Raw genomic sequence first — 72,089 nt, forward strand, 5'->3', positions numbered from 1 at the left:
CAGCGGAATCCCTTTATCTTTAGTCTCTCTCTTTGAACGAACTTGAACTTTGAAGTTGATTCTATGATCAACTTGTTGCTGGATCTTCTCCTCTAAACTCCTCCCTGTTCACTGGCTTGATGGTATATCCTTTTGACTAAGCAGATGTTATTATTATTAGGGTTAGAGGAGGGACCTAGCATCCTTTATATAGGCAAATCCGTTAGATCGTCCATCAAGATCTAACGGTCCCTATTAGCCCACATTAGCCAGTCCATATAAGAGTTCTAGTAACCGTATATTACCCATATCAGACAAATAAGAAACCAAATCAAAGTGTAACACAATCAATGAAGCCCACCTTATGTGGAATATTAAATTAATATTCTAACATTCTCCCACTTGGGCTATATTGATTGTGATACAGTCGAGTAAAACAAAACATCTCTTTTATTTTAAGAAAACATTTAAAAACGACATGTTGAAAACATTTTTACCTTTATGTGCACAATTTTATATTGGTCTGAAGATAATCCTAGAACTCAATCCCTTCACATAGAGCCTTAAGTATCAAATCATGGTAGTGACTGCATCTTTTAAGCGACACAGGACCATTCATGGTCACAAATTCTCTTAACTTTACTGAAAATGGATGCAATATGGTAGTGTGGCAACTAATGACACTTTATAGAAATCCTCATGTGTCATTCTGTTATCAGTCCAAATCTCTCACTTTATGGTTCCCACGAACCTGACTCAATGCCACGAGAGAATATACTTTACGGTTCCCACGAACCTGTGACTCAATGCCACAAAAGTATACACTTTACGGTTCCCACGAACCTGTGACTCAATGCCACGAAAGTATGTACATTATGGTTCGAACCTATGACTCAATGCCACAAAAGGAGATTATATGTACATTGTGGTTCCCACGAACCTGTGTCATCTTTATAACTCAAGTTTTAACTTTATGTGTTACATGACACACCTTAAGGCTAATACTTAAATGCCTTAACTTTTGCTTAAGGTTAACACATACCTTAAGACTTTCATAATATGCATCATGATAATAATGTGAACATTAATATGTCACCAAAGAACTTTATTGAATTCAAATAAATTATCAGTGCATACAAGAGACAAGTACAGATAGAATGCCTTATTACACAATAGAGCAAAATTCACAAACTCCCATCAAACAACCGCATCTAAAGATCCTCCTACCATAGTTACCGCATATCTATCAAAGACGTCTGGGTAGGGACCCTTAGTTAGGGGATCTATAACCATATTATCTGTACAAATATGCTCTACTGTGGTGTCACCTTCTTTACTTTTTTCTTTAGTAGTCAAATACTTAATTTCCATGTATTTAGACCCTGTGATACCCTTATTGTTGTTAACAAACAACACAGCATAATTGTTATTACAGTACAACTGGATAGGTCTATCCACAATAAAAAAAAAATAGAACTGCCAATTATCTAATGACGTTCCTTAACCAAACAGCTTTTTCTTTAGTGGTCAAATACTTGACCATTATGTATTTAGACCCTATGATCACACATCTCTTGTTGTTAATAAACAACACAACTGAATTGTGATCACAGTACAACTGGATGGGTCTATCCAGAATGTTAAAATAGAACTGTCAATTATCTAATGAGATTCTTTAGTCAAACAATTTGAGTAACTGCCCCATAACATGTAGCAAACTCAACCTATTTGATGAAATAAGTAATTTACCTTATTTCACACTTTTCACGATATTATCCCTCCTGCCATCAAGGAAAACAACTTAAAGTAGACTTCTTATTATCAGGACAATTAGCAAGGTCAAAATCTATATATGTACCTTAATGCTATAGGTCTGGAACAAGCTTGTAGATTATCATATTATCAATTGTCCTCTTCAAGTATCTCAAGATAAGATACTTTCTTCAATTGTTCTCTCTCAGTATCCTTTATAGGGCAACTGTAATAAGCTCAGTGTATCTCCCTTCAGAATCAAAACCATTCTCAAGTCTGCAATCTAGCATACTGAATTTCTTTAAATATAAATTATATATACCCTCTGAGAAATATCCAATAAATAGTATGAACAATCCCTATGGATCTCAATGTCCAAGACAAAGATGCCTTACCAAGGTCTTTTATATCATAATTCTCAAATAACAATTGCTCGGTCTTTATGCAGTAGGCCAACGTCATTACTAGTGAGCAAAATATTATCAACATAAATAATGAGAAATATAATATATATATATATATATATATATATATATATATATATATATATATATTGATCTACAAGTTTCTCAATAAAATCGAATGAAGTCACAACATTATCAATCTTTAAATACCACTGTTTGAAAGCTTACTTAAAACCACAAATTAAACTTCTTGAGTCTACACCAAGATGATTAAGATCATCAACTGCAAAAAATCCTCAGGCTAAATGACATTGACTTTTTTATTAAGGTTTTCAATTAAAAAGGCGATCTTCACATCTATTTGGTATAACTCTAAAAGAGTCCTTAGAAGAGATAGGTGAGAAAATTTCACTAGTCAACTTCCTCTTTATGAGTAAACTATTTAGCTGCCAGTCTGGTTTTAAACCTTACAATCTTTCTTCATGAATATTTATTATTCTTATACACCCACTTAAAATAAATGGGTTTAAAGCCTTCGGGCAACTTAACAAGCTTCCCAAACATCATTATGTCTCATCAACAATATCATATGTCTCGTTGCACCCAATCACAAATCTAATTAAAGATTAAAGACAACTTTCTAGTAACTGGGTCAACCAAAATGCCAATGTTATAGTCATGTTCATTAAAATTAGATCAAATAATCTAGGAACAAGCTACCTTTCTTGGCTATATCAAACTTCAGAAAACTATTTAAGAATTCACAATTCTGTTGTCTTAACAATGATGCTAAAACAAAATCTGAGTAAGAAATAAATTAGCAATGAAAAACTTTTAGTTTCCAACTTCTGCAATACTGGATTATACAACCTTAGATTTGCAAAACAACTCATACGCTAAAATGGTTCAAGTTAGATTTATGAATAATCTGCAATGGAAAAGGGAGTCAAAGGAACATATTTGGAAAAGGACATAATCAAGGATATAAAAGGCTGTTATCAGGGCTTCACCTTATAAAAAAAATTCAGACAAAATAGTTCTCCAACCATACTCCTCACTATGTCCACAGGGGTGTGATTAAGCCTTTCGGTTACACAATTTTGCTTGGGACTATCAAACATAGTGAATGGACCAACTATATCCGAATCTTCCGAGTATTTGGCGAATGGGCCCTTAAGCTGTCCAGCATCCTCATATCAGCCATAATACTCTCCTCCCTGGTCAGATCTAACAATTTCTTAACTTCAGTCTAAAAATTCTTGAAGATCTCAGAGATTCAGACTCTTTTTTAATTGAATACAAAACCCATATTAGGAGTGGTCATCAATAGATATGATAAAATAATCATTTATCCACAAGGTGGCTGAATAAGGACCACTATCAAGACACCAGGACCGAATGGGACAAGAGAAAATCAGATCTTCAAACAAGAACCAAAGAATCATGACTTTTATTTTCGCACTTAGTTAACCAGACCTTATACTCAATGCAACTTCTACTTACATAAAAAAAAAAAAAAAAGCAACAATCATCTTTATTTATAAGGAAGTTTTCATAGGTCCCAAATTGTTAGTTTGACTGGACTCTTTACCCTGAACATTTTTATGAGTATTGATGCTCATAAGAACAAAGTTTCTTCTTGGAAAAAAAAAATTGGTCTTTATAATTCCAAACTCAGTAGAGGATGCAAAAGGCATTGATGGATGATAGTAGGGGTAATAAAAAGAAACATTAGGAATCATGAGTTTTATCTTGGAAAAAATAATCATCCTAATGAAATAATCCCTAACTCCTCCAAAAATCATCACACCTTATGATAAAAAACTCTTACAGAAATATATTTATTTCAACACTAGATGAGACTTAGTATCTTTGTGCTACTGCATTCAACAATTTCAAAACAGTGCATTCAGTGGGTAAACAATTCTTCAAGTGTTCCTTGATGGACTTCTTAATGGACAATAAAAATATACATAATTATTTTTCATCTCTTAAGTGTAAATCAACTTCGGTACTCTTATGAGTCATATCCATCAGATTCTCAGTAACCAAGAATATGTAATTAACAACAAATCATTTACAATTTCTTGAAGTTTGACTTTATAAGAATCTCAATAGCAATCATATTGTTATAGACAGAAAAGGTGACTAACAGAAGAGCACACACATATTATCATGAAAAACACATTTGGGCAGAATTCATGACATACAGTTGTGATACTCTATCACTTTATTAGCACATTAATATGTAACTTATAAATACATAACTAGAAAGAGCACACATATATCATCATGAAACACCTTTGGACAGAATTCATGACATACAGTTGTGATACTCCCTTACACGTCAGCGCCATGAGAGTATTCCAACCTTCGAAAATTTACCACCATTGGGTGTATAAACTTCTTAAATTAGTCAACTCCCAACCAAATGTTGTACGTGTCTCTCTCTTAATGCTAATACATAATTACCACATTTTGGCGTATAAAAATGCATTAACATCAAGAGACATCCCATTACTATATATGGCTGACATTGCATAAACCCAACCATGAATGCCATTTTGACAGTCACTCACAATCAAGCTCATGAAATTCTCATATTGGGATATACATTATGTTACCCACAAATAATGCTAGTACATTGTTTGGAAAAAATTCCGGATTACCAAAATGCAATCGAAGCATTTATAAAATACATCATACATTTGCATAAAAATTTCAGATTACCAAAAGTAATCAAACCCTTTATAAGGCGCATGATATATATTTTACAATTGTATAATATCATATAAAACATGCTCATAATACAAAGCCTTTGGTCCTGAAAATAATTCTATTGTGTCCGGAAGGGTCCAAAACATAAATCCCCAAGAGAACGCTTTAAAATTCCTTACGGTTTAGCCAGAAAAAAAATACTAAATAAATGGCATTCCAATTATCGGCTCAACCAAAACATGATATATCATATTTCACATATGTAGGGGTAGAATTGGGTCTTGAAAATGATTCCATTGCGTTTGAAATGGTCCTAAATATAAAACCCCTAAAGAACGCTTTAAAATTCCTTACGGTTTGGTCAAAAATTAAAAAATACTAAACATATAGTATTCTGGTTTTTTTTTTTAAATCGGTTCAACCAGCAAATAAAAACGGTCCAATAAAATTAGAATCTTATTAGGCCGAACCGGACCGAAATCAGCAATTGAATCGAATCAAAATTGAACCGAATCGAAATCAGAAATCGAATCAAAATTGAACCGAAAAATCGAAATCATAAATCGAATCGAATCAAAATTGAACCGAAGATTTGAAATCAGAAATTAAACCGACATCAGCGAGTTGACTCGCTGAGTCAAAAAACGAGTTTGGTCCAAAATGGTTCAAATAATAAATCCGGTTCACCCAAGTAAACCCATTCGGTTGGACCGATGACGATCAACCGGGTCGACCCGTTTGACCCGACGGGTTCAGAATCGGGTCGGGTTGACCCGGTCAAACTGCCACGTCAGCATCACATTGATTAAAAAAACAGAAAAACGTTGCCGGATTCCGGCAGCGATTGCCGGAGCGTCCGAAGTCCGATGGTGACCCATAATATATCGATCTCTTCGTTTTTTCAAGATCTACGCAGTGGTGGTTTCAGATTTTCAAGATCCTTTCTAAAAAAAAAATTATTGACAAAAAACCCCACGGTTTCAATGAAAAAATTAGGAGAAAAATTCACAAGTTTCATAAGTTCCATTCTAGAACCCTAAATTCATCATTCAACAATCCTATGGGTCTTTAATCGATTCTGTACAGGCTCTGATGCCAGATGTAAGAATATTTCTATCCAAGATCGCATAGATTGACTAAAAACACCTTAGTATGATAATGACACAAGATGATGATGAACATACCTTTCTAGGATTCATTGGAGACGAGCGCAGCGGGAATCTCTTTATCTTTAGTCTCCCTCTTTGAACGAACTTGAACTTTGAAGTTAATTCTATGATCAACTTGATGCTGGATCTTCTCCTCTAAACTCCTCCCTGTTCACTGGCTTGATGGTATATCCTTCTGACTAAGCAGATGTGATTATTATTAGGGTTAGAAGAGGGACCTAGCATCCTTTATATAGGCAAATCCGTTAGATCGTCCATCAAGATCTAACGGTCCCTATTAGCCCACACTAGCCAGTCCATATAAGAGTTCTAGTAACCGTATATTACCCATATCAGACCAATAAGAAACCAAATCAAAGTGTAACACAATCAATGAAGCCCACCTTATGTGGAATATTAAATTAATATTCTAACAGCCACTTCACAAGGAGGTCACTCTAGATTTTTGCACACTTGTAAGAGAATTGCCGCCAATTTGTTTTGGAAAGGCATGAAAGCAGATATCAAAGATTTCGCCTCCCATTGTGAGCTTTGCCAATAGGTGAAAACGACAAAATCCCCACCTCTCGGCCTTCTTCAACCCTTGCCACTTCCAACGGCGGTGTCACACCCCACCCACCAGTATTGGACTTGCCTGATAACCCGTGGGTGTGATCCACAGCCACAAGATCCTCAGTTTAGCCATCAGTAAATAAATACACACAACGCCAAATCAAGAGCAAATAATAGTTCAATAATTAATGTGAAATCCCCCGAATTTCTACCATTTTAAACTGTGGTTTCAAGACCGAAAACCTGGGCCTCGAGTCGGTGACAACTGTGGGCCATTCAAGTCGAGCCCAAAGGATTGGAAATAGAACCAATGTTGGTGGATGACCATTGTGATGACTCAACAACTCTCCTAGAGTTTAAGTGAAGAGAGAAGATTAATCACGATGGTGTAAAAAGGGTGATTTTGGAACGTCTATAGATCAACGATGGAGAATCCGATTGACACGAATAAGGTATCAAATGGAAGATTGTCGAAGACCTTTCCAATAAGCCAAAAATCACCAAATTCGGAATCCTTTTGGGGGTCCAACCATGGACCGGTTGGGTGAACCAACCCCCACCCCATTTTTTGTTTAGGGGCAAAAACGGAATTTTGGGTTTTTAAGCCCTATTTTATGTTTTAACTCATCCGTAACCGCATTTCTTGATGCAAAAACAAGTTTGAGGGTACGAGAAGAGGAAAAACCAAGAAAAAGAGTGGTTCCCATCCTTCCGAAGGTGTTTTGTGATTCAAATCTTTGCGAAAACTTTAAGAAATGTGAGATTTCTTTAATCCTTCTCTTAGGCACAATTATGTGGACAACTCTCTTCTCTTTATTCGTGGATTTATGGTTGTGGGATCATGTTAGGATTATTATTACCCTTGTTTTATTGTTTTTAATTTTCCTTTCTAGTATAAGAGTTAATGGTGCAATCCCTTGCTAAGGTTGATGCATTTTGACTCTCCGGGTCACCCACGAGTGATTTAGGAGAGACAATTTGGGGCTTTTTGATCTAGATTAAATTGGATCAAATTGAAGGTACCCGTAGGATCCTTTTGCCAAGATTCGACGTGTCGACACGGGCGACATGTCGCCAAAAGTCGCTCGACTTTTGGCAAGGGTTCGATGAAAAGTCGAACCCCTGTTTCGAAGGGTATTTTAGGTCATTTTGACATGGAAATTTGACGTGTAACCTAATTTGAGGCCAATAAACACATTGAGAGTGTTATTTTGACCTAAAACATCACCTAACCTAAAGTTTATAATTGCCACATGTCCAGCTATATGCGGGCAAGACTGGAAGTTTGGAAAATTCATATAAACTAATGTAAATATGCAAAGATAACACAAATACACAAGTAGTAAAGAGATGTACTAAAGTTTACAATTCATTATACAATTATGTTGAGTATGGCTCATGCTTAACAAACGAAAGGCTGTTATATATGGCGAATGTAGCGATATATCGCCGATTTTTCGGCGATATATCAACTTGTCGGCGACATATCGCCGACACAAGGCGATATGTCGCCGACATTTGGTATATATCGTGTGGCCCCCTAGCGACATGGCGACATATCGCCCTATGTCGGATATATGTCGCCAACACAATGAACCATGCCTTTTGCTACCGATTAAACTTTCTCAAAGTTTCGTTTCGATTAGATTTTCTCAAAGTTTCGTTTCGATTAGATTTTCTCAAAGTTTCGTTTCGATTAGACTTTGTATCGGTGGCGAATTTGAGACCATTCACGAATGAGGTTGGGAATACAGACTCTAATTTGTGATTATTAATTCTCTTGCATGAATAAGTTTATATATCTTTAGTCACCAACTTGTGGGAGTGAATTTTAGGACTTTGGAGAAAAGATCAAAGTGAAAGGTGAGGAATATATTGAACCTTATATTACATGTATAATGATGTTAGTTAATTTTTATTATCGAGATCTTGACTTGCTTTAGTATTATCTTGTGATTATGTCTTCTATTTTTCAATATCCTTTGAATGGTGATATGAGAATGTATGAGATGGATGAGATTGAATGGATTGAGTTTTTCTTTTATTTTTAACTCTTAAATTATTGATATGAAAATATATGGATGATGTTGAATTAAATTACTCTTTTTATTTTATGTTGCTTACTAGGGTTATAGGTTCACCCATTGCCCTGTGACTTTACATGATTGCTTAGGTTGTGATTGGGGAATGGGGAATGCCCTTTTGATATTTCTATCATGGGACACCAGTGGATGTGGTATGGGACGCATTCCTATGGTGCCCTTGGCGCTTTCCCTGATTACTGATTGACATATCTAAGGCATGTCTAGAAATGTTTGGTTAAGTGACTTCACGAGTACTACTGCCCTTTCAGCAGGGGTATTGAAGCCGGTTAACCCATGATGTTAGTGGCTGGATCATGTGTGCTAAGTAGGCCCACTATCATCATAGAGAGGTAGGGTTACATATAATAGATAAGGGCTCCCGGGCGCTCAAAACCGGTAACCAACCTGTGAGAGGACACGGAGGGCATCTTGTCCATTATATGTGGATGACCGCTGGGTTAAGGAATGGGATCCAACAGATGCCTCCCGTTGAGGATTCCATTCATAGGTGGGGAAGGTATTGAACCAACAGAGCACTAGGAATGAGGGGAAATATCTGGACCATATGTACTACGAGATTGTATGACTTTGCATTGGGCCTAGAATTATCCTTGACATGCGTCAGATCTTATACCAATGGTGATGTGAGAGAGTGGTGACCTAATCCCCAACCATGGCTTGACAGGACTTTACCCAACAACCGTGGAGAACCCAACAGACGTGCTTGAGTGCAGTGAGGGAAGAGTGACTGAAACCGCCCAAAGAAGACTGGTGTATGACTTAATGCGTGTCTACTATAGAGACCATGATAGAGTTAGGAGCATAATATCATAATCATTCATATATCATATCATTTTCATTAATTACATTATCGATATTCATGTTATATGTGTGGTGTGGAATCTTGTGAATAAATACATGATATGATGTTGAGTTGACCTCACTGAGTTATGTTGAACTCATTCCTTTTTATATGCATTTTCTATTAGATTATACTGCAGGTTATGAGGACTTCTTCCAAATGGAGGATTCGTTACCGACATATCTTCTTAAAGGAGTGACCGAAGAAGAAGTGGATGCGCATGGAGCTTCATGCCGTGTTAAAGACTGTCCTTATGGGGTTGGATTCCATAAGGAAATTAGTCTAGTTTATTTCCGCTGCAAAGGAAACTATCCTCTTTTCTTTTCAAAACTCTGATATTATACCTTTGAAGTAATTGACGATTGTAACCATTATTTTAGTTTTGATAACTTTATATGAGAAACTTGATTTATTCTTGTCCGTTTGATTTTACTCTATCACATGTTGTATGGAATTATCACCGAACCTAGGTCTTGCAATGTATCATCCCCACGGGTATTCGGGTATGACTGGATCCAGCTGGGTGGGGTGTGACAATTAATATAAAGGAATAAAGAGTCCAAAATCCAACGTAAGGTAATAAATGTAATCCAAGGAATGAATCAAAGGGGGATGTATCCAAAAGAATGTTTTCAGCGCAAGCAAAAAATATCTCAAAGTTTAATTATCGATCTAGTCTTTCTCAGGACTGGCACAACCTTCCTCAAACTTATCGATAAAAGGTGTCATAAAACCCTCTCTCATCGACCTATCCAAATGGCATACCACTTGGATCCTTATTCTGTCAAATAGGTGTCATAAGAGCACTCCATGTACAAGCAAGAGGCTTTGTGTTGTGTAGCATCAATTCTCATTGACATCTCCACATTCTCGTCATTGGAGTTCTCCCATACATATGAAACTTCTCCTGCATCTATATAGCCATCTGAATTGAAAAAAAAAAAAAAAAAAAAAAAGGATATAATCCACAAAGAATGAGCTATGTCAAACTCCGTAAGGCAACAATCCCATATGCACATCAACATCACTTACACATCATAGATAATAATGAAAAGATGATATGCAACAGCATGGATGCATCTAGCAACTAACCATGCAAGTCTCTAATAAGGCAGACATGCTTTAAGATATAACAACAACCCTACTGTAGGTAGGTTTCATTACTCTGATCCCTCACGGATTGGCTACCTCTATTGGGATCCCGGGCAAGGGGGTACACACTTTCTCACCATGACCATTAGCATGAGTATTGCCACATGTTAGGGATTCTAACCCAATGCAAGGTCCCATGATAACACACTACATGTGGTCCAGATACCTCCCCTATGGCACCAACCAAGTCAGTTCAGTATCCTTCTCCACCTAGGAATGAGAATACTCATGGACTAATTACATTTGTTGGACTCCATTCCCTAACCCTATGGTCATCCACATATTGTTGGGGCGGATGCTCTAATGTCCCCTCATGACTCCCAAGCAGCTTATTAAATACCCATGAGCACATCCCTAACATATGCAACCCTACCATTGCATGATCAATAGTGGGTCACTAAATCTCCGCACGGACTGGCTACCGCCATAGGATGCAACAGAGTCACGTCACCAATATCTCGGGTCATTCAGCTTCAATATCAATACCCTTGCTGAACGGGTAGTAGCATGTAAGGGTACATAACCAAGCAGTGTAGACCTCCTAGGTATGTAATTCAGCAACCATGCTAGTGCTAGGGGCATCAAGGAACAGTGTCCCATACCACAATCCCTAATATCCCAAGCTAGAATACCCAACAAGGATAACCCTCAATCATAGTCGCACCAAACACATCATTCCATATCAAATAATAAATTAAATACATCTAACATCAACCATAACATGTCATCATCAAGTAATCATATTTAGTTACTGGTTATAGCAGGTTATAAGACTACATACACGTTCAAAATGATAGCAATTCATCATAACATAAGTCAATCATATATGCAATTGTAACATTATCTATCTTAGCGGATATATCACGGAAAAGTGCACTAAGTCTCTCAAATAACCACTCCCACAAACCTTAGAGATCACCTAGATTAGGGTTAAGAAGTTTCATTATAGTTTGAGATGCAAACGAAGCAAAAACCACATTGACATAACCACTGTGACCCAGCCGGTTGCTTGGGGCGATTGGTTGGGTCAATCGACCGCCCACTTTTCGGGCAGAATTTCAAGTCCGAAATTCAGACTTTTGATCACCCATCCTCGATTTGATTTATTTATGGAGAAAATAAGGTAGAGGGAAGGGAATCTCTATGGTCTACTCTCTGCCATATTAGTAATCCCTCTCTACCATGGGTATGCCTTGGAGATTATAACACTTGCTTGCAAATCAATGATAAACAAGGTGAGATGCTTTAACTATCAGAGACATTCAACCTTTTTGGAGTTACGTCAACGACTGCAACCTTCTAGATCTAAATGGGACAAGCCACAATCGTATGGAGTAATTGCTCTACTAGATCACAGAGAATAGACTCAAAACTAGATCGTGTCCTTGTCAACCCAGCTTGGAATGACTCTTTCCCAAATGCATCAGCTCGATTCTTACACCGCGACGTATCAGAGCACTCTCCAATGGTTGTTTGCTTGGGTTCTTTACTTAATAACAGAGGTAAACACTTTTCATTCTATAATCATTGGGTTTTTAATCCAAGTTTCCTCCCATTAGTAGCAAAAGCTTGGAGCAAGCCACAATATGAATCTCTTATTTGTGCATACCTTTTGAAGTGCAAGGAAGTTAAATATAAACTAAAGAAGTAGATCCATACGATCTATTCTAAACTAGATGAGCAAATAGATTATTATCGGAAGAAATTCCAAGATGTACAAGAGCTTTGGCATTCGGGCAATTCACCGAAGTTGACCTTCAAAGGGATAGAGATGAATCTAAAAAATTAAGATGTCTTATGTATACATGAGAATCCGAATACAAGCAAAGATCACAGCTACGCTGGCTCTCTAAAGGTGATGAGAATACTGGTTTTTTTCATCGCGCCATTAAAGAACGCTGCCGCCATAATTGTATTTCTTCAATCTCTAATCTTATTGGCAGTATTCTGATTGACCCAGATCTCATCCGAATTGAAGCAAGGGCGATTCTTTGAAAAGTTATACTAAGGTACAGAACCTCTTCAATGGGAATTTTGATCTTCCTTTTGATAGAACCTTGAGTCAAGATGAAGTAGCTTTGCTTATTGAACCAATTACTAATATGGAGATTAAGCATGTCGTCTTTGCCATGGATGATGATAGTGCTTCGGGACTACATGGCTTTGGTGCATATTTTTACAAAAGTTGTTGGGAAATTATTGGTCAAGATTTATGTACTGTTATAAAACATTTCTTCAGAAAACCTTGGTTACCCGACCAAGTTAAGCTTGCTAGACTAATTCTTATCCCCAAGGGTGATGCTCAACACACCTTTGGAGATTATCCCTCTATTGCAGTCTCTCCATTTCTCTACAGATTTATTGCTAAAATAATGGCAAACAAATTAAAAAAAGTGATGGATACCCATGTTGGTGCAAGTCAATCGGCATTTATTGAAGGACGACAAATATCAGATAATATTCTTTTGGGTCAAGAACTTATGTATGGCAATAGAGATAACAAGGGGGCTCCTAGATTCACAGCAAAGCTTGATATCAAAAAAGCCTACGATTCAGTACAATGGGATTTTCTTTTCACTCTGTTGAGGAAACTTAATCTCCCCCCTCTTTAATTAATTGGATACATCATTGTACAGTGAGTCCTGGATATGTTGCCTTTGCTAATGGAGCCTATTCTCCTAAATTCATTACAGACAAGGGTCTCTGCCAGGTATGTTTAATGTCCCCCCTACTATTTAATATTATTCTGTAAGTTTTTACAGAAAAAATCACCAAAGGAGCTATAGAAGGGAGGTTTGATTATCATCCAAATTGTGAATCGCCCCAAATAACTACAATTGCCTTTGCTGATAATTTGTTTATCTTTGGTGCTGCTACAAGTAAAAATGCTAGGTTTCTCATGGATGTTCTTATGGACTTTGTAGCTCAGTCGGGATTACAGATCAACCCAACTAAATCAACTAACTTGTATGGGGATTGCACAACTAACATCATTCAATCCTTTGATCAATATCTGCACACACCATAGGGAGAATTCCCTATTAATTATCGGTGCATTCCAATTGAAGCAAAGCCTCCCAACTTTGTACCTTCAATGATCTCATTTAGAAGGTAAATGGAAGAATAAATAGTTGGAGAAACAATGCTCTTTCCTTTGCTGGCCATCTCACTCTAATTCAATCTGTTTTAGGGAAATCATTGCTTACAAGGCTAATATATTCTACTTACCATCCAGTATTACCCAACAACTTGAGAGTATACTGGCCACTTTCTTATGGAAAGACACTTCTAATTTGGAAAGTTATAAAGTTTCTTGGGAAGCAATCTGTCAACCCAAGTTGGAAGGTGGATTGGGACTCAAAAGATTAAGGGAGTGGAACTAGGCCTTTTTGATGAAGCATGTTTGGACACTGGCAACCAACAATGAAAGGTGCTGGCCGACTTTTATTGGTCATAGATGGTTCAAGGATGGATCTATATGGAGTATGGAACAACCAAACATTTGTTCTTATACCCTCTGATGCATTTGAAAGACACGTGATTTACTCATGCCGAATATTCTAATTCTTTTGAAGGAAGGGAAGGAGACTCTCTTATGGACTAATCCTTGGATCAAGGGAGGACCAATACAATATGAGAAATTACTAGTAATTGAAGCAATGGGAAGAAAAGTTAGTGACAAGGTTTCTTCCATCTACAAAAGTGAAGAAGGTTGAAGACATGATATCAATGACACTGAAATTATTAATAGGTGGGGAGAAATTATAAATACTCGGTTTCATCCTAGATTACCGCAAGACACTCCTATTTGGAAGCCCCTAGCAAATGGACAATTTAATTATAAATTAGCATGGCAATGTATCAGACAGAGAAGCACGAAAACTCCTTGAGCAAAGGTAGTGTGGCACCCCGCTTCACGACCTTGCTTCTCTTTCATCTGTTCGCTAGCATGTAAGCAATGTTTGAACACAAAAGATGTGATAGCATCGTGGGGGTTACAAGTAGAGCTGCTTTGATGCCTATATGGTAACGAAAATGAAACTCTAAATCACCTTCTTTTTAGATGTAATTTCACCCATTCATATGGAAAGAAATCCTATTTAGGAATTGATATCAAAGATAAGTATGCCCAACCTAGATGGACGAACTTCAATAGATATAGACCCACTTCCTAGGATCATCCCTTATGAGCAAGATTCGTTGCTTCAATTTCACAGCAACAATCTATCAAATTTGGCAAGCCCGAAATCACAAGCTATTCAAAGGTGACAACATCTTGGCCCCCTCCCTCTTAGCTCAGATCATCTCGGACACAAGTCACTAATTCATGAACTCCACAGAAGTTGTGCGAGATAGCGCTCATAGTAGGGACTTCTTCCATTGTTGGCAAATTCAGGCAAAGTATGATCTCGATGCATAAGTGGACTAAACCTCCTGATAATTGGATCACAATAAATTGTGATGCTTTAGTTGTGGGAAACCGTGGCGGATATGGTGTGATTGGAAGAAATTCTAATGGCCAAGTCCTATTTGCTACGCGGGGAACTATGAGGATACTAATATTTTACGTATGGAGTTAAATGCAATATTATGTGGGCTACAAAGGGCAGCATATCATGGGTACCCACAAATACAGGTTCAATCAGACTCACAGTTAGCAATTCAAATCCTCACTGGATGCATGCAAAGCCCATGGGCAACGAGAGGTATTGTTGAAGACATTTTTTATATCAAACTAGGATTTCATCGGTCTATTCACGCATCATGTAAGAGAATAATCCAACTTCTGTGATGACTTTTTAGCAAGTTATGCAAACCCCCCAAGGAGAATCACCTATGTCCTAGCGGTCTTCACCCGGATCTGGCTCGACTTGTTCACTAGGATGCTGGTGGGAAATGCTACCAACGCTTGTAATTATTTTCTTTTCTTTCCTAGTTTAATATAAAGCACCTTTTTCACCAAAAAAAATCACATCATTCATCATCATTAATAGTTCAAAATATTTTAAAATTTTAAAAATCATAAAAGAAAAATGGATTTCAAACATTTGACCCTTAATCTCTTGATTCTCTTCTCCTTGAAAATGTTTCATGTGTTGGATGCGTCCAAAATCTGCTCAACCTTTAGATCCCTGATGGATGACCTGCAAAACAATGTTAGACGTGGCCCGACCCTGGGGTCGGGAGGCCACCTCCAAAGGCTAATTCAGTTAAGGAAGTGATCACAAAGCTCTGGATAGTTGTAGAGTAGAAGTTGAATACGAGAGTAAGGGAAACGATTCAGAAACCTCTTCAGTGCGTAGGCTACTTGTTTATATAGGTTTTACATCTTGTTCTCAGTTGTTTGATTCGTTCATGATCCTTCTTGGTGGCCGTCCAATTGTAGGGTTTTTCCCCTTTTCTCGAGGGCGGAAGTGGTTTCCTTATGAGACACGATCTCTCCACCGCATCAGTGGTAGTTTCCATATTAAACACGATTCCTACTCCTCAGAGTAGCAGTAACCATCTTTAAGTCAATTATGTATCCTGACTTCTTCAGGGTCATGTTCCTCCTTGGATTCGAAAGGTTCCTTGCATAATGACGATTCAATCAGATGTCCGAACTCGACCGTGGTTGAGCCGTATTCGACCGGAGTCGAAGATTGAACCGAAGGTAAACCTAGTTCGGTAGCAATTTTCCTAACCATGGTTCCAACCAGGTTCGGTAATATTTTCTCCACATCATAAGTCCCCCAAGCCGAGCGTTCGGGAGAAGCCCCCTAACCGAATGCTTGGTTTGCTTCTCAATCTCGATTAGACGAAACGTCCTTTCATTCTTGAATCAATCACATTGATTGCTATTGCGCCTCTATTCAGCGATGTGCTCTTGAGCCACCTGAATTCCTCGTTATGTTCACACCGAACATCGCGTAGTCTTGAGGAAGCGTTGCCATCATTGCCTTCACGTTTGGACTGTCAGCAATCATTAGCCATTGATGGGTATGGATCTGGTTCGATGGATGTTGATATTCGAACCGTCGCTTGAACTTGACTGTTGACCCGAATACATCTCATTCGTGCACGATCTTGCCTTTTTCCTTTTGACATTTTGTAACTTGACATGACTGACTTCAGTCGAGTCCAAGCCTCCGTCTTTAAAATAAAAATTTAGTCAGGAAGCTAAGTCTCGAATAGCATGTTATGGGGTCTTACCCGAAAAACCTAAGGCCCTACAATCTTCTTTGGTGATAGCCCGATCGTAGTACATTCTCGACAGGTACATTATAGGGTCTTACTCGGAAAATCCGAGGCCCTCTTTCTTAGGCGACATTTGGGAAGCCTGAAGCCTTTATGGGATCTTATTTGGGAAATCCGAAGTCCTGCATCATAAATTCCCAATCGTTGTATCCGAAGCCTTGCTAGAAGATCTTTAGTCGGTCAGAACCAAAGCCTTGCTGGAAAGTCTTTGTCGGACGAAACCGAAGCCTTTACTGAGGGTCTTAGTCGGTCGAAACCGAAGCCTTATTGGGAGGTCTTAGTTCTAAGCTTTCAAAGGTCCCACTCAGGTTTTAAACCGATGCCTCTTACCTGTGAAATTCCTTAGAATTTCTCTTGGCTTTCAAAGGTCTCATTCGGGTTTGGAACCGAAGCCTTTTACCTGTGAAATTCGTTAGAATTTCTCTTGGCTTTCGAAAGCTCAATTAGGTTTGGAACCGTAGCCTTTTACCGGTGAAATTCCTTAGAATTTCTCATTGTCACATCCACTCAGCCGGTACCCTATTTGGCATACTCGAGTGTGTGATCCACAGCTCCAAAGATCAGTATTGAGGAAATCAACCTCTCACATTTACAATAATATATCAAAAATAAGCCTAAAATCAATGTTGACTATATTAACTGAGAGATCAATATAATATTCAAAAGAATATACAATATAATCAGAGTGCGAGAAAGTGATACCAATAAAATAAATCAAATGTAGAATGTAGCGGAAAATCACTCCACAGAAACAGCAAAAATGTAGATCGAAACTAAAAAGAAAGATTACAACCGATTCCCAAAACAAAAGGAAAAGAAAAGAAGTAATCAAAATCTAAACTAATGTTTCTTCAAGTCTGTAGAGAACACTTGTAAAAGTAAAAGTCCCTATATCCAAATAACGTTGTACTAGCACATGAGTATGACTAATCCTGATACGCTCCTCCGTCACCATGATATTCTTCACAGTCATAGTCACCGTAGCGAGCACCTTGGGTGTAGTATGAGTCATCCGGGGCAATCTCATATGCTACTTCGTCATAATCATCAACACCTATAGATAGATCTAACAAAAATATTTGCAAAAAGGAGTGAGTTCAAAAGAACTAAGCAAGGTAGTTTATTCCATAGTAACACAATAAAGTATGATAGCAAAACATAAAGGATGCAACATGATATGAAACAAACATGCAAGTATGATTCTAACTCTATGTATGCTGGTCTCTAGTGGCAAACACGCTTTAAGTCATAGCACCATACTCCTCTGGGTAGGTCTCAAGTCACTCTCCTTCAACCATCTCGGTATCTTGGGTTTTCAGGTGGTAATTGGGTCCTGCATTCCTCTCGGACATTCCATGGCTGGGGTTTAGGTCATCGCTCTCTCACATCACCATTGGTCTGAGTATTGGCGCATGTCAAGTTAAACTTAGGCCAATGCAAGTCTTCTACTTAGTTATATCAACTCAGAGTTAGATACTTCCATTCCTCGCCTCTCATGATCCTTTTCGGTATCCTTTTCACTAGAGTCAGTGTATCCTATGGCTACAACCAACTCGGACTATGGACTCATCAACCCTATTCGTCATCCACAAATAGTCAACGGGAAGCTCTCATGTCCTCTCATGGGTTGGTTACCAGTCTTGAGCGCCCATGAGCCCAAGTCTACTACTGCAACCCTACCAATGAATGGCCTCAACAATGTGATTCATGTCCTCTCACGGGTTGGTTACCGGTCTTGAGCGCCCACAAATCCCCATTGCTGCCACGGGTTACTCGGTCTCAATACCCTTCCGAATCGGGTCTAATATAACAAGGTAAACCTAGCCAAACACTGCTAGATAAGCCCTAGGTATGTCAACCAATAACTAGGGAAAGAGTCAAAGGGCACCATAGGAAAGCGTCCCATACTACTTCCACTGATGTCCAAAGACAGAAATATCAAAAGCACATTCCCCATTCCCCAATTATACTTAAGCAATCACATTCCCAATCAGTCATTCATAAGCACAACTGAAGAATCAATACATAGAAAAATAACCATTCATACATGATCAAGATAATAAAAGAATTACATGAACAAGACCTATTGTAGTTACAATACCTACAACAGTAATATAATTAGAAGAAACTATAAGAACAGTAGTATGATCATGCAATCTGAATTCAAAACAAGTAAACATGCATTTTAGGTTATTAGAGAATCAACCATTCTTACCTTAAATAACTTCGAAGATTTCCAGAGAAAGAATGAGGATAGGTCCAAGGTTAGCAAATAAAACCTAAACAAACATAGTTCAATAATTAGGAACAAACCCTTGAAGATCAGAAGTCAAACGGATCAAGATAGACCAATAATTCAGCTACTGTCAACTTGGGTAGGTTGGCTAGGTCGCTTGGGCAATCGACCCAAGGTACTGTACGAGCAGAAACCTGAATTTTTATCCGAAACTCAACTTCCGGGATTCAAAACACTTCAAAATTTTAAGGGAAACTCTAAAACAATAGTCTAAGACCAACTAGCATAGATTAGGCATCAACATTGATCAAAAGGATAAAATTCTAAATTAATAATAAAAAATAAAAAAAACTAGGTTTTCAGAGTCAATTGAAAGCACTGACCCTCATACCTTCTCTGGGTCTTCTATCTGCTTGGGTGCAGTCCAGAACACTCCTTCGATTGTTAGTTGAGTTCGTGTTTGGCAGTTGGCTACCCCATGTCGCTCAAGCAGCGCATTGTAGTCTTCCCGTTTGGGTGTTGTGTGGAGGTCCTTGAGGGACTCCTACTTGGTGCACCAGCCCATGCAATACCCCCAATAACTCTAGCATTTAGTGTTGCATCTCTCTCAACATCTCTTCCAAATCCGTTGTAGTAGCAGGCCCTCCGGGCTATGCCGATGTAACCTCCCTAAAAGGGTTTGGGACTGTCTGAGCATCATCCCGTGTGGTATGCTGGCCTCCATCGCTTCGAGAGTTTTACTCACAATCATTTAGATTTTGATCATCTAGGTTTTGATCCCCTACTGCGGGATTTCGCCGAGTAGCTCGTCCGTCATTGTTCGTTCACATTGTCATGACTTGTTTTTCGTTTCCCACAGACAGCACCAAAGACTGTTACGTCTTAAATCTGATCCACATCCCGATCTGTAGGAGAATGACTCTTGCAAAAGAAGTTAGATGTAAGCCGGCTAGGATGCCGAGCAACCACCTCTAATGGCTAAGTCTGTTGAGGATCATACTAGGATTCCGAGTGAGTTCTACTCAAAGATTATCCAGAAAAAGTTTGTGTCCTTACCTAAGGATTGAGACCTTGTTAAATAATGTGTGGTTACCTTTCTTAGAGCCGATAGGATCTCACATACCTGTTTGTCCAGCTGTTTTTGGGATGAACCCTTGATTAAGAGTTTTCATTCATCTTAACATGTCTTTTTTTGCCTTAGCGTTGGTGTGGCATTCATTATTGGTTTTATTCAACCTGATTAGTCCCAACCTATCAGCCGCGAGATAGGCCGAGTGACCAACCAATTATGTACTCGTGTGTCCACACGTGAGTATCTTATTCGTAACAGGAAGTATAGCTATTTCATGGCATTCAACAAAACAAACCATAGTTGTCACTTTTTCAAATTATTGATAATGTATTTGGTTAAGATCAATTACCCAACATATCTAGGAAACATGTGATCTTCTATTAGAAAAATAGATTTCAACAATATTATACGAAAATAATGCTACATGCAAAGCTCGATTGAAGGGAGGATACATCAAATGAGATGGGACAAAACATATTTCACCAAAATTTTGTTATACTCATGATCTTCAACAAAATGGTAAAATCAATGTTCAATGAATTTGTTTAGTGATAATTTGACAGATTTATTTAATGAGATATTGTTCATTTCAAATTTTAAGAAGCTGGTATATAAGATTGTGATGCGCAGACTCAAAGATATTTAATGGTGTTATCATCAAGGGAGTAAAATACGTGTTACACTCTTTTTTCTTCTAAAGATTTTGTTCCACTAGGTTTTCTAATAGGGATTTTAGCGAAGTTGCTAGTAATATGCATTATTTAGATATTAAGCTCTTTTCCTTTATGAAGATTTTTTTTTCACAAGTTTTTATTTTATTTTATTTATATTCTTAGTAAGGTTTTAACGAGGTATATTATTTATTAATAGACATCTAAAGGGGAGTTATAAATAATATTGATTGTGGATGTCCTTAAACCCCCCCCCCCCAAGAGATAATATTAAAAGATGTAACCTTTCAAATGAAGATCTCAACCACTTCCGCATACAATCTTGGAGATTTGCATTCTCATATTAACTGAAAATCACAATAATCTATCATTCCATATCAAGAGCATCTTATGTTTGCAAAAAGTCTATATTGTTTTTCCTTGTAAACTCTTGACATTTTCATATCAGAGAAGATATCATTTCTACTATAAATATGTAATGCACAACTCAATAAAGAGTTCGATTCATCTTGTCCTAATTTTTATTTTTATTTTTTTGTATTTAATATATATTCTTTATTTTATAACAAACTTTAGTTTACTCTACTACTTTTACTATTTCATTTTCTTATATTTTTGTTCTATAAAAGATGATGATCCTAAAGTATTCGAACTCTTGACTTCATACTATGAGTTTGTAGTGGACAACCTTCATTCTGTGCTCTCATATTAAAACAAGAATTAAATGGGTACCATTGTTGTATGCAACAATTTTGCAATATAAAAAATGTAATTTCTACCACTAAAAGGGGTAATTTCATTTGGACCGCTTACGTTTGGTTTAAGTCATTTTTTCCCCAAATAAATGGATAATTTACATTTTTCTTCTCATGTGATATCCAAAAAAAATTCATTAAGGGCATATTGTCATTTTAACAGCCAAAATACCCTTATAACTTATGGATTCATTTTTGCAACTCGTAGCATATTCAATTAAAAGTATACTCAAATACCAAAGTACCTCATACCTCTACATCAAGATCTAAGTAAACTAAAAAAAATACATAAAAATGAAAGATTTAAGGACATTTTGGTTATAAAAATGATGGTGTCCTTATTTATTATTCTTATTTATTTATTTATTTACCATATGAGAGACAAATTTAAAATGTCATTCTCTTTAGAAATAATTTAGATCAAACCTTAGGGGGTCTTTTTTTTTTTTATAAATTAGGGGGTCTAATTGAAAATTACCCAAAAAGATATTTAAACATAATATTAATACATGGACTCATTAATTGTCATGCATATATATACTTGAACTTTATCCTAACTTATTAAATTAATTTACACATGGATTCTCTTAGTGAGAGCTAAACTATGGTTGGGTCCCCTTATTGCAAAAAATTATGTTTATACTCTAAACCAACTAACACCGTCTCCTACCATTAACACATTCAAATTTCAAATGTGGAGTGACTAAAATGCCCCTATTACAAAAAAAAAAGGGACTAAAATGCCCCCAACTTGGTTATAACTATGATATAACAAAAAAAATTTCCCCATACCCTATTGTTATCAACCATATAGCCCTTCGCCTTGTGGAAGCCATTGTTGGAAACCACTTCATAAAAAAGGGGGGGGGGGGAAGAAGAAGCCATCACCACTGCTCTACTCCCCACCCTAGATTTGAAATCCAAATCTGGTTGTCGGACTCCAAACCTCTATGCTTCGATCTAAAGAGCATGAATTCCGATGGTGATGACTGAAGTTCAAACCCATGACCTTACTCCCTGTGTATAACAAAATGCCATCACTATGCAAAAGCATATTACGAAGCACTATAATTCAAATTATAATAATTTTCCCATCCCATTAAGTTAGGGGTATCAATTTGTAGCCCGAACCGTTAAAACCGAACCTCACCGGCCCGTTAAAACAGAACCGAACCTTAATGGGCTGTGTTTGGGTTAAGGGTGGTAGAACCCGCATCAACCCAATCCCAAATCCCAACCTGTTATAAACCTTTTTACAACTCGTTTTATAGTTTTACATTAAATATTGCTTGAATTATCATACTACCACTAGGTATTTTGTATAGACTCTTAAAAAAATTGAGCATTAATTTAAAGATCAAATAGTTTTTTACTATTTATAAAGGACAATTAAAATGATGAAGTATGAATGCCCAATTAAATGTACCAAGTTTGTTTAAATTAAGTAAATATTTATCCAATCGAGATGTATTTCTTTACATATCAAGTTAAATATCAACATAAAAAGGAGACAGATTTGTTAGTCCAAAAACCATTAGTCAACCCGAGTATCCGTTAGTTAACCCAAACCCAAACCGCGCCAAACCGAAACTGGCCCAAAACCTCCCCAAACCGCACCGTTGACATTCCTACATTAGGCTACTCCTTTTTTTTTGGGGGTAGATTATGGTACCATTTATTAAGCGATACAACTAAATCATACTCACACCCAATGGTATTTAAATCAGGATATGAATTCCACCTAGGTACTCGATACAACTATATCATGCTAATACCCGATGGTATTTAAATCAGGATATGAATTCCACGTAGGTAGGTGATAAAACTCCAACGTTGGCATGGTGTTGTCCTCTCTCAGGAGAATATTAATCAAGCACACCAATCGAACCTGGACGCAAATCCGGGTAAGGGGAGTATGAAACTAGCGACAAATATTTTGCCTCGTCTGTTTTCTATATATATATATTTTTTTTTTTTTATGGTAAGATTTCGGCCTCATCTGATTTGTTTTCATCTATTAAAATGATCTCTTCGAATCCTTTAGTATAGATCAGCCCCTGCAACGAAATTTTGGGAAGGTGGACGTTAATGGTTGAAGCAAAAGAATCTACAAAGACCAGGAGGAGGAGGAGGTTGTTCTGATATGGAGTTTGTTGAAGTTAGTATACCTCAGCAGAAATCCTACGATGGGATTTCCTTCCCAGCAGTCGTCTCTCCAAACCCTGCTTCCGATTTCGATCTCTCTCGATTCATCGACTGTATAACCCAACATAAGTCATGGCTAGAAAATCTGATCCATTCTAGCGGTGCTCTGCTTCTCAGAGGTTTCCCAGCCATTACAGCTTCAGATTTCGATAGTGTTGTCCAAGCTTTCGGCTACGACGAATTACCCTATGTTGGAGGAGCTGCTCCACGCACCAACGTCGTTGGTCGAGTCTTCACTGCCAATGAATCCCCTCCAGACCAGAAAATCCCCTTTCACCATGAGATGGCTCAGGTTGGATTTTGCACTTGGAGAAATTGTATTCTATTGAGTTCCTTACTAGCGTTTTTCTTGACCTTCTTGTTGGGCTTTTGGAACAGGTTCCTGAGTTCCCATCCAAGCTATTTTTCTTTTGTGAGGAAGAGCCAGCCAGTGGTGGTGAAACTCCCATAGTTCTCAGCCATATTGTTTACAACAGAATGAAGGAGAAGTACCCGGAATTTGTTGAGAAGCTGGACGAGTTGGGTTTGATTTATACTAGGGTTTTAGGGGTTGGAGACGATCCTTCCTCTGCCATTGGCCGTGGTTGGCAGTCCACTTTCTTAACCACCGATAAAAAGATTGCAGAGGAAAGGTTGGGTTTATTCTACCTCTCTGTTTTTTCACTATTATTTTTCTATACTTCCTTAATCATTTGATAATTTGAGAACTAAAGATGCTATTGTGGTACTAAGTTCTTAGTATTTCCATTTGGTTCATGCATTGGATGAATGGCTGTAACGGTTGTCATATCCTACATCACCTATCACCAAGTAATATGCCAAAAGATAAGGTTTTTCATGATTGCTCTGCTTCTCTGTGTGTTTTAAATTATTGTTACCATCAATGTGTGTGCTGTTGGAATTTTATCAATAAGTGGGTCGGAAGTGAAGCTTGATCAAGAAGATTTATATTATATACTAACGTAGTTTATACAACAATTCTGTGATCTCTTCTTTAGGAAATGGAAATCCTTGAGCATCTATTGAAATCAACTTGGTCTTCTGTAAGAGCTTATTGTTGTCGTTTACAAAGCTTCAGTGCAATGTAGAAGCTGCCAAGGCCATCAGGCTTGCTATTGCCATTGTATTCTCTTGAACGATTTAAGCTCCCAAATGTTGGCAAGTCTTTTTTCATTTAAAATTTTCAATTGTACAACATAAATTAAATAGCAAGATTCACTATGTGGATCCAATTCCTCATGTCATAATGCATTGATGCCTCTCTGCCTTTACAGAGAATTCTGCTGCTGCAACTAAACTTTCTGATAAGTTAGTGCTTTTAAGTAGATGATGAAAATATGACCCAGAAACTGTCATATTTGATAGAACCATCATAGTTTTCTTGTGAAAATACATTGTACATGATAATATTTATTTTCAGATATCCTTGAAATTCTTGTCTATCTTAGTATCCAAGTAATTTGCAACCCTTACTAAAGGGTCCTTATGCTTTTTTCTGGGACTCGTCAGCAGTTACTAGGTTCAAAAGATCCTTCATCAAAGTGAAATGGATGAAGAGATCACTTGTTCTATAAAATACATCTGCTTCATGGAGCAATTTTGATTGAAACAGTGTAATTTGTATGTCTTTGTGGTTTCTCATTGCAGTTTGTAAAGTGTTAGATGGTCTTTTAATATTATTGTATCATACTATATTGGTTTTATTTGATTGCAGTTTGTAAACCGTCCCTATCATCTCTCTCTTCTTTTTTTTCTTTTTTTCTTTTTCCTGCTTGCATGAATTTGTCATTTGGGGAAGAATTTAATCCCTCAGAGAGAAAAGCCATAGTGTGTAATGATGAATTCACCACTCACTCGACAAAACAAAATGTGACAGGGCTGCCCGGCTAGGTATGAAGCTGGAATGGATTGAAGATGGAGTGAAAACAGTTATGGGTCCAATCCCGGCTATTAAAGTTGATCCAACAAGGGGGCGCAAAACATGGTTTAATAGCATGGTAGCTGCTTATACAGGCTGGAAGGATGCACGAAATGATCCTCTTAAAGCGGTCACTTTTGGAGATGGGACACCATTGCCGTCTGATGTTATCTATGACTGCTTAGAAATCCTGGATAATGAATCTGTTGTCATTCCTTGGCAGAAGGGTGACATCATACTAATAGACAATTTGGCCGCCCTTCATGCTCGACGATCATTCAAACCACCTCGTCGTATACTGGCTTCCCTCTGCAAGTAGTGTATAGGTGTGGTTACACTTTTCCTGTTCAACACTACCATTGTCTACAATTAATTACCTCCCAAACACCATCACTCATAAAATAAATTGCTTATGTTTCTTATTATAGCAAAAGTTTGTGATCCATTTTTGTTCATACATGCTTCATATTTATTTTTATAATACATATTTGTTCTGTTTTCATCTTAATAATCTTTTATTGATCTCAGAAGAAGCTGACACAATGTGTTACTTCATGGACTTCATGGATATGAAACTTATGAGCTTCTTTTAGAAAATGATTGCAAGTGCATCAGTATTGCATGTACACAATTTAAAAACACAATATCATCTATTATCAATTTATCAGTAGCCAATGAAGATACTTAAACAGATGAAATTCTATGGCTGAGGCAGTAAGAATAGTTAAAATCCTTACCCTTTTTTGGGTTATTTTTTATCAATCATTGCCCTCAGATGGTCTGTTCAGTTTTACTTTCTGTTATTTTTCACTGCATTTTTCATTATTGCTGAAGGGACAGATGAGGCTGGATTGATGGCCTTCCGAATCTTGAAAATATTCCAAGCAATACCAGCACAGTGCCCTCAGTTGCAAAGACATCTTTTGTCACCTCCCCTGCACCTCTCCATACCTGGCATAGAAAAAATTATCATAGAGGGGCTAGCCCAAGAAAAACAATTAGACAAATTTGTGAAAATATCAACATTCTCCATTTTTAAGGCCAGAAAAGAGAAAACTAGATAGTTAAGTGCTAGTGAACCCATCGTGGCTCAACATGAAACTCTTCTTAAGTGTGAGACACAATTGATGCGGCTTGTAAAGGGTAAAACACTGTATGAACTGCTTGTCACACATGAAAAACTGTTTAGGTCACCTTCCAAAAGGTCTCGGGTAATCACTGTCTCTCTAAATTCCCATAAGTTGTAATAAGATAAAAACAAGGATCAAATCTGCTTGGTCTCTTCAATTATCTTATGTTGGTAGGGAATTGAAGTGAGAAAAAGGTCCATAAATAAATGGAGAAGTTTTGGTTGTCTGGGAGGTTCCACAAGGTTTATAAGTTATACTATAGGTCTTGATTCATAAACATCCTTGAATGAAGGTGAGACAAAGTGGTGCTTCGTTCTTCAGTTCTTTACCTCTGGGTGACCACTCTTGTTGCTGTAGCAGATGTGGCAGAAAGAGCTTGTCCCTCAGCAGCTTCAACCGCATCCAAAACCTGGTCTGCAGTTACAAGATTGAATCTTCTGTTACTTCATCTTTCTTAAATCACGGAAAAGTTTCGTTACCAAGTGTTTGTCAGTATGTTCAAATGACTATAGATATGATCGTGCATTTTGAAACCATGAAGAGAGGTGGCTACACTTACTGAGGGCATCAAGTGAAACCAAGAGGACCTCTCCAGGAACCATATTTAGGAATCCCTTTCCAGCCTGGGACCAAACCAAAGGTCCTGCTATGGATCCGGTGGTAACTGTGATTCCATCTAGTAGAGTTTTACTCTTCTTCTCTGTCATCTTTGACATCTTCCTCACCCTGTAAAGATGATGACAACAATGGATACTTTAGTTTTTTGGAAATGATTGTTCAGTTAGTGAAAAAGCAGGGATTTGATGATATGGATATCTTAGTTGCATTAAGACAATATGAACAAGTTGGAAGCCAAGGTTTACTTCGTAGGTCCCCTTCTTTAATAGTTATTGCTGTTTTAAATTTTTCTCAAGTCCACCTTTTTTGTTCTTTACAGCACTTTTGTTGCTTTTGTGTTCCTTTGTTGGACCACCACCACCATTTTTCTGTGCAACTTGGCTTAGAATCATCTCTCCTCCCTGTTGAACCTGCATTTTAGATCATAGTGTTAGGATACACATATATGTGCTTTTGGAAAAGGTCCGAGATTTCCTTGGTCAAATTGAATAATCAGATCTCTTGTTGAAGAGATACTCTCATTACCATAAAACGACTAAAAAACCCTGTAAGCATTGCTGCATGGTGTAGAGTGAATACCTTCTTGGTGTAAACATTGCTGCATGCGAAAATTCCCTTGACGATTTGCCTTATCCCTCCTGCAATTGCCTTCACTAAGGCATTATTGTAGTCATTGACCTTTGGAGTAAAATCCCTCAAATCAAGGACTCCAGTTTTAGGAGAAGAGCTGCTAGCAAAGCATGAATTTTGTTTTAGAAATGAATCCAGGGCACCAAGTTCATTACGGGATTGTTCAGAGAAAGAAACTCCATAACTCAGAGGATCACCAGCTTTTACAGGAAATGGAGAGCATAAAGCTTCACCACTGGCTCATCTTTAGTTAGAGGCCATTGAAGCTCATCACCAATTTGACAATTGTAGCAAGCCCAACATCCTCTTCAGTTAGCCTGATCAATGTGAAATATCCATTTCGGATTAGTTCTGCTGTCTCACCTTCTTCCATGAGATGAACTGAACATCCTGGTATCTGGAGCAAAACTTCTTGTCTGCATTTCCTGCTTTCTGGGTTTTCTTGTTTTGATGAAGCCATATCAATGGAATTGATGTTTTTGCAGTGATGAGTTCCAAAACAACCCATTTTGTCCACTCGGTTGTTCTTTGTACTTGAAACTTTGAAGAAGAGTTATTGAAAGAGAAAGAGCTGATGGAGAAAGAAAGTTTACTCAAGAGAAGTGTAATAACAAAGCAGAAGAAATACATGAATGGAATTACAATGATTTAAGGGCGCATTTGATAACACTCGAAAGAATGTTTATGGCGTTCTTTTAGTCTTTAAGAACGGAAGAACGAGTTAGAAGTGTTTGATAAAATAGTTCGTTCTTCCATTCTTAAAGAACGAACTTGCGTAAAAATTGGTCCCAAGAACGCTCTTTACAGAACATCTAAAACATGTTTTTCTAAAAGAACAAAAACAAAATTGATAAATCGTTCCCAATAAAACCCCATTTGTGTTCACGCAGGGGTCCAATACAGCTTCTCTACAGCTCAAAGAAGTTTGTCTGCAAACCCGGCGTTGCCTCCACGGTAGCTTTCAACAGCGATGATTTTTCAGCCGTTACATTTGATGAAAATCTAGTTCTTCGTCTCCTTAATGCTTGCTATGGATTTGGTTGCAGGTAGAGTCGATATAGGGTTCTAACGAAACCCTAGAAGGCTTAGATGCCGAAGAGCACCACTCGTCTTCCATCTCTGTTCCAGTAAGCGATTACTTCCCTTGAATAAATTGATTTCACTGCAAAAAAATTTCTCTCCTTTGCTTACAATCAAATCCCCATTTTATTTGGCAGTTCATAACAGAAAATGCTACTTAGTTTCATCATCGTTAGCAACCCCTTCTCTCTGGAGTAGGTAAGAAACCAAAACGATTTGGTTTCATGTGTAGTGGCCTAACTGGTACTTGGAAGCAAGGAGATTTTTCTAAGTGCTCTGCTCGTTGCAGCAGGTTTGTGGTCTGTCCTTGATACTGGAGTCATCGCCAATTTCAGACAGAAAACCTCAGCAGAAGGTTTGATTTATCCCCTTCTTTTCTCCATTTTGTTTATATTGATGTTTCCACAATATGGTGAAGATGATTCAGAGTCGGTTCATTGTCCTTGATGAACATTCGTGACTTTATTTGCTGCATTTTCAACCAGCATACTTTCCATGATTTTATTCTTATGTAACTATGGATTGTAGTGGGGAAAAACAAATTACCTGTAACAGTATTTTCTCTACTGCTGAGGGCCTTCTTGTACCATGGATCTTATAAATTGTATCTATCTTGGTTATTTGAAGTGGTTTTTCTTTGTTTGAGTTCAGTATTTGTATGTTTAGCTATTAATGTTAGATGTCTTTTGTGCTTTTAATTTCCTGCACTGATGGAGCCTTTTAGATTTGTGCGAGCGACTATTTTTCTGACTTTTGATATCCTATGATATGATATGATATGTATGCCTGCATATGTATTTTGTAGTGGATGCACATATCTATATCACAATCTGGGAGTTAATACCATTCCAATTTCATTAACCTCCATACTTTCTTGTGGTCAAGTTCTGTATGAAGCCCTTTCTAGAGATTCTAGTGTATTGGTTTATACCATTATGTTTTGGAAATGTTCTTCTCTTTTGTCAAATCTACAAGGTTTTTCTTGAATCCCAGGGAAAGTAAAACCTTTTGAAATATGCTAGTGTTCTGTTGTCTGTCTTTGATTCTAAAATTCCCTTATCTCTGCATTTTTAGTAATTATTTATCTGGTTGAAATTGATATTGCTCTTTAATAAATAAAAAGAAAGAAAGAAGAAGGATTTGCCATGTTTTTTGGAGCTTCTCTGACATTATATTTGACTTAATATTTCTTGGTTGGCCAACCACCGTGGTGGTTGGTTCCATCTAAAATTACACATACCAAACCAGAATTTTCTGGAGTGTATAATGTGATATATAGGTTTGAGTTGGTTCCATCTAAAATTACACATACCAAACCAGAATTTTCTGGAGTATATAATGTGATATATAGGCAATCAAACCGATAGCTTCCATACTTAAAAGTTTGATTGGTCAGGCATGGCTGAAAAAGCTTTCCATTTGTGTATTCACAGTCTGGAGAATACTTCTAGGAAAGAAAACAGAGGTAATAATATACATGAGTTGGAACACTCACATTCTCCTTGATGACTTGACCATAAAGGGTTCTGTCTTTGCTTCTTTAATTCTAATGCCACCACAGTTGCTATCAGTGACTCTTGCCCCCAACCTAATGTGGCTTTCTCACTACTTTTTCCAGTCAATGGGTGTTAGGTTCCCTTTCTCATTTTCTGTTTAAGAAAGTGCTTCTTTAATGATCTGCCTCATTGTAGGAGGAAGGAACCAGAGCAACCACTGGAAGGAAGCCTAATGGTAAAAGAGATGTAGTAATTATCAGTAAAAACAAGATCACCCACAAGACCAGTACCTTCACTAAGATTCAGAAATGCATTTCCAGTAAGAAGTGGTCTCTTTCCTTCCCTTTCCCGAACAATGTTGTTATTGAATTCTTCAGCTGTCCAATTTTCTGGAGCATCACCACCAAAATCTCCTTCTAGCACCACTATTTCCACCCTTGCCAAGGATTCAGGACCAAAGTTGACAAATTGACTAGATACAGTATCAACTAAACTTAGCCTCAATTCAAAACATTCATCTACTTCAAGTCTAGTGCCAGTAAAACTATAAGAGAAAGCTTGTTTGTGAATTGTAGTTCTAAACATCTTGAAGATGATGGAAGTACCTGCATGATCATAGCTAGATGCCTAGGACAGCTCTCTAGTGTTCCTCATCTTTTTTTCCCTTCTTTCATTTCAATACAAACTCTCTGCTTACCTTTCATTGACCAATCAGTTTTTATTATGTGAGGATAGCTTTTCTTCTTTTCCAGAGGCAACTCCACCCCAATCATCATTGGTGAGCCACTAAAAATAAGAGCCACAACACTGGGAGTGAGAAAAATGTTTGTTTTGGAAAATAATTTATTGTAATGAAGAGTTGATGCAAACATTAACATCTGCATTACATTAATGCAACAAACAAAGATCAATTAACAGCCATTTCACTGCTCTCCATCTCTCTCCTGTCCATGATTAGTGTCTTGTCTTTCCTACATTGGCACTATTTCATGAATAGTTCATCAAAATACCAGGCACTATATAAATCTTTTCCTGCTCAGTGTTAATGAGAAACATCTGCTAGCTATCAATTTATATGATTATGTATCTGGATATGAGGTTGAATGCTGTAAATTTGTCTACATTTTCTGGAGTTTGATTGGATTTTGAAAAAATATGATTCTGCTGTTCTTTGCCTTATATTTTTCAATTCTTATAATGTAATTGATTTTGCACTTCATTCAGACAATTCTTATAAGTATTATACTAATCCAGTTAGTACTCTGCTGGCAACTTGATCTGAGCTGTGACTGAATCTTTACTTCTCATATTATAATATGTTTTTATGAATTATGTTTTGCTTAACTTATGATTGTGTTTATACTACCTTTCTTTTTAATCATCTTTTAATACTTCTGATTTTGGTGTTGTTTTTATTAATACTTGTTGATGTTCAGTAGAGTTAGCTTCCCACCATGTTATTGGCTTGTTGAAGTTTGTAAAACATGGTGGCTTAGATAGGTGGAGAACTCCCTCATATATGATTTTGGTGTTGTTTTTACAAAAATTGACAAGAAGTGTTCGCACCATCAATAACTGTGTAATGGGTTGAACATGGATTTGTAATGGGTGTGGTGGGATTATCAGTTGCAATGGAAGTGGGCTGACTGTTGTTGTGAAATCCAGCCCAAACCGTAGCTTGGACACCCTATGTTTTGGATGAAGTGGTGACTTGTTGATGTTTGACCTTGAAGTTGGACCTTTAGTATAGTGTGTTGATATATTTAGAAGGACCTAGGAAGTCAAGTCAAACATCTCCCTTAGTGTGGATCCGAAGACCCGAAGCAAAGGAATAAGACTTGGTGTGTCATCTCAGTTGAAGACATGGTGCTTGACCCAAAACCCATATAAATTGATGATGGAGTTCCCTTTTAGGAAACTTTTTCTGTTTTTGGAGATGAACTGCACCTTGATGTTTAAGAGCTTGGTTGATAGACCTAAAACCCATTTGGACATGGTTTGAAGGTGCCCCTATGTGCTAGGAAGGTTCTTTGTTGAGTTGGGAGAAGCCCACTTGAATTTGAAGTGATTTGGGCCTTCATTTCCCTGTCTAAGCCATGTTGTCCTAGCCTGGTCGACTTCCTGGTCGACTGGTCAGTCGACCAGCCAAGCTGCCAATTGAATATAGAATCTGAGAAAATCTTCTTTTTAGGTCTTTTGGTGCTCTATATATTGGAACTTCGTGTTTCTTAGCCTCCCTTGCTGCTATAACCCTTAGAGAACGTAGGAAGCCTCTCTCAAAACCTCTCCTTGGTTTTTTTGAAGAACTCTTGCAAGATCTAAAGTTCCTCCTCTTTTGTTCATCTTCAAGGTTAGTATCCTAACTCCTTCTCTAATCTCTTCTCTCTACTGTTCTAGTTTATTATTTTGATTGTGGAGAAGGTGTTACACTACTGTAACTACCTATTCTCTGATCTCTTTGTGTCTTAGAGTGAATCCCGAATCACTCTATGCATTCCTTGAAGCCATATGGCAATTCTCCATGTTTTTGATTGGTTTTGTCAACATGATTCATTATCCTTGTAAGTTGTTGTCCTAACCTATTGTAAACTTGTTTCTTATCAACTTCTAAGCATGATCTACTGTATTCTATTCCTTTTGAATGAATCTCTATTCATTCCATTGATGCTATGATCTTCATGCTTGATTCTTAGCCATGATTCGTATGATTTCTTCATGAAGCCATGATCATTCCTTTAATCTAATTTCTCTAACATATTAGATATGATTTCATGTTAGTATTCACCTTTGATCTATTGCTAATAATCCTCTTGAGTGAATCCCTAATTCTCCTTTGCATCCATGGTTGTTTTTATTGAAAACTATGTTGTTTCCAAATTAGAAAGTCATGATTTTTTATCATGGATGGTGTGTAATCCATGCTAGATAGTCTTAGTATGTTTATGTGGAGTTCACTTTCGAATATCGGAGCAATCGGACTTCAAACAAAGAAGTTATGACTGATTTTGTGTTTTGTTGTTGCGTACTGTTCACCTGGTCGACTACTTGGTCAATTGGACCAGTCAGCCAGCCAGGCTGCTAGGCATGGACAGCATTAAGTTCTTCGTCCGATTTGATCCATTTGACCTCCAATCTTCTAGGGCTTTTTCCTAATGATGTATCATGCTTGTCTAGGGTTATTTGCTAACTTTGGTCTTGATCTCTGATCCCTCAATTAAAGAGTATATATTCGGATTATGACGTGAGTATTCAAACTCACAATATGCATATTTACATACTTTTACGTATTATGACATGAATGCATAATCTAGCTACTGATGTTTTATTTTCTTTACATCATGATACTTCTGCAACTACAGTGGCGTATTCATATTGTTATTTATATATTGGAATTGATGATATAGTATCGTGAATGTGATTGGACTATGATGTGAATATGAATGTGAATGTGATTTGTATGGAATCATGATGTGATGTGAATGCCTAGCTTGTAGTTGTGGAATGGGAATGCCTTATTGGCGTTTCTGTCTTTGGACACCAGTGGAGGTGGTATGGGACGCTTTCTTATGGTGCCCTTGACTCTTTCCCTGACTACTGGTTGACATACTTAGGATTCGTCTAGCAGTGTTTGGCTAAGAATACCCTATTATATCAAATTCGATTCGGAAGAGTATTGAGACCAAGTGACCCATGGTAGCAATGGGGACTCATGGGCTTTCAAGACCAGTGAAATGATCTGTGAGAGGACATGAATCACATTGTGGGGGCTATTCATTGGTAGGGTCGCATTTAATAGACTTGGGCTCATGGGCGCTCAGCAATAATCTTTGAGTCTCTTCCTTGCTTGTAGAGAATTTCATGAGAAAACAACAGAATTAGAACGAGGAAGAGTTAGCTAGTTAACGAAGAAGACACAAGTGGCAGTTTTTTGCTTACCAAGACTGCGTTGTGGTATGCAGTTCCTAGGATGTTTGTGGGGAAGGAGTTGTAGCCTCTCTCTACTATGCTGTAATTTTTCTTCAGCTCTTCTTTGTGATATACATCCAAACTACCAAAGATTGCGAGAATACCAACCAGTAGAAAAGAATTTTAAGGAATAAGACGACAAGATCAATTAAGTCATTAACATAGCAACAAGAGTTTCACATTTATGATCAATTCATATATTAAGAAATGAATAAGTGACTTGCAACACAAACCAACCTTCTTCATTTCATAAAAGGTATTGACAACATGACCACCAGCCCATGATTCCAATGTTGAGACTGAAATAGCTTCAATGTTAGGAATGAGTTTTCTGATAGAATTAGGAGCAAGTGAACCCTGAACCAGTTTTCTAATTCTAGTGTGGTAGTTCCCTTGGTGGAAAAACAGAGCAGCTGGGCCGATCATTTGCTCTTTACTCTTTGGGTACGTAGGTTTGAACAAGTGAGCTTGACTAACCAACACAAACCGAGCAGCTTCAGGGCTTGCCAACATAACACAAGGGCAACCAAGTATGTGGGTCTTGAATATCTCTACATAACTACACCAACATCATCACATTCAAATCCGTGAACATGATAACTCAAAACAATTCTCAAGGGAAAACCTAGAAAAAATGCCATATATTTTTAAAAAATGCCATCATCATATCTTTTAAGTGAAGCAGGCAATGAGAAATGTCCAATAGGCGACATGTACTGTTATAGAATCCAAGTAGAACACTTCCATCTTCAATTAGATCAACCGAACCTACTCAAACCTAGCATGTCTTCTAGAAGGGCCAAAAAAAGGCCAAAACACTGTCCATGTGGACAGTCAGTGTCACACCCCTTATTTAGCTTTTGTAAAAATGAAACTACAAGATCTTGTGGTTTCCAAGACCAGATCCTGTGAAGGCCCTTTAGAAGACTGAATACCTCATTAAGTTACAAGTTCTATGTCATTCCTAATTCTAAAAGTTAGATTCTATTTTAGTTATTCATGCATGTGGCTGGATTATAGAGTTTAGTAGTTTCAATTACTCTTGGTTTCTAATTTCAGATCAGGAAGTTTCTATCTTTTATTGCTAGGAACATTGGCTAAATAACTCAGTGTAGCTTAGTTCCTATTTTAATATTTTAGAGCTCCCATTTTTGTTGAGCAAACCATTAATCTGTGAATATGTAACTTGCCATTCATAGCCTAGAATAATGATGAGAATAATGATGAAGTTTTTTAAAAAGTTTTGATTCGCTGCTACTGTTTTCTTGTCTCTTGCACGAGCGATAAGAAGGGCTAGGCCCTTGCTGTGAGAGCTAAACACCTAGGGCTTAAGCGCTATGCTATTGATTGCTAAACCCAACGGCTGAAGGAACCTTGCTGTTGTGAGCTAAATTCACCTATTCGTAACCTTCTTCTCTTGTTCAAAATCCTGCTGTTACAGTTCCTGAATTGCAGCTGATGCCGAGATTGTAAAACTAAGTTTAGTTCACTCAATCACTCTCAATTAACCAGTTATAGGCTTGCTGCTTATGCTCCAATCGAACCATCCCAGATCTTTTGATCCATCCATTGGAGCTGAACCAAATATGGAGCAGTATTTCTTCTCCTTGTTGACTACAAACTGACACTGCCTGATTGAACTTCTACAATCTGGTCTGGTAATACACCTTAGGCTTCTAATTTTGTCTTAATTCTGAATTTTCATTGTGGGTTAAATGGGGCTAACTGGCTAAGTCATCCTTGGTCATAGTTTTACATTATGTATGCCATACCATCAAGAGGACCACTACATACGTACAACCTAGGCATAAAATGGGACATCAAGGGTGATAAGAATTTGAAACCAAAAATGATATATGGAATCATAAGTGTCCAATAAACCTTACAATTATGGGCAGAAGAGATGCTGGGAGACTCTGTTTTGTATGTGTTTTCAGGAAGAACTGGGTATCGTGAGGAACTTCTAGGCTGCAACTTGAGACTGGGGGAGGAAGGTTTAATGGTATATATAGATTGAAGAGGAGGTGCTTGGATATGTTAGAAAGGCTAATCCAGTTTGAATTTTGAAGTAAAGATTCATATTTTGCTGAAAACTGTTGAAAAGGCCCATGTGATTTCTTTCAAATAAGTGACCTTTTTGCTAGTTTATTCCTGATGAAGCAGACTTTTGGGTTTCCCAAACCTGCTCTAACTGCTGCATGAAGTCCATAATAGAGGAGGAAGATAAAACTCTCATGGAGTTTTCTCTTATTTCTTTTATGAAAAATGTCTTCCTTACATGCTTTGTTACAGATTTAAGTGCGCACTAGGCTGCGGCAAGGTGCTTAAGATCAATCTCTTATAACCATTTGAAATAGTAGAATCTTGTTTTTTGAAGGGATTCCATTCTAGATGTTGCCTACATTTTCATTAAAATTCAGAGACTCCTTTACTTATCCTATAGAGTTAGAAGGTTCCTTAAAGGTTTTTGTGCCTGCAAACTTCTTTTCATTAAAGGTGTAGAGAGTTAGAAGGATCCTCAAGAGTACCATTTCTTCTATCTCCTAAAGTGAACTATGTGTGGCTGTGACTCATTTTAGTTTGTTACCATATGAATTCTCCAGACTGCAGTATAGATTAATTACCTTCTGCCAATCTTAAGGATTGGTAATATTTATCTTTGGTATGAAAGTTACCAACAGAATTCTCCAACTTGACAACTGAAAAATGCTTTCCAGGTTTGATGTTTGAGTTTAAAGGCATGACAGTGCTGAAACTATCCGCAAGGCTCTTCCCCTCAGTGTGAATGTTAAGATGATTACCAATATGGTAGATTGATCTTCCTTAATAATCCTGTAATTATCAGTTGCTATCCAGTGTTGGTTTTTATTGCATTTCTATTTCTTTCTTTAGGTGATCAACTTGCCATTGCAAAGGAGACTGGACAAAGGCTGGGAATGGGAAATAACATGTACCCTTCCTCTTCATTGCTTGGTGACAAGAAGGATGATCTCTCCACCATTCCCGTAGATGAGTTGATTGAGAAAGCTGGTGGTTTTGCAGGAGTATTTCCAGGTTGGTCCTTCAATTAACATCTTTTATCTTGGACTATTTGTCTTTTCCTTCCCTTAATGATCATAAGGATTGGCCCTAATGCCTTTTCAACCTTTTGTTGCAGAGCACAAGTATGAAATTGTGAAGAGGTTGGAGATGAAGCGTATCTGTGGTATGACTGGAGATGGTGTTAATGATGCCCCTGCTTTGAAGAAGGCTGATATTGGTATCGGTGTTGCTGATGCTACTGATGCTGCTAGAAGTGCTTCTGATATTGTCCTAGTTGAACCTAGGTTGAGTGTTATTTTCAATGCTGTGCTGGCCAGCAGAACAATTTTCCAAAGGATGAAGAACTACACAGTTAGTTTCTGTCATCTTCTTTACTTGTTAAAATGCATCAATTTCTTTTACTTCATTAAGAGTATTAATTTGTACCTTTTTTTAACCTTCTCAGATTTATGCAGTTTCAATCACAATCCGTATTGTGGTAAGTTTCTTAAATGCAGACTAATGGTTTTTAAGTACTTCCATAGATGGTTTTTGATTGAACTGTTTGTCTTCCTAGTGATTGTGTAGTTGGGTTTCTTGCTTATTGCTTTGATCTGGCAATTTGACTTCTCTCCCTTCATGGTTTTGATCATTGCCATTCTAAATGATGGTGAGCTTTTGTCACACAAAGTTTTGTAGTCGGTTTACAGGTCTCTTTGGTCTCCCAACCGTTTTTCATCATTCTAATTGTGTGGTTGATCCATTTTGCAATATAATCTATAAGTACAATCATGACAATATCAAAGGATGGGGTGGTAACATCTCCACTGCCCAATAGTTGGAAATTGAAGGAAATCTTTGCAACTAGAATTCCCTGTACAGTTTGTTGATGAATCAGGAGAGTCTGAGGCTGTGGTGGTGCTTTGGACTTACTCGTAGCACAACCCAGATGAGCATCATATTCACATGAATTGCACCTGTATAGCCAATGTTTAGAGCCCATCTGCTGATAAATATCACAAAGAAGGTCATGGTTGGGTAGCGTGGAGAGAAGGTGAGAGTGAGTGGGTGATGGTGGTATTGATGGTTAATGGACAATGGCATAAGAGCACCGAGAGCATGTATATCTATATTGCAGATCTGACAATGCTAACAGAATCCATTTCCTGATCTACCACTGGCATCACAGTTGAAAACCCATCTGGGTAATGCAGGATCAGGAAGGAGAGTTAGTGCGTGGTTTGGGTCAACAGGATGATTTATGAACTAAGCCATGTTAGAGCATGCAATATAAGGGAAGTAATTACAAGGCTTGCAGACATAGAATTTATCAGAAACATTAAACTTGCAACCTGCACATGAAGCTGTAACGTTGAGTCTGTGGTGAAGCTGAAGGGAATCGACATTGACACAATTCAACAGAACTATACAGTTTAAGTGATGAAGAACGAAAGAGAGAAGCAGCTGGATTACGGCCAGAGGAGTGATTGAAGCCTACTGCTATCCTATTACCTCCTTCTAATGATTAATTCGTACATTTTGGATTGTTGGTATATGTATAATGGAAAGTGGCACATTTACATTTGTAAAATTGAATTTGGATTGATGGAATTGGATCTTCATTTGTAAAATTGAATTTGGCTTTTTGGAACCAATTTTTTTAAATTAAAAAACCTTATGCCGACATTTTTAAAAACGCCGTCATATGTTACTTATGCAGGCATAAGCGGTAACACCAACGTCCTTTACAAAAAATGCTGGCAATAAACGAACTCTTATGTCTACTACTACATTTCCAAAACACCACAAAAAAGGCACTAATAACGGCATTTATAAAAATTGCTAGCAAAAAATGAATGCTATAGTTTATGGTGGCGTTTCTTGCACGCCGCTTATAAATTCCTTTTACCGGCGTTTCTGAGAATCGTCAAAAATGCCGGCAATATAATGGCACTTCCTTTTCACCAGCAGCGATTAATAAATGCCACAAATAGAACCCTCTAACGGCACTTCCTAAACGCCTGCAAATGTTTCGTCGTAAGTTACCATCATTGGCATTTGCATGTAGTGCCGTTATAACAATACGGTAGTGCTTTTGTACCCATTTTTTGCGGCATTTTTGAAGTGTCAGGAAAGGTTAACATCGGCATTTTAGACTTATGGCGGCATTTCCAAAACACCGCCATAGATCCGTTTTCTTATAGTGAGGTCTAATGTCAATCTAAACTGAAGCCTTGTCTGGAAGGTCTTATGTCAGTCGGAACCGAAGCCTTACCTAGAAGGTCTTATATCAGTCAAAATCGAAGCCTTGTTGGAAGGTCTTATGTCAATCGGAATCGAAGCCTTTACTTAGAGATTCCTAAGAATTATTCTAAGCTTTTGGAGGTCCCACTCGGGTTTCAAACCGATGCCTCTACTTAGAGAATTCTGGAGAATTCTTCTAAGCTTTCGAAGGTCCCACTCAGGTTTTAAATTGATGCCTCATCTTCGTCTTTGGAAGTCTTTCTCATTGAATGTGATACTTTCGTCCACATTCAACTTCTGTGCTTCTCCAGATCCCACGAACCTAGATTTGACTTTCAGTTTTTAGAAGATTTGGGTTCTGGGCCCCCAAATTTGGTGAGAATTGGAGATCGGGCAACTTCCTTTCCTTTTTTTGACTGGGGAGCTTCGACTTGACGATCCCTGCTTTCCAAACGTTCCTTTCTGTTATCAGCAGCTACTCTTCTTTCCCGATCATCACTTCGTCCTTCTACAAACTTGGACAAGTGCCCCTGGGATATCAGCCTCTCAATGTTTGCCTTCAAATGTCTACACCCGTTCATGCTATGCCCATAATCCTTATGGAAACGACAATATCTTTCCATATTTCGTTCTTCAAGTTTGGCAATCATCTTTGGAGGCATTTCAAAATATTCTGATCTTTGATTCACATCAAAATTTATGATTGTGGGGTATTCAATAGTGTATACCCTACATGGTCGGGCGATCTTTACCTCCATCCCGAATGGTGTTTTCGGCCCCTATCATTGTTGGGAGGCGTCGACCCTTGGCCTTTCTTAGGTACCTTCTGGTCTTTGTTTGAGGCCTTAATTTCTCCTTGCCGAGCGTCAAGGATCTCCATCACTTCAGCCTGCTTCTAACATCTCTATACGAGGTCGGAATAGGTAGTTGGCATATTGTGAAACCCAGCCTAACCTTGACCCGGAAACCCTGTTGTTTGTAGGTCCGACAACCCGAAGTAAAGCAAGAAGTCAGCTATGGGCCATCCCAGTGGAAGACTTGGTGGCTGGCTTAGAATCCATGAGTGTTGATGACAGTGTTCCATTTATGGAAACTGCACCCTAATGAAGATGGAATTAGTTGATGGATTTGGAGTACTCTCTGGCTTGGTTCGAAAGCATTTCTACCTACTAGGTAAGTCACTTAGTGTGTGTGCAAAACCCCTTCATGTTTGGATTTGATTTGAGCCTTCAATTCCCTATTTTGAACTTGTTGTCTTGCTTGGTCAACTGGGCTAGTCGACCAATCAATTGACCAATGAGATCTGATTTTACTAAGAGGTCTTTGCTTGCTCTATTTAAGTCCAATCTCGAGTCTACTTCGTATTTTCTGCCTCCAAACTCTTTGGAACGAACTAGAGCCCTCTGCAAGTCATCTCCCTTGCGTCCTTGGTGATTTTCTTGACGGATCTTTGTCAAATCTCTTGCATTTACACAAAAAGGTATGTGATCATCCTCTTCTATGCTTCATCTTTGATTCTCCATAACTTTTCTTTCCTTTTCTGTTTGAGGACAGTAGAGATGATGTTGCATCTATGTTGCAACTATCTCTTTACTCATTCCCTCTCTTTTCCTAAGGATCTAAAGCTTGGTGGATGATCTTCATCAAGATCATCACTCGCTTTTGAAGGAAAACATGTATTCATTCTCTTTCCTTATTTAGATTTATGTTCTTCAGTCTTAGATCTATTTTTCTAGAAGATCTATGCATGCTTTTGATAAATCCTTTATCATATTAGTAATCCATCATCCTATTGTTTCTTGTCCATGATTTTGATATGAATTCTTCAAGAACCATGATTGATCTAATTATGGTAACTTTTTGTTTCCTAATTTGTAACTTGAAGACTTGATATTATTAGAGTTTTGAAGTCCTCTATATACTAGCATACTATCCTCGCATATTCCCTCTTGTTTGGGTACCCTTTTGAACCACCAAATTCGGTTTTGTATTCAAAAATCTCTGATTTTATAGGCCACTGTCTTTGTTGGTCGACTGAGGCAGTAGACCAATCAATTGACCAATGAGGACAACAACCTCATATTTGGTCTGTTTTGGATGATTTGATATCTTTCCTTCTAGGTATATTTCCTAATATGTTATATATACTTGTTTAGGACTTTCTTTCCAAGTTTAGACAAGCTCTTACTTGATTCCCCAAGATCCTTTGCGAGTTAGATAAGGTAAGGATGGTAATTTCCTTAATTACATAGATTGCATGTTCTAATTTCTATATTTGAATCTTTTGATTTATTTCCTTAAATAGATTCTTACACTGATATACTATTGATGCAACTACCTTGATTACAATAGCATTACTTGTTTATGCTAATTAATTCATGTATGATTTACTTACCAATTATTTGCAAGTTGGATGTTGTTATTGATTTCTTTCCATATAAGAAGTTACCATATGTGTGATATGATGGATTTATGTTTGTGAATGATTAAGTATGGTTTGGAAAGGGGAAGTGTCCTTTTGACGCTTTTGTCCTTGGATAACACGGGAATATTATAGGATGTTTCCGAAGATGCCCTTTGGACACCTTCCTAAACTGTTGGATGACATATTTAGGGCTGTCTAGTAATGTTTGGCTAGGATGTCCTGTTATGTCAGACCCTAATCGGAGGGGTATTGAGACCGAACGACCCATGGTAGCAATGGGGACTCATGGGCGCTCAAGACCGGTAACCAATCCGTGAGAAGACATGGATCACTTGTGGATACTCGAAAGAGACCATTTATTGGTAGGGTTGCATATGGATGGACTTGGGCTCACAGGCGCTCAAGATTGGTAACCAACTTGTGAGGGGACGTGAGAGCTTCCCGTTTACCATATGTGGATAACCAATAGGGTTGATGAGTTCGTAGTCAGGGACTATGAGGACTCCAGTGTGAAGGATACCGGAAAGGATCGCCAGGGGCGAGGAATGGATGTATTTGAATTTGACTTGATGTAACTAAGTAGGAGACTTGCATTTGGCTAGGCTTTGACCCTGACATGCGCCAGCACTTAGACCAATGGTGATGTGAGAGAGCGGTGACTTAACCCCCAGCCATGGAATGTCCCGAGGGATGAAGGACCCATTACCAACTGATGATGAGTGATTGAGACCTTCCTAAAGAAATACAGTGCTATGACTTAAAGCATGTCTGCCAATAGAGACCAGCATACATAGAGTTAGAATCATAATGCATCATGTGTTTCATATCATATAGCATCTTACGTTGCTTTGAATTCTTGCTATTTATGTTGTTATGGATTAACTACCTTACTGAGTTTCATTGAAACTCACTCCTTTTGTATAATATATTTTGTTAGATTACTCTATAGGTATTGATGACTATGAAGGTCAATATGAGGAAGCGCAAACTGAAGAGGCGTACTTCACGCAAGGTGTTGGCAACCATGAAGATTACATTGAGGATTCCTCGAGTGGTCTTACTTGTTACCAAGATTAGCCCTACTATGGAGTGGGAGCGTCTGAGCGTGATTGATGAAGTCTATGTAAGACGTTCTCTATAAAGTAGGATAGACTTTAGCTTAGTTTGGTTATACCTTTCTTTCTTGTCTTTAGAACCAGTTGTAATCTTCTTTTGACTTTCGAATTACTTTTCCGCTGGTTGTAGAGTGGGATTCCGCCTCACTTTACTTTATGATTTAGATTCATTGATTGTCTTTCGTACTCTAATGATATATGATTTATTCCTTCCTTATTTGGATCTCTCATTTATACTTTGCACATTGATTATTTATGTTCATGATTATGTTATTGTTTTTGTGGGAGGTTGATTACCTCGATACTTGATCTTCGGGGCTGTGGATCACACACTCGGGTATGCCAGGTAGGGTACCGGCTGGGTGGATGTGACACATATCATGAAGCAACATTTCCAAGAGTCTTCTGTTTGTGAATCCGGTGAAAAGAGCAGTCTTGGCCACTTGTTTGTCCAAGTATTTGATCTCCATGGTAGCTTTGTTGAACCTCTATAAGTAATCCCAAATAGACTCGTTCTTTGCTTGATTGACGATGAACAATGTCTCATTGATCTTCTTGGTCTATATTCCACTTTGGAAACAACCAATGAATTCTCATGCCAGCTCTTCAAAATCACGAATCCTTCCCGAGGGTAGACTCAAGAACCACTTTTGTGCTGCTCCAGTGAGTGATGACCGAATAGTCTACACATTATTTCGTCCGAATTACCAGCAACAACCATGGTCTATTGGTAGTAACTTATATGGGCAATTGGATCTCCTGAACCATCAAAGGAAGAGAAAGTGGAGAGTCTAAAATTATAAGGAAACTCAAACTGGCAATGGCATCTGCAAACGGGGTTTTCCTGATGATTGAATAAATATCATCAGTTCTCTTACCTCTGGTGAGTTGTCCTAACCTTTGATTTATGTCCGCCAGTTCACGTCCAATGTGCACCGTCAATGCTGTCTCGACCCAAACACTGGGAGATTGGTGTATGAGTGCGAACCCCTCACTCTAACATGGTGAGAGTTCCCGATCGACTCTCCTACGCTCGATCATGGTCACGTTCATTTCTTTTAGGTATATCTGCCATTCTTTTGGCTCTGGATCGTCCTTCCTGATCTCGAGGATACTGCCTGGAATTTTGGTCCTCGATTTGCTGCCTATGTCTTTGGGGAAAACGTCCTTGAACTGGGGAAATAAACCCACCTGCAAAACAAGTTGGAAGCAGTTTCCTTCCCTCCCTTTTTATCGGCAGAGCTCAAGGATTTCATCAAGATTTCAATTGACCGTTTGAAACTGGAATGGAAAACCAAGCGAAAACAATGGATCAAAGAACAGATTAGAGACGTAAATTGAAAATAGAGACGAAATTGACTTAGACAGCTTGCCTAATACAACTTGGATATTCTTGATGCTATGTAGTAGACCCAGTAGTGTTCCGTACTTCTATTGCTTTTCCCCTTCCCTCTTTGTTATCCCTTGTCTCGTTTTGTCTTTCTTGGTTTAACAAACTCCCAGTGAGCCCGGAACTTGTATAGCCTGTAACGATATGTTTTTTCCTATTTCATTCTATCATGCTTATAGAGGTATCGATTCAACTAGGGTAATTCTGATGGGAGATTAGGTAGAATCCCAAAGTATCACGCCTTCGACTCGCTTTTAAATTAGGAAGTCTTCTTCCAAAAAATGAAAAATAAAAAAATTAGGCACTTCACGGGAGGTCATCAGTTCAAATCTCTTTGGGATCGTAATCTCTCTCCTTAATTTTTATTTTTTGGAAAAGAATTTCTTTTTCTTTAGAAGGGTACACCATTGTTAGTATCATGACTATTTCGGCCCAGAAGGATAATCCTTGGATCGGTCCTAGAACAACTAATGGGTCCAGGCCAACTCATCATCTCCAGCACTGCAGGGACAGTCCAGGTGACACAAGGCCCCCATGCTTGGATCCGACTCCCGTATGATGATTCAGTTATATCAAGGATACTACTTGATCAAAGATCACCTCGAGCCTTGGGACGACAACATCTTTGCTGCCTATGAAGATTGGGATCTCTAGGATCTCCTGGGAGTCTGGCCATCGTACAAAGCGTTTGTTGCATCTCCAGGAATTGGATCTGTATTTGATTCATCTATTTTTGGAGGTTATTCGGGTTGTTCAAATGTTCATCTGCAACCAATCCTTTGTCTTCGCTAATTTCTCGAGCACGACTTCCTTCAGGAGGATTGTCTCCTGCTGGAAGTAGATCTCCTCCCGGAGGAGGAGGAGATGTCTTGGTTCCTTTGAGTTGCAGCTGCAGCTGCTGATCTGGTAATCATGACTTTTTGAAGCGTTTCCCACAGACGGCGCCAAATGATGCGTCCAAAATATGTTCAGCCTTTAGATCCTTGATGGATGACTTGCAAAACAGTGTTAGACGTGGCCCGACCCTAGGGTGGGAGGCCACCTTCAAAGGCTAAGTCAGTTAAGGAATTGATCACAAAGCTTTGGCTAGTTGCAGAGCAGAAATTGAATACGAGAGTAAGGGAAACGATTCAGACACCTCTTCTGTGCGTAGGCTACTTGTTTATATAGGTTTTACCTCTTGTTCTCGGTCGTTGGATTCGTTCATGATCCTTCTTGGTGGCCGTCAGATTATAGGGTTTTTTCCCTTTTCTCGGGGGCGGAAATGGTTTCCTTATGGGACACGATCTCTCCCGTATCAGTGGTAGTTTCCATGTTAAACACGACTCCTACTCCTCAGAGTAGCAGTAACCATCTTTAAATCAATTATGTATCTTGGCTTCTTCGGGGTCACAATCATCCTTGGATTTGCAAGGTTCCTTGCGTAATGATGATTCAACCCGATGTCCGAACCCGACCTTGGTTGAGCCGTATTCAATCGGAGGCTAAGATTGAACCGAAGGTGAATCCGGTTCGGTAGCAATTTTTCTGACCGTGGTTCCAACTAGGTTCGATAATATATTCTCCACATCAGTGTTTAAATTATTTCGGAAATAATAAAAACCGCGTGAAATTTTGCCGGTTTTTTTACATGAGCCCCCTCCATTTTGATGGAAAACAAACTGTAACCCCTCAAAAATCAAAACCTTGCAAATACCCCCTCCACCCTTAACCCCCTTACTTATAACTATTAAATAATTTTAATTTGACCAAATTACCCTTTGGGCAGTCCTCACCGAAATTTCGCCAATAAAGACGTAAATATCACCACGTCACCAGGAACCAATACCTGCCTTAAAAAATGAGTATGAAGCCGACACCAGAAATCGCAGAGTCTAGAAACCACCGCGAAGGAGAACCAGAACCATAAACTATAGACTGTGAATGTGAAAATGAGGAGCTAAGAGTTTGCTAGAAAACTCACCACCAACACGGCACTGATCGCAGTAGACAAACCTTGATTTGGTGACGTCCTCTTTGACAATATCGAGTGCGTCGGTCGCCGGAGACGAGTCAGGTCCCTCAATCAACTCGCCAACTCGGAAAACGATATGCCATGTAAGGAGGTGTGGAAACAAAGACGAAGGAGGTGGTAGCTTCACATGCCTCGAGAGAAACGAACGTATGTTCACCCTGAAAGGACCATTTGAGTGTTTAACACCGGTGGCAACCTTGTTTCTGGAGTTAGCAGGGAAGGTGAGGAAGGCGTTGAGGTCTGCGGTGACTCTCTTCTTCATCCTCTTCAACGGCCTGTCGTCCACAACCATGATTATGATCATTTTGATGATGATGAGGAGGAGATTTGAGTCTTTCCGGTATCAGATTTGGTTCTTAGTCCACCGATATTTGCTAAATATGAGGCGGCAGAGGTTAGTTCAATTTTTATTTTTGAAATTTAACAGCAGTTTGATTTTTTTATATTCTCAGATCCTCGATCTCGAGTTTTTTGGGGGGCGGGGGGCGCCCGGGCCGAGTTTTTTGATGAGAGGGAGAGAGAAACGATGAGAGATGAGAGAGAGAGAACGAGAGAGAGCACGAGCGGATTAGGGTTTGAGAGAGAGAGAGAGAGAGAGAGAGAGAGAGAGAGAGAGAGAGAGAGAGAGAGAGAGAGAGAGAGAGAGAGAGAGAGTCGGGGACACAGTGCACCATTTTAGTCTACCTACTTTAGGGTTCCTTCTATCTACTGCGATTAGTGCCGTGTTGGCGGTGAGTTTTCTAGTAAACTCTGAGCTCCTCATTTTCACATTCACAGGCTATAGGTTCTGCTTCTGCTTCTGCTTCGTCGGTTCTAGACTCTGTGATTTCCGGTGCCGGCTTCTTACTCATTTTTTAAGGCGGGAATTGATTCCTGGTGACGTGGTGATATTTACATCTTTATCGACGAAATTTCGGTTTGGACGCACAAAAGATAATATGGTCAAATTAAAATTATTTAATAGTTATAAGTAACAGGGTTAAGAGTGGAGGGGGTATTTGCGTTCCATGAAAATGGAGGGGCTCATGTAAAAAACTCAAGTAAAAAGTACATCGCTCAGCTTGGAACTTTTGAAGGACCTTTCGATTTTGCAAAGTGGCTGTTTCGTGTTTCGGAAACGCTCGGTGAACGAGTCAGTACTATATAATAAGGACCCCGATATCTCATTTCTTAAAGCTCTTTTTAGGGTTTCGAAACCTAGAGCATTTTTTCTCTCTGCTCTGCCCGTGCTGCTGGATTTAGATTGATAGAGAAATTTTTAATGGCGGAAGAGCTTCAGTTCAGTCAGCGAATGGATAGTAAGAGGAAATACGAAGATCAAACAACTCCTCCACCTCCATCAGCACCTCGTCGAGCTACTGGTTTTTCTGCTCCGATCGCTTCTCCGCCTTCAGATTCTACTCACTCCCATCCTCCATCTTATAACAACGTAGCTCCAGCCGTCGACGATATCCAGATTGCGAAACAACGCGCACAGGAGATCGCTGCTCGTCTGTTTAACAATGCCGAAGCCAAGCGCCCTCGTGTGGAAAATGGTGGTCGCCCCGATGATTCAGGTTTCAGTCCTCCGGCGGGTTCGTTTTTGTGACTTTCTTTCTATCTTTGCATCAACTTGTGTACTGCAAATATAAGTATTTGTCTGTCGCTTTTGATTAGGGGTGGGGGAAGGGGGTAGTGACAGTAATTGGATTAGGCGTTTTGATGGTCTTTGGTTATTCTTTGGTTGATGAGTCTTTTCTGTTCACCGACCATGCTTATTTTTATAGTTAATTGCACTATTATCTTCGATCGACGGTTGAAACTATTCGAATTTTGTATTATTATTCGTTGTAAGGCTTGAATCTTTTTTTATCTGCTGAGAGTTGGGATGTGAACTTTAGTGAATTTTACGTCATTGGATACAGATATTGGGCAGAAACCCCTTGGTCAAGTTGGTATGCCTCCGTTTTCAGTAGGACCTGCTTACGGTTTCCAGGGTTCAAGTAAGAAGATCGATATCCCAAATGGAAGGGTGGGTGTCATCATTGGGAAAGGTGGAGAGACTATCAAATATCTTCAGCTTCAGTCAGGGGCAAAGATTCAAGTAACGAGGGATATGGATGCTGATCCTAATTCAATGACTAGAATGGTAGAACTCATGGGCACTCCTGAGCAAATAAGCAAAGCAGAACAGTTAATTACGGATGTTCTTTCTGAGGTACTGTTTCACCGTTCATCTCTCTCTCACTTTTGTCTGTAGCTTGCAACAAAGTTAGTTAAATGGAATGTCGTTTGGTAATAGTGTCAGTATATCATATATGGAACGCCCATCTTAATCTATAGGATTAAATGCATAATTCCAGTTCAGACAGACATGGTTGCTGTGTTGTATGAAATTTGATCTCATGCATCGGAATTGCCTACCCTGAATGGGTGATAAGTCAGTTTGAGGCATCATGGTGGGTGTAGCATGAGTGCAACTTGGTTCTTTGAAAAATTATACCTTCTTTGTTTAATAGTTGTTATATTTGAAGTCTACTTGAATCCATTGATTACTTCACTTTTTTGTGCAGGCTGAGGCAGGTGGGTCTGGTGTAGTTTCTCGAAGGATTACTGGGCAACCTGGAACTGAGCAATTTGTAATGAAGGTCCCAAACAACAAGGTATGTAGGAAGGAGCTGAAGTTTGTGTTTTTGCTTGTTAGTTTGTCAGATTGGTTTGTGGATGGTTTATCACATGTAATCCTCTGCAGGTCGGTTTGATAATTGGTAAAGGAGGGGAGACGATAAAAAATATGCAAGCTAATTCAGGTGCACGTATTCAGGTTTGTAATTAAATCTGAATGTCTATAATTCTTAATATGTTTATTCTTGTCCTCTTCGAATATCCTTTTAAGTATTTATTTTCAATTGCCAATACACATACTCTCTAAGTTGCATTTGTTTCTCCGTAATAGCTTGAGGTGATCAGCTTATTACACATTGTTCAAACTAAAACTGGTTGCATCTAATACATCCATAATGTTTGCTATTGTCTAGTTGATCCCATTGCATCTGCCACCGGGAGATACATCAACGGAAAGAACTGTTCAAATAGATGGCACAAACGAACAGATTGAATCTGCAAAGCAATTGATCAGTGAAGTGACAAGTGAGGTATGCTGCTTAGCGATTATGTTGTTGAGCCTTTTGCTCAGTGCGTAAAAATAAACTATACTAAAGTTACAGGAAAGGGGATGGAAGATTGAAGTCACTTGTTTAATTACATTTGTATGTGCTTTTTTTTTCTTGTGCTTGGTATTCCATATATATGCTCTTCTACTTGCTTAACTGTTATTGATCCCGCACTTCTAGTTCTCAATGCTTCTGCTTCTATGCATGATAGCTGTAATTTATAGGCTTTATGTTTGCATTACTCTCCTAATTCACTGATCTATTAGCTGTCCAGATATTTATGAGCGTGCAGCTAGTTTTCCAATCCTGCAATGCAGACAAGCAATAGCCATTTTTATGTTACTTATTTATTTGTTGCTTTATATAGGGATTGTTGTAACAATTGTTTTATTATGAACTATTTGTTTCATGGTTTTTATTTTGCACTGTTTGTTTGTCTTGCACTTTGTTATAATGATCTGTTGCCACACTATTATATAAGCTTTTTAAGTTCTCACTCACCCTTGATGCTGTTATCCATTTATAATTCTTTTGATGTTAAGACTTATATCTGGATGTAGTTTACATATTATGTTTTTATTACCATCTGACTTGTAAATGGTGTTATACAGATAAATTCTTCTGTAACCCTTTTTTTTTAATGCCTGTGTTGCTTTTTATTTGTTTAGGTCATTCCACAACAGATTTTTGATAAAGTTCTTTTATTGTTTTCCAATTGTTAATTGTAAATTTTGCTACATTTAATGTTGCACAAGTTGTGACATATGCTCTCTTTCTCTCTCATCTTTTTCATATTTGATAATTTAATTTATATGCCATTATTACTTTATTAAGACAAGCGGGAAAGTTTTTATTTCTTGTGTCTTCGAAGTTTATGCTGTACTTATTTTGTTTATTTAAATATGGTTTGATTTCCTGCAAGGGCAGGCAGGAAGTGTTCGTATGGGTCCGTAATATCTGCCGTGCCTTGCTGGTCTAGTCCAGATTTTATGATTGGTCAGGGTCAAGGTCCCCTACTCTACATGTATTAAGTTCCTTATTAAAGTAGGCACATGTTCAAATATGCTTTAGTTGTCCACTTAAAATTCTTTTTTTTTTTTTTTGGGGGGGGGGAGAGTAGGCTGAATCACACTGAAAATTAAAAAGTTGCGTATCCTGATTGTAACTTATGTAATTGATCAAAAGAATTGCCACATTGTATTTCTATGTTACAAAAACTAGATGTTCCATATAGTAAGCTTTTCCTATGTGGCCGTAAGAAGAATTCATTGTCTTTTAACATAGTTTTGCATAAAAGCCTTTTCTTGCTATTTATTTTGGTCATATTTTATTATGATTTTGTGTTTCAGCTGGGTTTCTAGACTAATATATCAATAAGGTACTTTTGTTTATTTATTATTTTTCATTTTAGACTTGGATGTGTTTGGCTTCTGGTTTTATATGTACTGCTTAATACTGTCTGAAACTATTTCCTGGTGTACATGAGGATCCATTTTTCTTCCCCCTCCCCCTCAACCATATGGTGGGGAGGAAACTATTAGAATAACTTATGCTTGGTCGATGGAACAACCTGCTTTGTCTTCATAGTTGGTCACTGAATTTCAGCTCTGCCAGTGGGTTGTAGGTCATGATATCTTAAATTTTGTTGTATTTTCACCTCTGAATATCCAGACTGTTGGGTTGGTTGAGTGATTCTTGTGTCATGTTTCTATGTTATGGGTTTCTTGCAAGAAACTGGAAGTTGTTGCGTTGAGCATGCTAAGAGCATCGTGATTTGGCCAAATATCATATAGTGGATGGAGCTGTGGGCCGAGTGTGGGCTGCAGTTCTTGTTTCTTTGAGAGTTATTTATTGCCTTGTATATTTATTAATTGTATAGTTCTCTTTGAGATATCTAGAGCCTATGTAAACTGGTTGCCTTTACTGCAGGATTTCCTAATCTGTTACTTGTAGACATAATTGTGGTTTTATCTTGAGACTGTGAACCTGTTTGATACTCAAGTTGGATGTGGATGCCCATCCATTTATAGTTTGTGGAGATTCAGAGTGAGAATAGAATCTTTAGTGGTATCATAAAGCTTTTAGATCACTATTTCTTAAATTTTGTTGTTTTATCCCCTTAAATATCTCAACTGTTGGATTAGTCAAGTTGATTCTTGTCCTTTTTCTGGATTTATTGCTAGAATTGATAGTTGTTACATGATGATGCTAATTTGGACAGCATGATTTGGCCAAATATCATATACGGTGGATGGAGCTGTGGGGTTGCAGCAGTGATTGTTCTTTTGAGCTATTTATAACCTTATATATTCAATCTTATAATTCTTGATTGAGATATTTAGAGCCTATACATACCTGATTCCTTTTACTGCATGACATCCAAAGGGATCTCTTATAGGCATAATTTTGATTTAGTCTTGAGATTGTGAACCTGTTTAATATTTAGTGCCTGTCTATCTATAGTTTGTGGAGATCCAGGTTGAGAATAGAATTGTTAGTGGTATCATGTAGTTTTGGACTTGTCTAGATTTTTTCTCGAGGTTCATGTTCAAGTATTGGAGCTATTTGCGGGATCTGTTGAATCTTTGGCCAGGATCTGTGGTAAAGTTCTTGGCTTACATAAATGTTTCATTTCCTGGATGTATCTCGATCAATTCTGGAGTCATCCATCCTTGAACATGCTAGTTAATGGTTATTGGGATAATCTGCGAGCCAATCCTGAATATTACTATTCTCTGCCGCATCTGACTTAAATTGTTGTTGGGAATTATGTAGGATTAGCTTATGACACCGATGTGAATCTCTTGGAGTTTGGCATGGTCACGGGTATGATCTTGGATACTGTTTAAGATGAATAACTGCTCTTGTTAAAGAGACTACAGTTGATTGGTAATATTTGAATACAGGATTAGTGTTCTAAGCTCAGTTGGTTTGTATTGGGGATCATTGACATTGTTAATACATGTCATCACAATGTTCAATTGCTTGTTTTGATGTTTTTATTGGTGAACTGCCACCTAATCTGAAACTGCAATTTCCGACATGCTTTTTGTTTCTTTCTCCTGCATTCAGCTTGCGGGAGAGTTGTTATTTCTGTTGCTCTCTATGATTGACAGCTGTTAGTCATGATATCTTCTTTAAAATTTACTTTGAAGCCTCTTTTCTGAACCTTTCCCGCTTCTGAAATTTGTTGTGTTCAGCTTTTGAGAAACTTCAACCTACTAAGGAATGATGCAATTACTTCATAGTATTTGAATCTCTGTCTTCATATTGCAATATAATTTTCCTGAATTTTTCCTGCTATCTCATTAGAAATTACAAATTGCCACGTGGTTTTTGCACTCTTCTCCTGCATTAAGTTTTCAGGAGGAAGTTGTTATTTCTATTGCCCTCTCAAGCATGGTTGTATTCATGATTTCTTCTTTAAAACTTATGTTGAAGCCTTCTTTCTGAACTCTTCCTGCTTCAGCTGTTAATTTCTGTCGCTTGCGCTTTTTTTATATTTTATGGTCAGAAAATAGGACTTTGATGACAATTTTTTCTTTCTCTCAATTGTATTCCTCAGTTTTATTTAACTTTCATTCTTCCTTTATAGTTGTGTTTTTATGTTTTACATATCAATCGCTCCTGTATTTGCCTCATGTTTATATGGGTAGTTTTATTGGTTGTCCCTAGAAGAAGTTTTTTTGTTTGTTTGTTTTTGGGAGGGTGCAGAGGTTAGTTTTGGATGCAACCTGAAGTTGTGAAATGCTTTTTTGTCTTTGTCAATCCATCTGACTTGGGTTCACTGTGACCATTTACCTCTCTTTGACAGTATTGCAATTTATGACAAAGTCCCCTTCATAAATGCTGGTAACCTTGTTGACACAGTCCGCATGCTAGTCAGGTGCCATTAGGACAATTGAAATGGTGGTCTAACTTTTATCCTCTGATGATATTTCTGTCCCAAGCAAACACTTGTTTGTGGGGATCTCTCAGATCTTGTCAATAGCATTCTGAAGACACTAATGTTGTGGGTGTGAGGATAGAGGGGCTGTAGGATATCTATGCTGAATAACCATGTGGGGAACAGAATCGGCTACAAAAAGATGACGGACAGTTGGCAATCCTATTGGGGAGCAGCCACACTCATGCTGGGGTTACGTCAAGGGGATATGGCGTGCGTGGAAAGTGGGGGCCATTGAGGATTTATTAGGCTGTAGAGGGAAGAGAAAGAAAAGGGGGGGGGTTGAAATGCTTAAGCAGCTTGCTTGCGGGGAGGGGAAGACCCTCCAGTGTGTGAACTGGAGAAAGTTCACTCGGGTGTACCGTGGTATTTGCAGATTAATGTTAAGGGTATGCTGTCTTGTTATGGAGATAACCAATTGATAAAGGAATATACATGTATTCTTATGTTTTCATTGGAAGGCCATTTCCATCATTCCATGGTTCTTTATTATTTTAATTTTCTAGTAGTGCTTCAGTTTGGTATTGGGTGATTGATACATAGAGGAAGTAATTGTCGCTGGAAGGTCCAGAGGCTCACAAGGTTTCTAGTGGAGTTTGCAGGGTTCTATCAATCATGTTACCAGTTTGACTTATGTTGATCTATAAGGTTAGTGACTAATAGCATTGTGAGAGAGTAATATTGATCCACTGGAATCTGATATTATTTATTGTTTGTTCCGAAGTTTCATTTTTCAGATTGAGCTGGATTGTTTAGTGATCTCTATGTAGGGATTTGATCTTTGTTTCTGTTTAGATGTTTGCTGAGTTGCATTATTAATTGTTAAGTTTATCTGTTTGCAACATTAAGTTGGTTGGTAGAGCTACACTTTTGTATACTTGCAATTATTCTCAGTAGGACCGTAGAGAGTTGATGCCATTGGCAATTACTGCAGGGTACTACCATATTATCCAACTACATTCGATTAGTAAGAATGGAATGATGTTTTTCATTTCTTATGTTGCATTTGGAAGCTTGCCATACTCTTAAAAAAACTTATTGCGGGATTGGTTTGGGTTTCTCTCTCTCTCTCTGGGATCTCTTATTTTGTGATTGGTAATTTCATGTTGTCAGTTCCTACCACCAGTCAGAGACACTACTGGTTCACAATGTGGGGTAGGTCATTAGCGTTGCATTTTCCTTATTCCTTGTGTTGATTTGACACAGTTCAAACTGTTAGTACTCTTATTACTATTTCATGCATCCCAGTCCATTGCGTGTTTCATATATTTTGTTCATAGCCAAAATTTCTTATATCTTAGCTATCCTAAGTTGTCCTATGTTTTAAATTTCATGTTCGTATCAATCTAGTACTGAGCTCCTGCAGTTGTGGGGGTGCATTTGCTCAGCCATCATCTGAATACAATGTCATGTACAAAAACTCTAGGCTAGTATTATTATCATTTGCCAGATGCCTCTGCTTCTCTTGTACACTGCTTTTGATGAGCATGCATCAACTAGATGCTGTTGCAAGATAAACATGGTATGGAACTTTGGAATCTATTGCCTCCCAACGGTATGCTTGGCTCTCTGGTTCTGTTTAGTTGACTGTATAGCATTTGCGCATTCTTTTCTACCCTCTCACTTTGAGTAGGAAGACGATTGGCATCTGCTGGCGTAACTCGAATTGTTCAACACCCAATGCGGTATGTTGGCGTCTGTACCCCTTTTAATGTTGAAGTGGCTTGCTTACATGATTTTTGGTTATATGTATGATAATATTTGAATGTTACATGTGTGTTGTGTACCATGTTTCTGTTAGTATATTTTGTACTCTTGTGCTAATGTATTGCCATAACGTGTGGAAAATGTTACTTCGGTTTATATGAGAAACAATTTATTTGCAGAATCGTGTTAGAAATCCATCAATGGCTGGAGGATATTCTCAGCAAGGCTATCGACCCCCACGGCCACCAACAGGTTGGGGTCCTCCTGGCCCTCCTCAAATGCAGCAGCCAGGCTATGGTTACATGCAGCCTGGTGCATACCCAGGGCCACCACCCCAGTACAACATGTCTCAACCACCTTATGCCGGCTATCCACCTCAACCAGCGTCAGGTGGATATTCCTCTGGATGGGACCAAACAACTGTCCCACCAAGTCAGCCTACTACTCCAGGCAGTGGATATGATTACTACAACCAACAACCTCCACAGCAGCAACCACCCCATGGAGGTTCTTCAGCCGCTGCTGATGGTACCACTTCTTATGGTTATGGTCAACCCCCATCATCTGGTTATGGTCAGCAAGGGTCATATGGTGAATCAAATTATACACAGCCACCTGTGGCACAACAGCAAGGTTATACTCAGGATGGTTATGGTGGTGGGTATCAAGCACCAGCATCTCAGCCAGGTTATGGTCAGGCACAGCCTAATAATCAGCCTGGGTATGGAAATGCGGGTAACCCAACTCCAGATGGTGCAGTTGCTTCATATGGCGCACAGACTGGTCCTGCTCAAGGTCCATCTCAGCAAGTCCCACCGCCTGGCCAGGCTTCTGTCACATCTCAGCAAGGGTACTCAGGTCAGCAGCCTGCCTCTACTCCCCCTAGCTATCCTACCCAAGGTCCTGCTCAGCCAGGTTATGGAATGCCACCAACTTCCCAGCCAGGTTATGGAAGCCAACCACCTGCCCAGTCAGGATTTGGGCAGTCAACACCAATGACACAACCAGGCTACGGGCCACCTCAGACCCAAAAGCCTCTTGGTCAGCCACTTTATGGGCAAGCCCAACAGCCTTCAAGCACTCAAGGGGCCTATAACCAGACTGTACCCGCACAACCGGGGTATTCTCATTCTCAGCCAGCGCCTACACAGTCTGGCTATGCTCAGCCAGATGCAAGTCACCATCGTCCTCCATCAGCAAGCTTTGGCTCAGCTGCTCAGCCAGGCTATGGTCAGCAGGCATATGGTGGAACACCAACAGCACAGCCAGGTTATGGGGGACAGCAGCAGGCGTATGGAGATTCCTATGGTGGTGGTTATGCTCAACCTCCTGTTTATTCTGCTGCTGACAGCAGTGTTGCAGGAAATGCTCATGGAGCTTACGATACACCTGCAGGTTCCCAGGCTGTCCAGCAGGGTGGAGTTGCAAAAGCTTCACCACAGAGTTGATATTGATAGGTCTTCTTCCAAAAAAGAAAAAGAAAAAGAGTTGGATATTTTTAGGAGTGGTTTTGGACACATGGATATCTCTTTTCTTGCCGAGAAGCTTTCTGCGTTTCTAATTTCTATATATAGGTAGGCAATTATGGTGTTTGAGATGCCTAGTTTTTCGTTGTTGACGGTTGTATTTTGGCAAATTGACTTTGTTTTGGTTACAGCTCTCTTCCATGTTTGACTGATTAAGAATTCTGTGCCAAGTCCTAAATACTTTTCGGCACGGGAGTAGAAATGAATGATATGGGTAGGTGGTTTTTTTTTGGGGGATAATAAAGAAGCAAATGAATTACTTAACGGAAGTAATGCATTACATCAATGCTGCTGTTGGTAACAGCAGTCTTTGATGCTACTATGGTACTACTGCTGCAACTATTTGTTACAGCATTGAAGGCCAGAATATGAAAGTTATGCTAAAGTGTTGGGGATTTGAAATTACAGAAGGACGCTTTGCAAGCGTTAGTTAGAATGTTAATAAGAGCTGGTATCAAAAGCATAGGCCATGCTATTGTATGAAGTTTGGATAACCATTGCAGTGCGTCCTGTTGGTTGCACCAAATTTCTTGGATTACTAAATTTGTGGAGTTTGCCCATTTGAGTCCTTTGGTAATCTCAAAGAGTATTGCATCCAATCCATTGCCTGTGTGCATTTGTCCAACATCCAAAGCAAGAACTTGTTCATTGCAAAGTATCCCGGCACTCCATTTTGCATTGCTCAATGGTTCATTAAATACCCTTGCACACAAAAGAGTAATTGAGTCGGTGTTTTTAGCAATAGTTGAGATATCACTAAGTTTTTAAGCCTAAAGTGACACCGATGCTTTTGTTTTCTTTGTCTATTGTATCAATAGAGAAAAGGGACAAGTGGAGGTCTCTTATCCAATTATTAACATTTGCCAATACATTATGGGGGTTAGGTCAGTCTTCTCCTAAACACAACATAGTTTCTTTCCTTCCAGATAAAGTGGATTGACTATATAACTTTTACAGAGGTGCAGAATTGATTGTTGGACCAAGTGTTCCGTTCTTAATCTCATGGATTCTGCAGCCCATATTCTCTTATTACATTCACATGAGATGAAAGTATGCTAGTCCGTCTCCGTCTTGTCGCCACACAGGTCACACTTAGACTCCATACTTGACCATTTGGATAACACAGCCTTAATTAGTAACCTTGCATTCAAGAGACGCCAAAAAAATGATTTAAACTTTGGATGGAGTGGTAATTTCAAAAAAAAATTCCACCATTGGGTAAACTCATTCGATTCCAAGGAACTATCTGCTTCATCAATGCTTGTCCCCCCAGTTTGGCAGAGAACTCGCCATTGGAAGCAATAGTAGATATCCATTGATCATCGTACCTTGACAAAGATATTTCTGAATAGATAGAAGCATAATTATTAAGGCTGAAAATATACTCGTGCATCTGGACATTCTGTAGCATTTCTGCTACCAAAGTTTCCAGGAACCAAATCAGGGTATGCTTTAAGGATGTTTGTATTGTTGGCTCTCCAAGGGTCAAACCAAAACGATGTATCTCTACCATTTCTAACTTGTCTTCGTACCATGCTTTCAAGTTGGGGGATGATGTTGCAAATGCTTTTCCATGTCCAAGACCCGATTTTTTTTCTTACTATGGGGTTAAAGATGCTTGTCTTGGGGAAGTGTTTAGCTTTGATGGTGGCTACCCACAGAGATCCCGACTCTTTTATCAACCTCCAACCTTGTTTGAGAAGTAAAGTTGAGTTGACATCTTCCATTTTGCAAAGAGCTAACCCTCCAGCCGACTTGGGTTTACAACATTTGTTCCATGGGATTAAGGTGAGATGTCTTGCTTTTGTTGGATTTCCCAACCAATATCTTTGATAGAGAGAATCCATCTACTTACACACTATTTTTGGAAACTGAAAGCATTGCATGTGGTAGAGTGATAGAGGTTGAAGTACAAACTTGATGAGTACCTCTCTTCTTGCAAAGGATAGTGAACTTGCTTTCCAAGTGGCAAAACAACCCTTTAAGTTTGTCGATAATGAATCTAAGTTTTTGGTTCTTGCCTAGCTAGGTTGGTTCCAAGGTAAACAACATCTTTTTTCATTTTTGAAATACCCAAAATTGACATGATTTGGGTACGGTGCTGAGCATTGACGTTTCTACTAAAGAAAGCGTCACTTTTTTCAAAATTAATCTGTTGCTCAATGATGTGAGCAAATATCTCGAGGGCAGATTTAATGGTAAGAATATTTTCTTTTTCTGCTCTACAAAATAAAAAAGTGTCATCTGCAAAGAACAAACGTGAGATTTTAGGGGATTGTCTGGCAATCTTGATTCCCTTGCAAAGGTCTATAGCACGGTATTCATTAAGGAGTCTAGAGAGAACTTCCATAACCAATAACAACAAATACAGGCTTAGAGGACAACCTTGTCTAATTCTTCTTGTTCTAGAGAACCACCAAAAGGGGGACCCATTCAGTTTAATTGAAAAAGAGGCAGTAGATACTAACTTGTCTACAAGGCTACACCATTTCTGGTCAAAACCTAAAAAGGAGAAGAGTTTGAAAATGACAGCCCATTCAACTCAGTCATAAGCTTTAGACATATCCGGTTTTAGAGCAACATAACCAGTCTTGCCACAAGTTGAGGACATAAAATGGAAAATTTCATGAGTCAAGAAGATATTATATGAAATTTGCCATTGAGGGACAAAAACTCCCTGTAAAGGCGAGATAAAGCAAGGTAGGAGAGGCTTTAATCTCCGAGCTAGAATTTTAGCCAAAATTTTATAAGTGACATTGCATAGGCTTATAGGTCTAAACTCATAAACAACTGTCGGGTTCTCTTTTTTGGTTATAAAACAAAGTAGGGTGTGATTGGTACCCGAAGGAAGAATTAAATTAGAGAAAAAAGAGTTGACAAAGTTGAATATGTTAGGATAAACCATGTCTCAAAATTTATGATAAAAGCATGCATTAAAACCATAAATACCCGGAGCTTTATAAGGAGCGAAAGAAAACACTATTTGTTTAATTTCTTCCAATGAGGGTGCATCAGAAATGTTCAAAAGATTCACGCTCGAATCAAGGGAGGGGGGGAAGGGTCAAGGGGACCAGCAATGGAGTACCTATTATGCATGAAGTTTGAAAAACCTTAGCAATCTCATGGGGTTCTCGAGCAAACCCACCATCAAATTCAATGAAGATAATTTTCCTTTTATGGATGTGGATTTTGGATGAGCGATGATAGAATCTAGTGTTTCTGTCACCATCCAAAATGTACATATTTCTAGACTTTTGAAACTAAAACAACTCTTCAGATCGAGAGCCCACGAGAGGAGGTCCTTCTTGTGTTGAATCAACCCCCAATCCGGACAAGGAGCATTTTCCAATAGGTCAATTTCAATCGAAAGGCTTTCAAAATTTTGGTTGACATTACCAAACTCCTTTTTATTCCACTCCTATAAGGAACATGAAAGATTAGCAAGCTTATCTTCAAGTGGTTGCGGCACGCTGGCCTCCCAAGAGGAGTTGACAACAGAATTGAAGTTCGGATGTAATTGCCAAGCCACTTGATAATGGAAAAGTTCTTCCCACCTGGCTTAAGGTTTAAAGTTGAGATAAGAATGGGATTGTGGTTAGAGCAAGTGGCAGAGAGCCGCTTGACCGCTAAAGATGGGAATAGGTTTGTCCAAAAGGGGCAAGCAAAAACATGATAAATTTTCTCCTTTATTAGGTTTGGGGTTTTTGCCAATTAGTCCAAGTGTAGGCGCAACAACGACTGGAAATTTCCTGTAATGCATAATTTGCCACCAAGGTTTGAAGATCAAGAAGAGAAAGCGAATGTTTAAACCTTCCACCAAGTTTACCATATTTATCTAGGATCTCATTGAAATCTACCGCAATGGTAGAGGGTTTGTTTGAAAGAGCACACAAAGCAACAAAGAATTCTAGAAGGTTTTTCTCTCAGAGTAAGAAGGTGATGCATAGATGAAAACAAAAATCCAAGGGAATGGCTCTTCACATAAGATGACTTTACAATTCTCATTAGAATGTAGCAAGGAGAAACGAGTCCCTTTCGACCCAAGACTAATAGGTTCTCACCCTACTATTAGATAAACCAATTATGTTAAAGAGTTTAAAAAACCTTTTCCTTGATTCCAACAACGTTTGAAGGTCCGAGCACTTAGTTTCATAGAGGCACACAAGATCAGGTTGGTGCTTGTTTAAGATTTTGTTTAAACATTGAATAGAGAAGTTGCCATTAATCCCTCTGATATTCCAACACAGAGTTTTTAGGTTCATCATATTCGAAAAATAAAGGGTCTTGATAGACCTCCACCACCCTCCACACAACAAGAGGTGAGCAATCATAAATAAGAAAAAGGAAGAGAGTAGGGTTAAAAAGGTGTAGATTGTATGACCTATCAGTCAAGCAAAGAATGAAAGAAGAGAAAGACAACACATATTATAGACAAATAAAGTATAAATAGAAATCCAGATGACCATGCAATAAAGACCAGTACTAGTATTGGTTCTCTACCAAGAAAGTTAAAAAACCATTGACCAATTAAAGACGTAGATAAAAGGAACTCAAAAACACAGAATTTAGGAAAGACAAACAATCTACGCACTAAAATGAGTACCATGTGGTTTCAAGCTTAAATTGACACACCACAAGTAAATAATGGCCCACAAAGAAATGAAGAAAATAATGCAGAGATATAAAAAAATCACTATAGAGGTGATAGGGAAACACCTAAGGGGTGTTGGGCGCCGACGCCATGTCATCAGTTTGAAAAGTTGGAGCACTTGGTTCAGTTGGTATATACCCAAAGAAGTTGCAATAGCGTGCTTTCATTACCTCCCAAAAAATGAGAAACTGGGCCGCAGGTTGAGGTGAGACATCAAGGAGTGAATTGAGGGCATATTGGAATGAATCCAGAGGGGTCGGGAGGTCCATGGGTGGTTCCATTCTTTGGTGTTTGCGGCTGTGATTGGCTCCCCCCTCCGAAACTCTTTGTATATTGTTCTCTGCTCCAACAGTTCTTGGCTCAGTGAAAGTATTAGCTTCCCGTAGTGAACCTCCATGGCACTTAGGTTCACAACTACAACCATTATTGACCTGGATGGATTGGATGTTGAACACTTGTGAAGTGTTATTGTCCGCCAGATTCCCTTTCAATTTAAGATAGTCAAGAAGTATCTTCACAGCCAGATCAGAAAGAAAATTGGAAGTGGTTTGTTCTCCTTTGACAGCAACTCCATCAAGGATCCCTTCCATAGCATCATTTGGTTTAGGAAGGGTATCCTTACAGCTCTCAACAAATCCTTCTTTAGTACCACATTGGACACTGTTGCTCCATGGTTGGGATCAATGTTGCTTTCATTCATAGTCAGATCATCCTTTTTAGCCTATTACATCTCAATCTTCTGGATTTCAGTTTCAAAATCATTAGCTTCTATAGTTATTTTTCCTTTTTTAGAATTTTTTTGATGAAGTATCCACAAGGCATACGTCACCTTCAAAGGCGTACATGAAGGGTTGGAGTACCTCAATCCCATCTGAAGTGACTCCTAGTTGATCAGCTTCAAGAGATTTTCCCTGAGATTTTTCTCGAGATTCTAAGGATGAAGACTCGCCACTGTTGGTAGTATTTCCCATCATGGCATCCACAAATTCAACATCCAAGATTCTTATTGGTTCCCCTAGTTTCAGGGCCACCCCAAAACCTCCAAGGCCTACTCCAGAAGCAAGTCTTACATTTTCTCCCAAACCTACAGCACCTTTGCTAATCGGGTCCGAAGTAACTTTTTTTTAAAAAGGAGCTGAACCAATACCCATATTAGTTTTGGGTCCACCTTCATGCAATCCACATAAATCAGTCTCATGAGTTAACTTGCCACAATAGTGTAAAGCATAAGGACTTTATAGAGAACGTTCAGATTGAACCATTCTCCTTTGACATTTCGTCACCACAACCACAACCATCTTCTTTCGGATCCTTTCCTCCTACCTCCCCTCCACCCCACCCCCCCCCCCCCCCCAACCCCCCCCACCCCCCCCCCCCCCCCCCCCCCCCCCCCCCCCCCCCACCCGCTACACCCCACCCCACACCCACCACACCCACCCTTCCCCCCCCCCCCGCCCCCCCCCCCCCAAGGGGCGCATGTTTGTTTCTTTTTTCTTTGGAGTGTGCCACCCCTACCTGCGAAACCTGACTCTTCCCGCGGGCCCCAGCACCCCCCCCCCCCCCCCCCCCCGGGGACACCCTCTACCCTCGGGAGAGAGGCACCCCGCCTCGGGAGAGAGGCACCCCCCCCCCCTCGGGAGAGAGAGGCACCTCCCTCGGGTGATGATTCTCTTCCCTCATAAAGGGTCCCGAGTGCCTCACTCGGGACAAATACACCTCTCTTTTTGTCATCTGGTTTCTTCCTTGAAGAAGGTCCCGAGGGCCTCATTCGGGGAGAAACACCTCCCATATGAGATGGCTCACTTCTTCCCTAAAGAAGGTCCCGAGGGCCTCATTCGGGAGAGACACCTCCATCTTGGCGATTCATTTCTTCGTTGGAGAAGTGCCACACTTGGGAAAAATATCTAACTCTAGCATTTCTCGAAGACTCTCTTGACTAAGTCAAGAAGAGTTAGTTACTCATAAACACTCAGCATATCTATTCCGAGAATTGGGGAGGTGAGTCATCATAACGGCGATATCAGGTGCGACAAAGAAGGAGCCGTTATTCCACTACACTCACTCCTCAACTATCGATCCGGAATCTAAGGAATCGCCGCCTCCAGGTAACTTCTATATAAACCTACCTCCAACATGGAGAAAGGTAACGAGAACTTTCATCTGAGTACTTACTCATTACGTTCTTGAGAACTCTCTCAAGAACCATTATTGTTACCTAGGCTGATTTGAGCGTCGGAGGCGGTTCCCCGGCCAAAACTAGGCCGGACCGTTCTTGCTTTCTTTGTGTGTGCAGGCATCTCAGTTATTCCAACTTGGTTGGAGAGCTCTTAAGGTGGTCATCTCAATATCCGACTCTCGAAGAAGTTCTATACGCTACTATTTGGCGCCGTCTGTGGGAAACGTCACGAAAAGTCATGACGAGACGTACCACACCTCAGGTGGCAAGTTCTCAAATTCTCACTCGAGCGAGAGAAAGGGAGACAGAAAACGGACGTGTTGAAGAACAAATTCTCCCTTCTCTAGATCGACAAATTCCTATTCCAGAGGAAGGTCAAGAAGGAGTTCCGGAGAATCCCCCGTTAACTATTCCAACTCCATTTGGAGAAGGCGGTTCGAGTCAACCTCCAATTCCAGCGACCGTGGCCGATTTGCAGAATATGCAAAGAGAAGTCCAACAACAAATGTTGGAACTCCAAGGAGTTGTTCGAGGCTTAGTCCATCAGATCGGGGTACCATCCGGACCCCCCAGAAATTCCCAAGAGGGACGAAGGCGTGAAGCCGTCCGTCAGACTCGGGATAGGCAACGCCCGATGAATGAAGAAAGGAGAAATCCCAGAACACCAAGAAGGCCAGCCGAACGAGATGGAGAAAGATCTCAAGGAGTGCATATCGAAGAGCCACGTCCCCGAGAGGATCGGTCAAGGGGAAGTGTGTTCCACCGTTTGGCTGGGCTTAGGCAAACTCAAGATTTACCTAGAAAAGGGCGCGAAATGAAGGAGTTCGGGAGCAAGAAGGAGAAAGTCACGGAAGAGGCCATTCTAGATCTAATAACCCGAGAGGGTCGGTTAGTCAATATGGATCTTCTCATGGACCAACTTCCCAATATTCTGATCTCGGAAGTGTTCGGTCTCCGCAAGTGCGTCAAGAGGCGCATGGTCTCGGGAGAAGATTAGATGCCATGGAGAGACGGCTTGATGATCGGGACCTCGATGACGACTATGATGTGGTTGATAGAGAACCCTTCTCAGAAGAAGTCATGAGAGCACCTCTTCCACCGAACTTTATCATGCCGACATTCACTCCCTTTGAAGGTAAGTCCAATCCTCGAGAACATATTAGTTATTTTAAATCGGTCATGGCTGTTATTGGCCGAGAAGATGAGCTATTATGCCGAACTTTCCCGGCATCTCTCAAAGGCCCGGCGATAAAATGGTTTTCTAGCCTACCGCCAAGATCAATCCAAAACTTTCGAGAACTCGGGAGAAAATTTATTGCCCGATTCCGAAGTTGCATCGGGAGTAAGAAGACAACGAGATAGCCTTTTTGCCATCGAGGCAAAAACCAAATGAGTCCATTCGGGACTTTCTTCTCGATTCGATAAAGTGGCTATTGAAGTTGAAGAATTGGATGATACAGTGGCATACAATGCGCTATGGAGTGGAATAACCCAAAGACGTTTGCTCGAGGTATTACTCCAAGACAAGCCGAGGACTTATGGAGCACTTCTCAAGAAATGCCAAAAACAAGCAACGGTTGCGAAGTTATCGAAGCCCGGGAAAGAGTCTACGAGAGGCGTAAAGGAAAAGAAGAATTATGGAGAAAGAGGTCAAAATTCAAATGCTCGGGCAAGAGATGACAAAAAGGGAGTTTGGAAAGAAAGACTCGCTAATGAAGACTTTACACCTCTTAATACTAAGAGGTCGAAATTCTATTACAGATCGAAATAACGACAACTTGAAGTGGCCGGGCAAGATAAGAGCCCGACCCGAAGATAGGAATATGACAAAGTATTGCCGTTTCCACAAAGACTACGGTCACCATACGGATGAGTGCAGAAATCTAAAGATCGAGATCGAGAAGCTCATTCGAGCGGGGCAACTTGAAAAATATCTTCGAGAAGAAGCGACAAGATCGAGAGAAGTCCCCACCTAGATCAACTAAAAGACTCGATCCAAAAGTCCCGAGAGGGCGGATAAGAATCCCGAGAAGAAACCCGACACTCGGGAGTTTTCCCCCATTTACATCGTTTTGGGAAATCCGACGGAAGAATCCATTAAGAAGGCGAAGCAAAAGGCACGGTTCGTTGGATCGATGCAATTGCCAAGAAAACGAAGAAATGACTTATGCCCAGATCCAATAACCTTCACCGACGAAGATCTCAAGGGCGTCACTTCTCCTCACGACGATGCTATAGTTATCAAAGTGAAATTGGCAAACCGAGAAGTTCACCGAGTTCTTGTGGACACGGGATCTTCCGCCGACTTACTATCTTATGAAGCATTTAAGAAATTGAAATTTGAGGACGAGATGATGACTCCATGCGGGACTCATTTATATGGGTTCGCCGGGTCGTCCGCCATATCCGAAGGGACTATCCAATTGGATCTAAGGATCGGGACCTCCCCTCGGGATGTAGTCGTCCAAGCAACATTCATGGTGGTTCGGGACCTTTCAGCTTACAACGTTTTACTCGGGAGGCCAACTCTTAACGCCTTAGGGGCGGTGGTTTCTCCAACACATATGAAGTTGAAGTTTCCAACCACAGCGGGAGTCGGGGAGTGCTCTTCGGATCAGCGACTCTCCAGACAATGTTATGTGAATTATCTTAAGAAAGTCAAAAAAGCCGAGAGATCGGGCAATACAATGAGTATTGAAATTCGGGATGACCGGGATGAAGAAGCTATGCGAGAGAGCCGAACCAGTTGAAAAGCTTGAGCGAATTCAACTTCATCCGGATCTTCCCGAGAGAGGGACTATGATCGGGTCCGAACAACCTACGGAATTCAAGGAAGAACTCACCGAGTTTCTCCAAAACAACCTAGATGTATTCGCGTGGTCGGCCGAAGACATGCCCGGAATAGATCGAAGAATTGCAGAACATAGCTTATGGATAAGGGACGATGCAATTCCAATGATCCAAAAAAGAAGGAATTTTTCGCTCGAGAAACATGCTGCCATCAGGACCGAAGTGGAGAAACTAGAGCAATCGGGTTTTATAAAACCCATAGAATGCCCAACTTGGTTGGCGAATGTAGTCATGGTGAAGAAAGCCAACGGCAAATGGAGAATGTGTACAGATTACACGGACTTGAATAAAGCATGCCCAAAGGATTGCTATCCACTTCCTCGGATCGACCTTTTGATCGACGCTACAGCGGGACATGAAGTATTGAGCTTCATGGACGCTTATTCGGGATATAATCAAATTATGATGAATCCCAAGGACGAGAAGGATACGGCCTTCATGACGGATCGAGAAAGTTACTTTTATAAAGTAATGCCATTCGGGTTGAAGAACGCTGGGGCCACTTATCAGAGAATGGTAAACAAAGTCTTCAAAGACCAAATAGGAAGAAATATGGAAGTATATGTGGATGATATGCTCATAAAGAGTATCGTCCGAAGAAGTCATTTGGAAGATCTTGAAGAAGTTTTTGATACTTTGAGAACATACCAGATGAGGCTAAATCCGGAGAAATGTGCTTTCGGAGTTTCTTCCGGAAAATTCCTTGGGTTTATGGTATCCCGAAGAGGAATTGAGGCAAACCCGGAGAAAATCAAAGCCTTGCTCGAGATGGAGTCACCAAGGACGGTTAGAGACATCCAATGTCTAACCGGAAGAGTAGCAGCCTTAAACAGATTTATCTCACGATCGGGTGAGAAATGCTTGCCTTTCTTCAAAGCTCTTAAAGAGCTCGGGAAGGCAAAGGATACCTTATGGACCGATGAATGTCAGCAAGCGTTCGAGAAATTGAAGGAGAAGCTCGGGACTCCACCTCTCTTAGCTCGACCTTCAACGGGAGAACAATTATTCACATACTTAGCCATTTCTCCAGTGGCAGTAAGCGCGGTCTTAGTAAAAGAAGAAGGTACTTCACAAAACCCTATCTATTTCATAAGTCATGTTTTAATAGATGCCGAGACACGATATCCGGATGTGGATAAACAAGCCTTAGCACTTGTAATCGCATCTCGGAAACTCAGACCATACTTCCAAGCTCATCCAATTGTAGTCTTGACCAACTTCCCGTTGAAGAAGATACTACAAAAACCAGACTTAGCCGGGAAGAATGGTCACATGGGCTATTGAGTTGAGCGAGTATCAAATTGAGTATAGAACTCGTCCAGCCATAAAGGGACAAGTTCTGGCCGACTTCATTCTTGAGAATAGCATGCCTAATTCGGGAGTAAAAAATTCACCCGGTCCAGAGTTATGGACTTTGCATGTTGACGGCTCGAGCAACTCTTCGGGGAGTGGAGCAGGACTAATGCTTATCAGCCCGGATGGGTTCACTATTCATTATGCTTTAAGATTCAACTTTAAAGCCTCTAATAATGAGGCCGAGTATGAAGCCCTCTTAGCAGGACTAAGACTTGCCCGAGCCCTAAGAGTCCGAGAATTGGAAGTCCGAAGCGACTCGCAGTTGATCGTGAATCAAGTTCGTGGCGTGTACGAGGCGAAGGAAACAAGAATGGCAAATTACTTAGCCAAAATTGATGATTGTCGCCATTATTTCGATCATCTTGAGATAAAGCAAATTCCGAGAAAGGAAAATGAAGTAGCAGACGAGTTATCCAAGTTGGCTTTATCCAAATATTCGACCTTAGGCTCAGCCGTTTATATTGAACAGTTAGAAATTCCTAGCATTCGGGAGGCCGAGGCGATGGATATTGACGAAGAGCCTAGTTGGATGAGCCCAATAATATCATATTTGAAGAACGATATCCTTCCGGAAGACGTCAAGGAGGCTAAGGCAGTTAAAAATCAAGCAGCGAAGTTCACCATTATTGAAGAACAACTTTATAAAAGATCGGTCACACAACCTCTTCTAAAGTGTGTTGGCCCTTCTCAAGCTCAATATGCCTTAGCCGAAGTACACGAAGGAATATGTGGAGCGCATATGGGAGGCCGAGCTTTGGCCCATAAAATAATACGCCAAGGCCTTTATTGGCCGACTATTCAGAAAGATGCCGTGGAATATGTCAGAAAATGCAAGCAATGTCAACTTCATGCATCTGTTCCGAAGACTCCGGCTGTCCCTCTTACATCTGTCTCCAGTCCGATTCCCTTCGCCATGTGGGGAATGGACCTGGTGGGAAAGCTCCCTAAGGCCGCCAACCATAGAGAATATTTGGTCGTGGCAATCGATTATTTCACTAAGTGGGTGGAAGCCGAACCTCTCTCATCCATTACTGAGAAACAAATGGAGAAGTTCTTTCAAGAAAGAATCATCTACAGATTTGGAATCCCAAAGATCCTTGTGACTGACAATGGAAGGCAATTTATCGGAGCCGGCTTCAAGAATTTTTGTGAAAGATATCACATTGAGCATAGAACATCATCCGTGGCGTATCCGCAGAGCAATGGGCAAGTTGAAATAACCAATCGGACGCTGTTGGATGGAATAAAAAAGCGCTTGGAGACAAGTCGAACCAAATGGGTGGAAGAATTACCAAGCGTCCTTTGGTCATATCGCACCACGGCTAGAACTCCTACGGGAGAAACACCTTTTCGGCTAGCCTACGGCACAGAAGCACTTGTCCCTGTGGAGGTATTGGCAGAATCAAAGAGATATACTGACTTCAAGGAAGAAGCAAACGAAGAAGGCTTGAAGAGTAATCTTGATCTAATAGACGAAATACGGAGCATGTCGGAATACCGGAATCAAAGATATCAAAACCGAGTAGCTGGATACTTCAATACTCGGGTAAAAAATAGAAGACATCGTACGGGTGACTTAGTGCTCCGCAAAGTTGCGGCTTCAGACCCAAGAAACCAAGGCAAGCTCTCACCCACATGGGAAGGACCTTATCTCGTCGAACAAGAGACGAAACCAGGAACCTACAAGCTAAAAAGCTTGGCCACGGGCGAGACAATTGATCGAACTTGGAATTCCATGAACCTTCGGAAATTCTATCAATAGAATTAATCCAAATATGTAACATTTGCAGGTAAAGTCGAAAGACCATTTGATTTTCAATAAATCCACGTCTTCATTGTCGACATCTATCTCTTCGAATTATTCAATGGCGTTACACTCGGGACCTCACTCGGGTAGCCACACGGGAGTTTTCCCCACCTCTCATGAAAGTCCAAGTGAGACTCATGAGATGGAATTATTCAATGGCGTTACACTCGGGACCTCGCTCGGGTAGCCACTCGGGAGTTTTCCCCACCTCTCATGAAAGTCCAAGTGAGACTCTCATGAGATGGAATTATTCAATGGCGTTACACTCGGGACCTCACTCGGGTAGCCACACGGGAGTTTTCCCCACCTCTCATGAAAGTCCAAGTGAGACTCATGAGATGGAATTATTCAATGGCGTTACACTCGGGACCTCACTCGGGTAGCCACACGGGAGTTTTCCCCACCTCTCATGAAAGTCCAAGTGAGACTCTCATGAGATGGAATTATTCAATGGCGTTACACTCGGGACCTCACTCGGGTAGCCACACGGGAGTTTTCCCCACCTCTCATGAAAGTCCAAGTGAGACTCCATGAGATGGAATTATTCAATGGCGTTACACTCGGGACCTCACTCGGGTAGCCACACGGGAGTTTTCCCCACCTCTCATGAAAGTCCAAGTGAGACTCTCATGAGATGGAATTATTCAATGGCGTTACACTCGGGACCTCACTCGGGTAGCCACACGGGAGTTTTCCCCACCTCTCATGAAAGTCCAAGTGAGACTCTCATGAGATGGAATTATTCAATGGCGTTACACTCGGGACCTCACTCGGGTAGCCACACGGGAGTTTTCCCCACCTCTCATGAAAGTCCAAGTGAGACTCTCATGAGATGGAATTATTCAATGGCGTTACACTCGGGACCTCACTCGGGTAGCCACACGGGAGTTTTCCCCACCTCTCATGAAAGTCCAAGTGAGACTCCATGAGATGGAATTATTCAATGGCGTTACACTCGGGACCTCACTCGGGTAGCCACACGGGAGTTTTCCCCACCTCTCATGAAAGTCCAAGTGAGACTCTCATGAGATGGAATTATTCAATGGCGTTACACTCGGGACCTCACTCGGGTAGCCACACGGGAGTTTTCCCCACCTCTCATGAAAGTCCAAGTGAGACTCTCATGAGATCGAATTATTCAATGGCGTTACACTCGGGACCTCACTCGGGTAGCCACACGGGAGTTTTCCCCACCTCTCATGAAAGTCCAAGTGAGACTCTCATGAGATGGAATTATTCAATGGCGTAACACTCGGGACCTCACTCGGGTAGCCACACGGGAGTTTTCCCCACCTCTCATGAAAGTCCAAGTGAGACTCATGAGATGGAATTATTCAATGGCGTTACACTCGGGACCTCGCTCGGGTAGCCACTCGGGAGTTTTCCCCACCTCTCATGAAAGTCCAAGTGAGACTCTCATGAGATGGAATTATTCAATGGCGTTACACTCGGGACTTCACTCGGGTAGCCACACGGGGGGGTTTTTCCCCACCTCTCATGAAAGTCCAAGTGAGACTCATGAGATGGAATTATTCAATGGCGTTACACTCGGGACCTCACTCGGGTAGCCACACGGGAGTTTTCCCCACCTCTCATGAAAGTCCAAGTGAGACTTTCATGAGATGGAATTATTCAATGGCGTTACACTCGGGACCTCGCTCGGGTAGCCACTCGGGAGTTTTCCCCACCTCTCATGAAATTCCAAGTGAGACTCTCATGAGATGGAATTATTCAATAGCGTTACACTCGGGACCTCGCTCGGGTAGCCACTCGGGAGTTTTTCCCACCTCTCAGGAAAATCCAAGTGAGACTCTCATGAGATGGAATTTTATCCATGAGATACATTTCTCCCCAAGTCCTTCATTCGGGACCATATTCGGGACCATTTGTAATAAAGGCTTGGGAGAAATCAAAATATCATCAACCCCTAAGGCATTACGCTAAGGGAGAAGACACACGAGACCGAGCCCGCTAATGCCCGGTTTGGAAGAAAAACAAGTTGCGCAACTATTCAAAACATTTG

At 39.6% G+C, this 72,089-nt stretch overlaps 3 protein-coding genes and 1 pseudogene across 6 annotated transcripts; 3 read left to right on the top strand and 1 right to left on the bottom strand.

Annotated features, from left to right (window-relative positions):
• The first annotated feature begins 23,673 nt into the window (after positions 1–23,673).
• On the top strand, positions 23,674–29,346 carry LOC149018760 (clavaminate synthase-like protein At3g21360). 3 transcript variants are annotated; one of them, XR_016172977.1, is made up of 5 exons: positions 23,674–24,140; positions 24,227–24,480; positions 25,725–26,092; positions 29,035–29,098; positions 29,191–29,346. XR_016172977.1 is itself a non-coding variant. In XM_089152912.1 (4 exons), exons 1-3 carry the CDS (start codon positions 23,787–23,789, stop codon positions 26,083–26,085), a joined length of 969 nt encoding a protein of 322 aa, XP_089009038.1. In that variant the 5' UTR covers positions 23,674–23,786; the 3' UTR covers positions 26,086–26,092; positions 29,035–29,156. The 3 variants fall into 3 exon arrangements, 2 of the variants coding, with proteins under 2 accessions (XP_089009038.1, XP_089009037.1); XM_089152912.1 differs by lacking the exon at positions 29,191–29,346 and having other exon boundaries at positions 29,035–29,156; XM_089152911.1 differs by lacking the exons at positions 29,035–29,098; positions 29,191–29,346 and having other exon boundaries at positions 25,725–29,028.
• Positions 27,784–28,652, bottom strand: LOC149018761 (senescence/dehydration-associated protein At4g35985, chloroplastic-like; annotated as a pseudogene).
• Positions 29,347–29,464: 118 nt separating the features above from the next.
• LOC149018762 (plasma membrane ATPase 2-like) lies at positions 29,465–39,517 on the top strand (the record flags this gene model as incomplete). The annotated part of the gene is made up of 5 exons (XM_089153963.1): positions 29,465–29,579; positions 37,579–37,740; positions 37,844–38,079; positions 38,174–38,206; positions 38,296–39,517. Coding segments are annotated over 5 exons (657 nt in total), but the record flags the coding sequence as incomplete, so codon positions are not given.
• An 8,547-nt stretch (positions 39,518–48,064) lies between these two features.
• Positions 48,065–57,619, top strand: LOC149018763 (KH domain-containing protein). 2 transcript variants are annotated; one of them, XM_089152914.1, is made up of 6 exons: positions 48,065–48,451; positions 48,800–49,092; positions 49,448–49,537; positions 49,627–49,698; positions 49,913–50,029; positions 55,880–57,619. In XM_089152914.1, the coding sequence occupies exons 1-6, from the start codon at positions 48,157–48,159 to the stop codon at positions 57,146–57,148; spliced, it is 2,136 nt and encodes a 711-aa protein (XP_089009040.1). In that variant the 5' UTR covers positions 48,065–48,156; the 3' UTR covers positions 57,149–57,619. The 2 variants fall into 2 exon arrangements, with proteins under 2 accessions (XP_089009040.1, XP_089009039.1); XM_089152913.1 differs by having other exon boundaries at positions 48,065–48,469; positions 55,880–57,617.
• Positions 57,620–72,089: the final 14,470 nt, after the last annotated feature.

The sequence above is a fragment of the Hakea prostrata genome, chromosome 4, assembly GCF_041222555.1.
Source record: "Hakea prostrata isolate BN-2017 chromosome 4, UWA_Hpros_2, whole genome shotgun sequence".
Classification (NCBI taxonomy): Eukaryota; Viridiplantae; Streptophyta; class Magnoliopsida; order Proteales; family Proteaceae; genus Hakea; species Hakea prostrata.

Coding starts and splice junctions, on each gene's coding strand:
- LOC149018760 (XM_089152912.1), top strand. CDS start 23,787: ATGGAGTTTGTTGAAGTTAGTATACCTCAGCAGAAATCCTACGATGGG. Junction 24,141..24,226: donor TTCACCATGAGATGGCTCAG/GTTGGATTTTGC, acceptor CTTTTGGAACAG/GTTCCTGAGTTCCCATCCAA. Junction 24,481..25,724: donor AAAAAGATTGCAGAGGAAAG/GTTGGGTTTATT, acceptor AAAATGTGACAG/GGCTGCCCGGCTAGGTATGA.
- LOC149018763 (XM_089152913.1), top strand. CDS start 48,157: ATGGCGGAAGAGCTTCAGTTCAGTCAGCGAATGGATAGTAAGAGGAAA. Junction 48,470..48,799: donor AGGTTTCAGTCCTCCGGCGG/GTTCGTTTTTGT, acceptor CATTGGATACAG/ATATTGGGCAGAAACCCCTT. Junction 49,538..49,626: donor TGAAGGTCCCAAACAACAAG/GTATGTAGGAAG, acceptor AATCCTCTGCAG/GTCGGTTTGATAATTGGTAA.